We start from the raw sequence: 72,089 nt of genomic DNA on the forward strand, positions 1-72,089 counted from the left end.
AGTAGGGAGTTGGACAGGAAGCGCGGCAGCCAGAACTTGAACCGGTACCCACAGGGAATCCTGGCAGTTGCAAGGCAAAGACTTTAATCACTGAGACACCACATCAGGCATGACTGTACATTTTCTTAAAGCCATATTTCATCTCCTGGCAGGGTTCTTCGAAGAAATCCTGCAGCACCTGAACTCACTGGTTTAAAATTTCCACCGAAAACTCAGGGATGTCTGCAGCTAATCTGGATGCAACAGTTGTGGCAGTTATCAAGCAGAGACTGGTTCGCTTTGATTTTTCAATCAGAATTGTGTAAAATGAATCCTAATGAAATGACTGGTGGTGGTGTTGTTTATGCTGTCAATTGCTTGTCCTCTTCAGTGAAGGAAAAACATTAGTATTAGTATTAGTATTGCAGAATGCTGCAGATGATCTGCACTCCAGGCAGGCTACATATTCAATATATGAGATATATTCAATATCATCTCATGTTTTCTTAAAATGAGTTTTCCAGGGCCTGGCAAGATAACCGAAGGGGAAAGCTGTCATTTATATCATCAGCATCCCAGATGAGCACTGGTTCGTGTCCTGGCTTCTCCACTTCTGATTTAGCTTCCTGCTAATGGCCCACGAAAAACAGCAAAAGATGGCCCAAAAACCACAGGTTTATTAACTAATATTGACTCACATGGGAGAACCAGAAGAAGTTCCTGACTCCCGGCTTCAGATTGGCACAGCTCTGGCCATTGTAGCCACGTGGGGAGTAAATCATCATATGGAAGATCTTCCTCTCTGTCTCTCCTCCTCTATGTATATCTGACTTTCCAATAAAAAAAAAAACAAATATTTTTTTAAAAAGAAATACTGAAAAATTTCCATTGACCTGCTTATAATTTAAGCTATTAGTATTAATCTATTATTACCACTTATTATATACAGTCTTAACATGTAACTTTTTTCAAAGCCAGGAATTTTTTTAAGTTGATCCCAATTTATTTATTTCAAGAACTCCAAAAGTAGTAAACGGTAGCTTGATAACTTGAATATCAATGTGAAATTCCTAAAATATGTAACTTGAAGTAAGAAAAATTCTCTGATTAAGCTTAAATGTATGTGACTTTTCAGCATGGTGTTCTCTGCCCACTGAGGTCCTCACATAGCCCATATTTCTGACAAACCTTAGCACCTTCACTGAGCAAAATCAGTGACATCCATAACAACTCATTAAAGGACTTGTTCTTTCTCTCAGCTGTACAGTTCTAATGCATAGCTAGCTCAGGGCGTCTCCATGCAAACACAGACTGTCCCAAGTGTTAAACCTTTCTGCAAAGAAGGTCCATGCTTACTTACTGCCCTCTGGTGGGCCTGGCATCTGCCCGCATCACGTCAGCCTCTGCATCTCTCCTGCATTTGTCATTTTGTTACACACCACAGATAAGGCACAAGAACTGGGAGGTACAGCTTCAGCTGTCCATGCTGCATTTGGCCAGACACAGGATTATGGCTTGTCCCTGGTCTGTGACCTGCTGCTGTTTCCAACAGCTCCACGGTGGTCCTCATTGTCTTCTTCCAGACACCACACCACCTGGTGAGGCGAGAGCACTAGGGAGCACAAAGGACCAAGGTGGTCCCAAGCCCTCAGCACTGCTAGCAACCTCACTTCTCAGAAAATGAAAGTAAGATAACTCAAATACTGAATTGTAGAGCTGGGGTGGGTTGTCCACTATGAGTATAAACAGAACCAACACAGGCCTGCCAGAAATTCTGAGTTCAAAGAATACACTTACTTCTGTAAAGACAGAGCTGCCTTCCTTTGGGGGTAGAAAAAGACCACAAGCACAGATGAAAAATGTTTTAAGATTCTATTTTATGTTCTTAAGGAGACACTAGACATAGAATAAATTACCAGTAAAATACAAAGTTAAGAGTAGGAATGACTCTTTGCCTCTACACTATGCTGAGTTTTATATATAATCAAGTATAAAACATATAAGATAATACAAAAATAAAATTAACGATGTAGAAGAAAATATCAGAAATTCTTCTGAAACATAAAAAGAATAAAAGAATTGAAGAGAAAATTAAGCCATTCCAAGAGCAAATTCCCAAAGCTCAATCAAAGTCTATAAAAGTAGATGGAGCAGAATCAATAACTAAATAAATAATGGAAGACTTTCTTCATCTAATAAAACCCCATTGTGAAATCTGAGAGTAAGTATTCTATTCCAGTAAATCAATAGAAAGAAAACAATCGTGAAATATATCTAATGAAATTGTCACAGTTAAAAGGCAAGGAAAGAATCGTACAACTATTCTGCAATGAAGAAAAAAGACAAAATTGGACTAGATTGTTCTGCAGTGCAAAACACCAGGGGACTGTGAGGCAATATTAATCAAAATCTGGAAGAGGTTAGCCATAAACTCCATCTCCAGGACCACTGTCAATCCATGTGTGAAGACAGCACGAAGACATGAGATATGCAAGAAGCAGAGCACATTTCCCCATTGTATTGTCTGACTGTAAGAATCCAAAACTCCCTGCAGGACAGGATTCAAACCCAAGAATGATAATTTCACACCAAGGAGGGCCGGTGTGCACTGGTACCCTGATTAAGCTAAGCATGTGGAGACACCAATAAACACATGAGAAACTCCTCGTGGAGCTCAATTCCCAGGAGTGCCGCTCCCCCATGTAAATCAATCACACTGACTCAATGTTTGCATTGCTTGGCTGCGGACACCATAGTAACGCACGACAGACCAGGTGGCTCAACTGGCAGACGACTGCCATCACACTACGTCCTCAGGTGGCTGTCTCCTCTAGGTGTACAAACCTCTGCTGTCTCACTTTGTATAAAGACATCTGTCACATTGGACCTTGCTGATCATGAATTTCTTCCTTGAAAGGTCTTATCTCCAAATATGCCCCAGTGGTGGATAAGGTTTCGTTCACCATGTCAATTTTAAGCAGAAACAATCCACTTCATAATAGTATCCTTAAGTAACAAGTTATTCCCAAATCTCTATGGAATCTATCGATTCCAGGAGCAGACCTTGTGGCTCGGTGGGTTGGCAATCGCCTGGCACACTGGTTTCCCACATCTGAGCACCAGTGCCAGTCCTGGCTGCCCCACTTCTGGGCAAGTTCCCTGGTCATGCACGAGGGGCTGCAGCTGAAGATGGCTCTGGTAATTAGACCAAGGTTGCCCAAGTGGAAGATCTAGCTGGTGTTCCTAGCTCCTGGCTTCAGTCTGCCTCAGCCCCAAATATTGTAGCCATTGAGGATTAAGGAGTGAATCAGCAGAGAGAAGATTCTCTCTCTTGCCTTCTCTTTCTCTCTCTCTCTCCTTATCAAGCTGCCTTTCAAATAAACAAAACAGTTCCATTTTATTTAAAAATGAAAAAAGTAACCTTATATCCACAAACAAAAAGCACTATCCCAGGTAAAAAGGATAATTCCAATTTTGCTCGAATCATTTCGTTTATAAAATGGCCACCTGGGAGTTATTTATGAAAGTTTTCAAATCTTTCATGTTAACTCTAATTAACAAATAGCATATTGCACAGACCTATGAAAAAGTTTGAGTTTTTGCACTGAAACAAATTACTTTATTTGAAAAGATTCAGTAAATGAAAGTCACGCAACAAAATTTTTCTTTAGTTACTTCAAGCTAAAGCAACTAAAAAGGAATGAGAGTGGAATTTTTAAACACCAGAAGAATTCTATTCTCACATAAATCTAAAGCACGCATGTTCTAACCTCACACAAATGAGACAGAAGCTGAAAATTATAGATGCTCATTTTAAGTCTGTGGCATACATAAAAACAAAGTGAAAGTGAAACCACAAGAAGTATCCTCCATCTAAACATAAGAACAAAGGACATTTATGCTTTATATTGAAATCAGATGCTACTGATAGGTATGTAATTCTAACCAAAGAGCCAATCATTTGGGCTACTCAAAGAATTGTGGATCATAATCATGCCAGATACTAATAATTCTACCTGTATTTATTTAAAAATCAGGACAAAATTGACTATGAATTATTCTGTTTGCAAAGTCATTTGTTTAAACAGTAGGACTTATAATCTCAGCTAAAACAAAACTGTTAGCATGACAGTACAAGGTGCCTCACTGGCCTATATATGAGCAGGTGTTTTCACTGTAGTTAGTGAATGGGTCTGAGAGAGGTGGGGCCAAGCTAGGAAGAGGCTGCAATAATAGGGCAGAAGCTCACTGAACCTGTCAGGTCATGCTGGGTGTGTTCAGGGTCAGAGCAGTGCCGGGTGCTGTACTCACACTCTCTCTCAGTGGTGTTCTGCAAAAAATGGGGTGATGATTGGAAAGATCTGTTGTGTAGGCATGTTCCAAGTTGTTGTAATACATGTTGTTTAAATATCTGCGTTTGGTGGCAGCATACTTCTAAACTAATGTGTCTGTGCCTTCAACAAAGAAGTAATCTACTCCAACACTGTCCATGTCTACAATGTTGGAAACACTTCAATAACAGCATGATGGACTTACGACTGTTCATGAAGGATCACCCACTGTAATACTAGAGGGGAAATCAATAAGAGCAGGGAGAAGAGACTGGGGGAGGAGGATGGGAAATCCCAGAGCCAATGGAACTGTATCACACACCAACAATAAAAAAGAACTAAAATAAGAAGTAATTTAAAGACCAATGAATCTTTGGTTCTTTTGCATAACAATTATATTGTGATTAACATATACATATATGTACAGAAATATTATATCTTCCTGTAGATAAATACATATATGCTGAGTCTGTTTCATGATATTTGGTATGCAATGATGAAAATGCCAAACTATAATTGCCATAAATGATCATGATTCAGAGAACTTATTCTCCCTCAGTGAAAGCAATTCAGGAGAATAAAAACAGTATATGAGAAAAATCACTGCTTAAGCATTTTTACCAATTACAAATGTACACTTTAATGTGTATAATTCTGTATAAATTATTTTAGCTTACATAAAATTATCAAGGGAACAGACTGCTGGTCTGCCTTTCAGAGGAAATTCTAATTTTTTCCACTCTCTCCTCCTTATTATTATTCTTCATGTTTCCTCAGCATCACTCTGGCATGACTTCCAGGGAAAGAAAGTCAATTGAAATACATATTATTGATGTTACATTCACAGATTCCACAGCTAGAAGTGAACCTGGAATAGAGCCACATAAAAATACAAATGGCTCATTGTTGGGATGAGGGGAAGGAAAGGCTAATAAATAACAGCTTTAAAACAGTGAGAAATGGAAATAAAGCATCATTCCAAAGAATTCACAAATAGGACCCATTAGGTTTATAAAAATGTAAAGCACCATGCACTTTAAATGAAGTTAATAAGAACAGATGGAAAGTATTGTATTAAGATGTTATTAATTTTAAAAAAAAATAATTGTGAGAAAAAAGTTTGCTCTGAAACTAAAACGACAATCATGATAAGGATATGTTAGAGAAGAATCAGGGCAGCTCATCTCAGCGTTCTGTTAGGAATCTATTATGCAACAGATTCTCAGGGTATCAAGGTGAATACAAAAATACTGCGGAAGGCCACCACCACTACATGGAACCATTGGTCTCAGCATAAACCAAAGTCTAGTAGATAAGCGATGAAACAACGCAGCACGTGAAGAATAGTTGGTCTTTCCTTTCATCATCACCTTAGGATTGACTCGCCCGCGTGAGGATGCGCCTTTGGAATACGTGAACTCTATCAGCAGGTTTTCTACTACGTTTCTCGCTCTTGCAGAGTACTGTTTCCAAGGAAGGCACCTGGCAGCATGTGTTAAATTAATAAACACCATGCAAAGGACAAGCCTGGATTTCTTCCTCTGCCCGGGGTATGAAGTCGGGCATCATCCACATTACTCTAAGGGTGTGATAAATAGTTTAATACACGTTTTCTATGAGCTTTCTGAAGACCGCTTTTTACCTCCTTTCAATTCTACTATGTAAGGATACTTCTTTAATTACAAGAACTGATTTCCATTTTAGAGGCTTGAAGCTCAGACTTCCTATATTTCTATTCATCGCCTAATGGAGAAACGTCCTTATGTGCAAATTAAGATGTACAGTTTCATCAATCAATGTATCAGCATTAACAGCTGATATGGTTTGAAAGGATGACTCCCTAACCAATGTAGACTTTTAATTCTTCAAAATTGAATTATAGGAAAGGAGACAGAAAGAGACAGCAATAGAAAGCTTCTGTTTGGTGGTGGCAGGTTGGGGCAAGAGAGAGGCAAGCACGACAGCTCAATTGGCTAATTCTCCCCTTGCAAACGCCAGGATCTCATAAGGGCACTGGCTGTCACACTGATTGCTCCACTTCCAATCCAACTCTGCTTATAGCCTAGGAAAACAGGGAAGGATGGCCCAAAGCCTTGGGACCCTGCTCTAGCATGGGAGACCTGGAAGAAGCTCCTGGCTTCAGATCAGCTCAGCTCTGGCCATTGCAGCCACTTGAGGAGTGAATCATCGAATGAAGACCTTTCTCTCTGTTTTTCCTTCTCTGTCAATCTGTCTTTTCAATACAAAATATATCTTTAGAGAGAGGAAGAAGTCTCTCTTATCCTGGTTTCCTCTTCACAGGCCACAACAGTTCCTAACAGGAAGTAAAACCAGGAACCAAGAGCACAGCTCAGGTCTCCCTGGTGAGTAGCAAGAGCTCAATTACTTGGGATGTTACTGCTAGCTTGGAGTGTACATTAGTGCAAAGCTGATCAGTACCCAAGGACTCCATGGCAGCAGAGGAGCATCTTACTCTTTGTGGGAGCTTAATGCCCACACTTCCTGCAGAAATTGAAACCCCAGGCATGCATTAGTGGCTTGATTCACTCAGGTGTCCAATGAAATGGATCCTCGAGGAGGTTTTTAATCATTGGCATGTGAGCACAGAAAGTCACTTACAAAAGTGAGTTGGTCCTATCTTCTCCCTCTCTCTCTCTCTCATTCTCACTCTCTCTTCGGATTTACTTTGTGATTCTTTCTCCACACACACTTCTCCATACTCCAGTGTCACCAGATGGTTGAACCAAAGGGCCCACCCCACTTTGTGAGCCAAAATCCCTTCTCAGGCTGCTTACTACAGATATTTTATAGTCATCATTTTCTGCAGCACAGACACCAACCGGTCTGACAGTCAATGTGCTGGATAGTCTCCATCCCTACAGGCACTGCCACTGTCCCTTTGAAAACTCACTCAATGACTGAGAAGGGATCCCTGGGTCGTTGTCACAGACTGCCCTTTACTGCTCAACTTGGGGTTAGTTTTCCAATGAGAGACACTGGTTTCAGAGAGAGGTCAAGGCAATGCCTTTGGGCAGCTGGAGCAAGTTGTATGGGCAAATTGGAGAGTCACAAAAACCTGGCAGGAATTTCCTAGAAAGTCCAAAGGATTAAGCAGCTTCCATGCAAGTCATTAAGACCACCTAGTTTGATATTTTAGGTTTAGCTCTTTCATGGAAGACTTCCTGACTTTATTCCCTGTATTCCTCTACGAGTTAGAAATGAATAATTAACAGAATAATTTCAGACAACACTGCTGTGTCTACCTCCAGATCTTCCAGGTAGATAGAAAAGAGAAGACTTTATATAGTTGCTTTGAGTTTACAATAACAACCAAAGGCCAAATCAGATGCATGAGTAGTTAAAAAAAAAATCTGTGGCTCATGAATGTCTCAAACATTTTTATTTGCAATGTTTGTTTTGTTTTAGAAGAAAAGAGAGAGATTCTGTTTTGTTCATTAACTCCCCAAATGACTTTGAAAGTGGCGACTGGGTAGAGCCAGAGCTGTGAGTTCAGTGTTCAGTGCAGTTCTCCCACGGAGCTGACAAGAACCCAATTACTTGAGCCACCACTATTATCTCCAGGGTCTGCACTGTGAGGAATCTCAAGTCAGGAGCTAGAGCCAGGAGTCTCACCCAGTCCCTCCAATGTGGGAGGTGGTTGCTTTAACTCTCGTTGTAATGATTAGGGCAAACATTTATTTGTCAGTATTTACTAGGAACTGAACCTGGTCTGAGTATTAGGACTAACCCAATCAACAGCCTGGTTGTATCAGTAAATGAATTCTCATTGTGGCCTTCCTAACCACCTTTGAGATAAAACTTGCTCTTTACTCGGTGTTCCAATTATTTCAAATACATGTAACTTCACCTCATTTAAATGGGCTGTTCTTTTAGGATACTGTAGACTCCTGTTCTCTGCAACTCTATATGGCACGTGTCTATGATGCTCCGTGCTCAAAGACATCTGCTTTGACAGCTGGTTCTTAGTAAAAACTTCAGTCTGAATCTGACTACTTAACATTCTTGCCTTTTTCCCTTCTTTGCCATTATCTTCTATGTTGTATGTAGTCAAAGTAGGCTATAAATTCACTTGTTCTTACTAATACAAAGGGAATCTACATTGTGATTTTTCACAAACCGTATTTTAAGTCATTTTTCACAGGAGCATTGAGTTAGAAATGCAATCATTTTGAAATGCTGTGGGTGGAAAGCAGAGCTAAGTTGTTTTTTTTTTTTTTTCCTCCAGCCTGCCCTAAAAGCAGATCCTACACATTCCACTCTGGATCGCTGAATTACCCCCTTAATTGGCTTCTCCACCTGCACTCGTATTCTCCTCACTCCCAATTACATTCAGACTATCTGCCCTCGAAGAAAGCTCGGAGGGACCATGTGGATCCACAGTAAGATAACGTGGGGAGGAAAGAAATTCTCCTTCAGGCCTGGGGCGCTAACTCTGCCATACATTAAGGGACATGCAGAGGACCCCATGGAAGACACTGAAGGCCGAGCCGCTGGTGGGAGGAGCACTGGTGCCTGAACAACTACATCGAGTAGTTTCCACTGACTCCCTCTCAATCATGGCATGAACAGGAAGGGGGAACTGTTTCTTTCTTAAACCACTAAAACTGTAGCGATTCTGGCTTATGTTAGAACATTCCAAAAGAATAGGTCAGCCTATACAGTCTCATCCGCAACAACTTTCTACAAAATAGAACTGTGATATTTTTAAATGATTTTTCTAGGACAGCCTTCCAATGAGTTGTCACAGGCAAACTCTCTCTCAGACACCTCGTGTGTATAGGATTACAGACTGGATTGGCTGAGCTGAAGTTAACATGATTTTAATAATCAGCAACCATCTTCATCTCTTTTTCTCCACTTAGAATTTCTTTTCCCAAACATTTGTCTCTTAAAATCTTATGTTTATACCCATTAAAGTGACAAAATCAGTCCATGTCATTGTGTCTACATGAACGGAGGAATCATGCAGATGTGCACACAGAGTTGCGTGAATTTTTAGAGTCAGCATGAAAACAAATAAGGTCTTTCTGGATTATCTTACACAAAAGTAGAAAACTCTGATTTGTGAACTGGTTTTGCAATATTCTGATTTTAAAGTGACCTCTACAAGAGTTTCTTTTTAATGTCTTGTCTCAAATGAAAAGTTATATCTCAATCCTGTTCAAACTCTCAACTTCAGTGCTTAGACACTTTACAGGGTAAAGCACTGAACACTGTTCTGAACATCCGAACCTGTCTTTGCTGTTCCTTTCCCACAGGATGAACACATTGCAGCTATGGTGTTGTTTCACAGCTCTGCTTCACTCGCTGAGGGCCCATCAACAGAAGACACTTATTCTCAAGAGTACTGGTTTAAGGTTATTGTGGTAGATTCTACATGGCAAAGCTAAGCAGATGCTTGTACACTGCCTGATTCAGTTATGTCTGAAGTCATTCTCTGATCTTGCACGTGCCTGTGTTTGCCAAACAGCAAGCATTCCGAATCCTGACAGACCTCTACTTTGTGTTATGTAAGCACTGGTTTGGTGCAAGGGAAGACGTGGAGCCTGAGGGCTTAACTGACATTTGGAGGAAACAATCTGTCTGCCCAGAAAGCCATATGTTTACAGCTACTGTCTATCAGAAATAAAAATCATTGTCTTGTGAACAATCGTGTAATAAGCCATTGCAGCAGTCTTATTGAGTAGCTGAGTGGTAGGGGGAAAAAATCACTTTGCTGGAAAAATAGGTTGATTTCTACTTGCAAAAAAAAAAAATTACATAATTTACCTCATTAGAAATAAAGTAACTTCATCTCAATGCCTAAATTGGATATGGCAACCAAAAAGGGAGATTTACTTCTTGTTTCCCTGCGCATCTGAAATTGTAAGAGATTTCAAATGGCTTTGGTGGTGCTGTGTCTTTAAACTCTAGATGGTATTTTTCTGGGTTTTATACACACACACACACACACACACACACACACACACACACACAATGATCAGATACATTTCTAGTGAATTAAATAGAAAAATCAAGGGGACATCCAAACACATAAATTAGGATTTTTAATAAACATATTAAGACTAAGTGAATTATGTGCTTCCTATCTTGTTTTGGCATAAACACAGCACCATAAAAAAACCATAAAAGATAAAAATCTAATACCTATTACTTTGGAAAGGGACAAAAGCAATATAAGCCCTGCTGTTTGTGAACATAAAAGAAAATTGCTTATCTGACTCAGGAAAAAAGTTGCACTAACTCTGAAAACCATTCCTTACATTCACATACCTTTTTTTTTTTTCCTACCTAGCTCTAATTTTTTTTTCAATTTATTAAGCTGAGATCAACTATACAAAACTTGCTAATACGGCTAAGCAGAAAGAAAGTCAATAAGCCTAATGAACCTTTTGTTTACTATTTGTATGTCAGAGTTGCACAATTTTCCCAGAGGTATTGTGGCACAGAGGATTAAACCATGTCAAGTGACACGACATCGCATGCACATCTCATTCAGACTTGTGGAGGCTCCACTTCCAGTCAAGCACTCTGCTAGGTGCCTGGGAACACGCAGAAGCAAGTCCAAGTGCTGGGCCCTGTCCGCTGTTGCAGGCTCCTGTCCTCTGCTTGGTCCAGCCCTGTCTGTCACTTCCATTTGTGGAGTAAATCAGCAGAGGGAGGACTAATCTCTCTCTCTCTTATTCTTTCAAAGAAATAAATAAGTTTCTTTAAATTATAATTGCCGAGTAACATAGCAGACTGAAATCAGCAGCATTTAGAATTATCCAAACCACCTGGACAGAACCCCTTGAAATGTGTACACATCGAGAATGGGTTGATCTGAGGTGGCAGTTCCTCATCCCTGGGGACTGGGACATGTGGAAGGTCATGAGTGGTTTCCCCCTTTGTCTCTCCCCTTCCCTCAGAAACAACAAGAAGAAATAGTAAATTTGGAAGCAACGGATTCACCCAAATTTCCCTAAACCTTGATCCTTCCCACCCTGATCCACCATGCAATCATTATTTTAAAAAAATAAAATGTAAAAATAAATAAATAAAATTTTTAAATTATAATTGCCCAGTAACAGCAGACTGCAACTGCACAAGACAACATACTTCCCTTATTACACATTATGAAGCACATTTAACAATTAATAACATAAGCAAACAGAGGCCAAAAAAACCCCAAAAACTTGTTATCTAATCCTGCAAGTTAAATATTCACCATCAAGCTTCTCCTTTATAAGGAACTCAACAAGAAGAGACCAGCTGTAACTCAGGACTCAAAAACAAGGCCCAGAGCTTTGCAACACATTATACAAAACAAATAGACTTAAATTGGTTAAAAAGGGCCTGGCGCAATAGCGTAGTGGTTAAGGCCCTCACCTTGCACACACCAGAATCCCATATGGACGCCAATTCTAACCCCAGTAGCCCCGCTTCCATCCAGCTCTCTGCTTGTGGCCTAGGAAAGCAGTTGAGGACGGCCCAAAGCTTTGGGACCCTGCACATGTGCAAGAAGGGATGAAGTTCTGGCTCCTGGCCTCAGATTGGTTCAGCCCCAGCCATGCAGCTGCTTGGGGAGTGAACCATTGGACAGAAGATTTTCCTCTCTGTATCTCTGCTTTTCCAATAAAAATAAATAAATTTTTAAAAAATAAAGATTGGGAGATAGATAAAACTGTGACTAGATGACCTGTTGTCTACAAGACAAACATAATAACCTAAGTGAGTAGAAAATAAAGGATGGAAAATGATGTACCACGTAAACATTAGTCAAAAGACAACAAGAGTGAGTCTACTAGTATCCAATAATGTAGATTTTCTTTTATTTACTAGGGACATACCATGTGCATAGTGATGACAGAGGTAACCCAGCAAGGCACTATAGCAGTATGTATACGCCAATAAGGCAGACACAAACACGTGTAGCAAAGTGGACATGAACTCCAACTGCAGTTGGTCTTCAGCCTCTCTCTTTCAAAACTTTATATGACAGAAACTCACAGAGGAAACAGAACTCAAAACATTGATACGTAAGATTTAATTCATATTCCCAATAACAGCATGTTCTTTTCAAGCATTTACAGAAAATATGCCAACACTGACCATATCCTGGTCTAAAAACAAACCTACCTCAACAAACTTAAAGCAACTAAATTTATATAGGGCATGTTTTCCAGTAGAATCAACTTAAACTATAAACCAATAATAAAAAGATAAAAACAAAATCCCCAAATACATGAAAACTAAACAATCCATTCTAAATAATCCCTGGGTCAGAGGAGAAAAAAATGATTGAACTGAATGATATACCAAAGTTCATGGCACAGAGCTAAAGCAGAGCTAATGTTTATGTTAGAAAAAAACGTCCTAGTTGCTTCCTTAGCGCAGTAGGCAGCGCGTCTGTCTCATAATCTGAAGGTCCTGAGCTAGAAAAGAACGTCCTAACTTCATGCTCTCACCTGACTTTCTGTGAAATGAATGCTACCTTGATGCGAAACCAAGACAAAGACAACACACAAAAAAGAAAATTATATTCCATTATCCCTCATGAATATAAATGTAAAAATACTCAGCAAATATTAGCAAACAAAATTTAACAATGTGTGAAAAGACCTACTATATAATAACCAAACAGAACTCATTCTAAGATGTAAAATTGTTTCAATATTTGAAAGTCCAAGTCACTCACCATATGAACAAGCTGAAAAATACAACCACACAACCACATGATCATGAGAACTGATGCAGAAAACCACTTTTGACAAAATTCAGGTTATTCATAAGAAAAAAAAATCTCAGAAAATTGGGATTAGAAGGGAACTCTTTCAACTTGATAGAAAACATCACACGAAAACCCTACACTTAAAATCATAGTCATGAACGCATGGATGCTTGCCCCTCCAAACCAAACAAGGCATTGACGCCCATCTTCATCACTGTTACTAAACAGAACGGGAGGTTTCCTTCAGGGTCAGGAAGCAAGGAAAGGAAAGACAAGCTGTAGAGCTCAAAAACTACGGAGTAAAATTTCCTCAATTTGCAGAAGACAAGATCAACATAGAAAAGATATGAAATGAGGGGGTTTTTTTTAAATATATAAATTACATGTATGGACAAAGCAGTAGGTGTTAAATGAAGTGGGGCACGGGTGTAACCGAGTGTTGGGAAGCGCAGCTTATAAAGACCAAATCACAGTGGAGCCAGGAGATGCTGAGTTGTGCTGTTTAGCAGCTGAGGCAGATACAAGCGGTTTTTAAAATAGAATTCATATAATCATTTTGAGCAACAAGATCATGACTTTTGCTTCAATTCAACTAAATTATCACATGCGTCTACTTCTGACCTAAGGAGAAGTAAACCTTTACAAAGGTGTCAAGCTACTTTGTGTTATAACCAGATATCTCTCCGACCTCGAAAATAATGGGAAAATAAATCTTGGCCCGTTATTTCCACATTCCACTCAACAAACTTAATCAACTTGAATTTTAGTCTGGCTTCACAACACACCAGAGATGACTGCCTATTTTCTGTAGCAGTATGAGTTTCCAGAAAAAGAGCATGCTCAGAAGTTCTCCACGGGAAAATTACCGTCTGAGACTACAGTCAGTATAATTATCCCTGAGGCCCAAGAAAGCTGAGCAAGAGCATCCAATTCAGGATGGCTTCATTCTTTATCCCGGCAGATTTTTTGTGTGTATTTTTTAAGGCCTGAACATACACATTCAAGCAATAATGACAGAAGATTAAATCACTGGAAGAAAAATAGTCAAGACAAATCGAGCATAATCTGGCCTCATGAAAGAATGGTATTTGCCTTTGGTGTTTTCACAAAACACAAGGTTTGTTGCAAAAGTTTGTTTTCTTGATAAAAGTAGGAAAGCTGAAATGTCTCAAACGCTTTGAAATCTACACACATCGCATAAACTCAATTAAGTTTAATACAGAATTTCTTAGAATATTTAATAAATGAGCATCTGCCAATATTTTAGACAAATGTATTTCTTGACATGTTTTTGAATTTCTAGGAAAACTGTCCACCTCAGACTATCCCTACCATAAGTCAAATATATATGTGAGCATAATATACAACAATTTGATTTTGATTATGATGACTTCTGAAATATCTCTTTAATCAATTACTAGGCTATTTATTTATCCTCTTTCTCGAAACACCAAGCTATAAAGTCTCCTTAGCATCAATGGTCTAAAAATGCAGGGTAGAGTGGCAACCTGTATTTTCTCTGACCTAAATATCAATGAACTTTAATAAATTCAATCATTTACTTTATTTTTTGTCCATAAAAATAACTAACATATGTCACTAAAATATTATGCCCGAGTGAAGAATAATTTCAAAGAAATTAATCATTCTCTTTTAAGATTTATTTTATTTTTTATTGCAAAGTCAGATATACATAGAGGAGAGACAGAGAGGAAGATCCTCCGTCTGATGATTCACTCCCCAAGTGACTGCAACAGCCAGAGCTGAGCTGATGCAAAGCCAGGAGCCAGGAGCCTCCTTCTGGTCTCCCGTGCTGATGCACAGTACCAAGGCATTGGGCTGTCCTCCACTGCTTTCCCCAAGCCACAGGCAGGGAGTTCAGTGGGAAGTGGTGCTGCCAGGACTAGCACCAGCACCCATAAGAGATCCCAGCATGTGCAAGGTAGCCACTAGGCTACCGTACCGGGCCCAAAGTAATCATTTTCTGCTTTTCATTTTACAGAGCTTTTTCTTATTTATTTGCTTTTAAATTTTTTCATTTCTCCACAATACATAAGATTTGATAGACTTTAATTTTGTTATTTTGTATTCTTCCCTAGACTTATCTATTTAACTCTAACATTATTTTAAAATCTGTATGAGTAATACAAAAAGTTTGCTATTTACCGAAATCTCCAGCATTAAAGTATTTCAAAAGATGCTAAGGAAAAAAAAATGGATTGGTATTTCCAGACAATAGAAAATCACTGAATGAATTCAAAGCTATAAGAAAAGTTTCTTTTAAAATAGAAAAAAAATTACATAAAACTGCATTAGCATAATCAAATATAGTTTTATTACACTGAATGTTGACTTTCTGCATCATGCCAGGCTTTGCTATCACTGAAATGTAATATTAAAAGCAGAGTGACAGGTGCGGCAAAACCCACCACTTGCGTGCTTTCAACTACATCAAGTCTCATCACAAGCTGCAAGAAAAAAATGGTTCATGTAAGAGGAAGAATAAAAAGAACAACTCCATTGGTTATTACCTTGTCACTTCCTATATATCCCACTAACTCAGAGGCCATTCTTTTAAACAGATAATGAACTAGAATGCATTACAGACTATAGCAAGTTGCTTACCAAGATCTCTCAACTTATTTACCTGTTGTGAAGCGGTAACATTTAAGCCCATGTCTCAGAGATAACAAAGCAAGGAACATACTGTATGTTGACAGAATTTGTTTTCTGTGGATGTGAGGAACAGGAAGTCTACATTGATGTCAATTTCTTATTAAGAGTGAGAATCTGAAGGAAAGAATGACTTTCCAATTTGGAAGGAAATAAATTACATGTGATCAGATGATGTTCTTTTTTTATCAAGATTTATTTATTTTTATTGGAAAGTCAGATATAGAGAGAGGAAGATCTTCCGCCCACTGACTCACTCCCCAAGTGGCGGCAGGTGCCCCGGCGGCCTCAGCAGCACCCTGCAGGAGCTGGTCTGCAATTACAGTCCATCACCGGCAGCTGGCCACGGGCCGAGGAAAGGTCAGGCGCAAAGTTCTAACGCACTCTCATTTTGCAGGCAGACTTGCAGAACTCTCAAAGGAGCCAAAAAAAAAAACCAAGAATGATGATAACATTTTACACAGGAAACAGAATTTTGTGGGTCACATTTTTCCAGTTATCCATAGCTTCTAATAAATCAGCCAAGGTTTAGTGGCTTTCTCTACATGAAAAAAAAAAAATGCATTCATGCTTATCCCAAGATTCTCCAAAACCCTCATCACGTGTGACAATAGGCCCGGGCCTGAGGTTAAGAATCTAATTACCTAAACCTAGTCCAGATATCGGTGAGCACAGCTCCTCAGGATAAGTATCTGCTGATCGAACAATCAATTAATTAGTCAAGTCAAGCTTCTCAGTAAATATCTAACACTCAGCATTGTCAAAGATACTCGCATTCCATCGGGAAAGAAAGAAATCCCTGGCCCACAGCAGTTCTGAAGTTCAACTTAGACACCAGTGCCAGCCTCTCGGCTAAGGTCCAGCTGTGCTAAGGTCCAGCTGTGCGTGTATGGATGATCCCCCCTACTTCTGGTTTTGACCTTTGACCCATCACCATTTTCCCATAAGAAACATCCAGTGCTTGTAGCAAACTACTGGCTTTCTCATTCTCCTTTCCAGTTCACAGGGATTTGAGAGTCCAATGGCCTATGTTCATTTTGTACTGTCTCCATCACTATTAATTCAGGCTAGCACTCAGTATAAAGCTTTGAAATACCGTGTAGGTATCATATGCTGGCCATCATGTTGTAATGTACTCCACTGACCTCAAATCCTTCACATACATCTCTCTGCAAGAAGCCTCTTCTTCCACGGCATGGAATAATGGCCTCATGTTTCTTGGAAACGCCAGTTTTTAAAGAGGAACCATAGATAAACTGTTAATATTTTAGGGCTCTTTCTTTTGAAATAGAAATGACGTACAAGAAACAGCATTAAGTCATTCTTGGGTCAAAGCTAAATCAAATCATAGTCCTTCACCTTGACCCTAAGGCTTCACGTTCCTAACAGCTCTACAGCTCTGATCCCTGACGTCAGGATCTTTTCTTATTCTGGAAACAGAGACCCTTGTAGTTTCTCTAAGTCTTAATGAAAATCTGAAAAACTTGTTCATTTTTCTTATTCTTAACAGTTGGGGGGAAAATAAAACAGAAAACATTTTCAATAATCTGCCCAGAAATCCTCCCAGCCAGTCACCTTCATGAGGTGTATATTTAGAATCCCACGTTGTCATAAGCAACACTATTACTGAGGTTGGTCCTACATAAAAGTGTATCGTTCCTTAAATCCAAGAACCCTTTCTCGGCTTCTCTCGCCGGGCCCACCAATCCCACGCAGCCTGTGAGCGCAGAGGCAAGGGCTCCCGGCGCACGCGCAAGCACGCTCCTACCCACCATGCACACGCCACTGGCGCATCTTCATGGCACTGAGCACTGTGCACGCTCAAGCATTCAACAGCAGCCCCAGCGCAGCGCCTGGTCCGCGCAGCCAGCCTCGGCACCCCACGCCCAGCCTTCACAGGTCCACACCCCTTCTTGTTGTAGCTAGCATCTTTACATGTCTACCTTTTTTCTCTTTAGAAAAGAACATTTAATAATCAGCAGGAAAAACTGGAGTCTGAATTTCTAGCAAGTAGAACAAGCTCCAGCCACAAATATTCTGTTCCCTTCCCGTGGCCAATTTTCTGTTTAATCTCTCTAAATTGTTTTATGGTTCAAAGTTGCACACAGTTGTAATTAAAATCCAATAAAAGCATCCATCATTCTTTATGATTTTTTAGTACCCTCTATGCACACACAGGCAAGAATATTCACAGGCATAGCAGACTAGAAAAAGAATCCTAAGGAAATATTAACCATTGTTCCTCCATTCGCTTACACTTTATTACTCCTGATATGTTCTGTGTACTACACGATATAAACAAAATGTTTGCATTCAATTGGTTAAAAGTATTAGCATTCATTAGAGAAAAAAATCAGAACTAGGTAATTAAATATTGGACATCTTCCAAAGCATTCTCTTTTTACCTTCTGGCCACAAAACAATAAACTCAAAAACAACACTCCAATTACCTTTTGCTTCTCACTGTGCTGCCTGAATTTAGAAACAAAAGAGGATTGAAATTTCTTATTAAACTTTTGGAGACTTTTTTCAGTTTCTTTATATTTTAATTACTTAATCCATTCTTTTTAACAGTTACTTCAGAATTAATAATAAACAAATTGTAAAAAAAAAAAAAAAACAGTACAACATGGGCCCAGAACAGTAGCCTAGCAGCTGAATTCCTGCCTTGCATACTCTGGGATCCCATATGGGCACCAGTTCACGTTCTCCACTCCCCTCCCATTCTCTGCTTGTGGCCTGGGAAAGCAGTAGAGTTTGGTCCAAATCCTTGAGACCCACACGGGAAACCTGGGCAGAGGGCCCGCTCCTGGCTTCGGATCGGTTTGACTCCAGCCATTGCGGCCACTTGGGAAGTGAATCAGTGGATGCAAGATCTTCCTCTCCGTCTCCTCCTCTCTGCATATCTGACTTTCCAATAAAATAAAATAAATCTTAAAGAAAAAAAACTTACCAAGTAGTAGTAACCAAATTTAAGCTACATCATATTTTGGTTCTTAGCAACAGAAAATCAGTAAACTTACAAACTCTAGCTTTTTGCCTTTCAGCCAAGAAAGAGGCATTCAGAGAAAATCTATGTGTTTCAAAGAAATTTCTGAGAAAGCTGAAAATCTATCTTCTATTATAAAATCAGTTACTAGTAAACACTTTAAACTATATTCTATTAAATAAAAATTAGTTTTGATTTGCTACCTCAGCGACAACAGATTTAATCTGTGTTGACTTTTTTATTGTTGAATTTTTGTTAAAATTCGTGAAGCGTTCATTTCCAGAGGCGCCAAGGCGGCGAGTGGGCGCCGACGCGCGTGTCTGCCTCGGTGCCCGTGTGTCTCCCGGGAAACACTTGACAGAAATCCTAGCTCACTTGGTGACTTTTTATTCTTTAGAGACCGCTGCACTACTTGCTTCAAGGGCCGCACATACGGTAACAGCGGACCATGACTGTCGCGACGCACCTCGAGTTCCTCTTCAAAATCCTGTTTATACCATAGTATGCTTGAAATATATAACGACTTAATGTTTCCAGAAACAATAAAAAATGCGTGAAAATTTTAAGTACACCATGCTCGCTCGTATTTTCAAATTCAACATACCTTTTTCAGCCAACCTGAGGAATGTTCGGGAGACGCTCCGCCTGTCTGAGCGGCTTCCACTGCAGGCCGTCGGTGCTGGCGGTCGGGGCCGTCTGACAGGGGCCCTCGCCTCCTCCACGCGCGACCTCGCCTCCTCCACGCGTGACCTCGCCTCCTCCACGCGTGACCTCGCCTCCTCCACGCGCCGTGGCCCTCGCCTTCCCCACACGCGTGACCCTCGCCTTCTCCACACGCCGTGGCCCTCGCCTTCCCCACACGCGTGACCGCCGAGCAGCATGGCCGCCGGCTGCACAGCCCGGGGCCCCTTGGCGCCAAAGTGGAAGGCCCGTGTTGTGCGCATGCGCCGTGCATGCCTGGGCACAGCCCGGAGCCGGCGCGGGACGAGGGTCGGACCCTCCGGCGCTGAGGCGCGGTCAGGTATGTTGGAAAATGGGAGGACTTGTCGGCAAGTCAAAAATGGGAGGACTTGACAGCCACTAGGGCAGGCAGGGTGGTCGGCATGGAGTCCCTTCTGCTCTTCCCAACCTGACAGAAATGGTTATTCCAGCAGTATTATTGAAGACACTCGTTGCACACAACTACACACACACACACAAAAAAAAAAAACCTATTGTGTGAGGCGTGACTGGAACATCGGCCGCGAAGATTGATGAGACCCCCCACCACCACCATTTTAGACCCAGGACTGCTTTAAACAGTTTGTTTTTCCCCTCAGGGTTCAGCTCCCTGAAGTCTCACTAAGGTTTACCTTAGGATTTCAGTTCCGTTATGTATTGTTTTTGATTTCCGTTTCCGGTTCACGCTCTAGTCTTTTCAGTTTGCTTCGCTGACAGCCCTATCCACCGATCCCTGGGGGCCCAGCCTCCCCGGATGCCCGCGATGCCCTCGCCTGCCGGCACCTGCTCCCCGCTCTGCCCTCCCTGCCTTCCTCCCGCGCTCCGGGCCCTCGGTCGGCCCGCGCTGTCCCGCTCAGCCCCCTCGCACCCGCTCACGGGACTGGGGCAGCAAGCCTCCCTTCTGTCTGCCTTCTCTCCCTTCCCGCAGCCATCTTTCTCTGCCGTGCTCCCACTGCCCCAAGGCCCAATTTCCGGCTCAAAGGCCTCCCATGTAACTTGCTGATTCTTGGGTTTGAGGCATTATTTCTTAATACCTATAACTGCGTACGACTAAAATACAATGGCGTACCCATGCTAAGGAAATACGTTCGTTTTCTAAAATTTTCCATTTGCATGGGTTACAATCCACCTGAGTGTATGTTCACAACAGTTTCTCCTGATTAAGCAGACATAGATGCAAAGAATCCTCGCGCTCTTGGTGGTGTCTGAAATTATCTGTATAAGCTTTAGTTCTTTTGTTTAGGCCTTACTATTAAATTGGAAAGCCTTTATAGAACATTAGCATTAATATATGTCAGCTGCGTATAAACATAAAAAGCATTGATTTTTAGCCCTCACAAGTTTCCCTCCCATCCCTTCCCTCATGGCCTCCAAGAAAGCGAGAATGTTTCTTGGGATCTTGTAGAAGGGCGTGAGAGCAGAAGAGTCATGGAGGGAAGGAACTGGAGTTCAGAAGCTGAACGTTGTTAGCAGGAGTTGGGCGTCCTGTAGATGCTGCTTCGATGCAGGTTGTCTTTTAACCAGCTTACCTTCAAGTCATCACTTAGAAAATCAAGTGAAATGGCCTTGACTTTCCTGGAACCAAAAGAGGGGAATGCTTTTTCATTTTTCAGGCTGGATAAAGCGGAAATACTCAGCAAGGATGAACGCCCTGAAAACCGTCCCCCTCCGGGTAAGTTCGTGTGCAGAGAAGCTGTCGCTGAACGCTTGGTGTTTTGGGAGCATTGCACGCAGGGCTGCGCGCTGGCTTAGCTGTTCCAGCTAGGACAAGCAGGAGTGCCTGGCTGCTGACTCCAGACCCCACCCATCACAGACTTTAGCCCCAGTCTACCCTCACGGGGGTTGAGGAGTAAGCTGGAAGATAGGAGTGGAAAAGAAGTCAGATGAGCTAGTAGGTAGTCCCCTGTTGGAATGAGAAAAGCAGGAGTCTCTTTAGAAGTATAAAAAATAAAGCCTAGAGTAATGGCTGAATTGACTAATCCTCTGTCTCCAAGAGCTGGGACCACTTGTGGATGCCGGGATCCCATATGGGAACCGACTTGTGTCCCGTTTGCTCCGCTTTCCGTCCAGCTCTCTGCTTATGACCTGGGCAAGTAGAGGAGGATGACCTTAGCCTTGGGACGCTGCACCCATGTGAGAGACCAAAGGAAACCTTGGCTTCAGATCAGCTCAGCTCCAGCCATCGTGGTCATTCGCAGAGTGAACCGAAACATGGAAAATCTTTCTCTCTGTCTCTCCTCCCTGTAAATCTGCCTTTCTAATGAAAATAAATCTTTTTAAAAATATATACAGAATGTTTGCTTCCACTCAGAATACTTTTAGCAACAAAAGCTGCCTTCTTACACTTCTGAGCTTTTAACTTGCCTAAGAAGGAAAGGAAGTTACCAGTCACATCCTTTGGATAGCTTTTAGTCCTATCAAAAGCAAGCTAGGCAGAAAGACAAGTTTAGGCTCTAGCTCAAAGGATTTTACACAGAAAGGTAGAATTCTAGCCAGGGATGGGTTTTTGCCAAGGGAGCACACAGGCCAAGTTTGTGATGCCATCGTGGTCTGCATCAGAAAGCTGATTGTTAAAACCCCTCAGTGGGTCCTGGTGCAGTAGCCCAGTGGCTAAACTCCTTGCCTTGCATGCGCTGGGATCCCAATGGGCCAAGGTTCATATCCCAGATGCTCCACTTCCCATCCAGCACCCTGCTTGTGAGCAGGGACTCTGCACCTCAGCTGTAGTCTTGCGGCCACTTGGGAGAGTGAATCAGCAGAAGGAAGATCTTTCTGTTGCCTTCTTTCTGTAAATCTGGATTTCCAATAAAAGAAGTATACATATATATATATATTTTTTTTTTTTAATAACCTCAGTGGTGACAGCATTGAGAGGTCAGATGAAGGGCGAGGTGACTGGCACTATGCCTGAGGGCAGCACACATGGAAAGAGAAAGGAATCAGAATGTTTCTTAAGGTAGTTACTTTAAATGGCAAATCACCTGGTCAGACTTTTTTGATCATCATGGTTTCAGATCTTAGAATCTGTCATATCAGGTTCCCCTAATACAAGGAGGGATTAATTAGCTACAAAAATTTGCATTTTTAAAAAAGATGTATTTTGCTTGAAAGAATAACAGAGAGGGCCTAGTGGCCTAGTGGCACTGCTTCATGTTCTAGCTGCTCCACTTGCCATCCAGCTCCTTGCTTGTGGCCTGGGAAAGCAATAGAGAATGACCCAAAGCTCTGGGACCCTGCACCCGTATGGGAGACCCCGAGGAGATTCCTGGCTTCTGACTTCAGATCAGCTCAACTCCGGGCGTTTTGGCCATGTGGGGAGTGACGTAGCAGATGGGAGATCTTTCTCTCTGTCTCGCTATCTGTAAATGTGAATTTCCAATGAAAATAAATAAATCTTTTTTAAAAAATAACTGACAGATGGGGCTTTTAATTGATTGGGATGATACTTTGCCGGCTTTACCTTCAGACCAGAGATGGTCTCACCAAGAAATCACTGAACTCACTAGGATAATAAGACGCTGGACTTTATGCTTGGTAAATACTTCCAATGAAAGAACCTCAACTGAATTTGAACTGTGGTGATGCAGCAAGGTGGAGAAATCCACCATGGGGAGAGGGTTCGGGGAGGGGTAGGGGGAATCCCAGTGCCTTTAACACTGTGTCACATAATGCAATGCAATTAATAAAAAAAATAACTGACAGAGAGAGATCTTCACTTCCCCAATGGCCTCAGTAGCTGAAGCTGCACTGATTGAAAGCCAGCAACGGGAGCTTTCTCCAGGTCTCCCATAGGGCTATGGAGACCCAAGCACTTGAGCCACCCTCCCCTGCTTTCCCAGGCCATAAACAGAGAGCTGGATCAGAAATAGAGTGGCCAGGGCACAAACTGGCTCTCCTATGGAATGCCAGCATCACAGGCCGAAGGGCAATATGCCCGCCAAAATTGCATTATCTTTTTTTTTTTAAGACTTACTTTTTTTTAATTGGAAAGTCAGATATACAGAGAAGAGGAGAGACAGAGAGGAAGACCTTTTGTCTCTTGCATTATCTTTTAATTGCTTTCTTCTGTGAACTTTTGGAAACACCGCTGTATTTAGGTTTTTTGTTGTTCAGCTTTAACACTGATTCTAGAATTGTTTTTTTTCACAGAAATTACCATTCTTTAAAGTTTTTAAGTGGTTTTCAATTTAAATATTAAGATTTTCTACAAAATTGTTACACAGAAAACAAAATGAAAGTGATAAAGCAAAATCACACAGGTTTTCAGAAATGAGCTTTTTTCATCTTGCCTCGGGCAGGAATCACTCCCTCTCGCACAGCTTGCAGTTAAGTAAGTTTGTTTTCTAGAAAGCCCTTGGACTGTACATTGAAGTTAAACTCATTTCTTTTCTTAATATGTGCCCCAATCTCTAATTTTCAAAAGCAAATTTTTTCATTTCTTCCAGAGAATTACAGGAAAATTTTTGGATTTTTAATTCCCCTGGGGTCATGTTGGCCTACTTCCCCAGTATAAACCCAGGACTGCTCTCAGAGGTGGTGGTGATTCAAGCCAGTGCTTTGACTTCTGCTAGTGAACTCCTGTGTCCTGGGAAAAAAATCTTCTCTAATTCAGCCTCTGCTTATTAACCAGAAATTGCCTTTGGTCTCTACTTTCCCACCATCTCACTACTCAGGATGGGATTGTTTTAGCCACAGGCCAAGAAAAAGAGGAAAATAAAATCAGCCTATGAGTTTGAAAGTACCAGGCCCCACACTCATTTGAGCAATAGGGATTTTGCACCTTTCATCTCTGGATATCAAGTTCCAGCAGTGAGGGTTAAGCTGATGCCTGTGCTATAGGAATATAAAATTAAGATTTATTCAAGAATCACCTCGGTAAACATGACCACATCCGCAATAATCATTATTAAGCAATGATACAGAATAGAATATGGACTCTAACGATGCCTGATACAGACTTGTGGAACGATGACCTAAGCTTCCTTACGGTCTGCCACGTGCAGCTTTTCCTGCATGATCTAGATTCCCTTCCCCACATTGCATGAACATCATCCCGGCTGCTCATCTAGAAAGAGCTGTTCGCATACAGGGACATGCTTGTGCAGCTCAGGCTTCCGTTCTTTGTTCTTTATTTTTATTTTTATGGTAGAATTTATATATTTTTGTTGGAAATGTAGACTCACAGAGAGAAGGAGAGACAGAGAAGAGGAAGATCTTCCACCCACTGATTCACTCCCCAAGCAGCTGCAATCGCCAGAGCTGCTCCGATATGAAGCCAGGAGCTTCTTCCGGGTCTTCCGTGTGGGTGCAGGGTCCCAAGGCTTTGGGCCATCTTCAACTGCTCTCCCAGGCAGGGAGCTGGATGGGAAGTGGAGCAGCTGGGACACAAACTGGTGCCCATATGGGATCCCAGAGCATGCAAGGTGGAGATTTTAGCCACCAGGCTACTGCACCAGGCCCTTCTGTTCTTTTTTTTAAAGCCATGGAAATTCTAATTGAACTCACCAAGGTGTGCAGGGGTTCCTGCAGAACACCACGCTGCAGCTGCGCTCTGAATCCTGCTGCCCTGGCTGTGTTGTGAGGCCCTATCTGAGCACCACTCCTGTGCTGCACAGGATAGACTCCATCTCAGCAGGCCGACATTCTCTCCTGAGGCTGCCTGCACTCAGGCCTCGACGTGCACTCTCCTTTTACCTTTAACGTGCACTCTCCTTTTACCTTTAAAGAAACTGCTGCTGCTTTGTTCACTCCTAAAAGAACAAACCTATTTAATTCACTGTAGCAGATATGTTTATTATTACCTTTATTACTCAAAAAAAAAAAAAAAAAGAAGAAGAAGAAAAGGTGTGAGCTACAAGCGCAGAATGCCAACTCTCTTCCAGGAAAGGGTGGTGAGAAAACTAGGAAAGAGATAGGAACAGAGCTTAAAAAAAATAACACCTTCCTTGGTGACTCTTGGGAGAGCGGTTTCTTCCCAAATTCTGGTGGAGGAAAAACCCTAACATCACAAACTGAAACACGTATCTGTGAGTGGTGACTAGGCAGGCCAGGCGAGAGTGCCTGGGAACCGAGTGGCTTGAGAAGTTGTCTTTGGGGAGTGTGGCCTTAGCACTCAGCCAAGCTGAGCATAGCCAGTGTGGTTTGAGGAAGGTAAGCCCTTCTGAGCACAAAGTGATCCCAGAGCAGGGCCAGGGAACAAGGCGCAGTGGTGGCCACATCAGGAGTCTCACTCCTGACATTGTCAACATTCAATGACAAATAATTGTCAATTTATGAAAATCTAATTGAGGCAAGTTTCATTACCTCCAAAATGAACAGGTCCTGGATGGCTCACACGCGTAAGGTAGGAATACGTCACGCAGCAGCTTTAATATCAATGTGTCTGACAAAGGGTGGGCCCGGGAGAAGCGCCAACTATCCAGCCCTTCAGGTAGCGGGTGGCCCAGGAGAGCAGTAAAGGAATGGGCACTGTGCCAGTGGGCTGCACACTGGCCTTGTCTTGTGGTTTCAGGTGAGACAAGGAAATTCTAGCTTGGGTGAGTAAGTGTTGTTGTGCCGTGGGATAAGCTGCCTCTTGGAACACCTACATGGAAGACCTGGAAGAAGTTCCTGGCTCCTGGCTTCGGATCAGCTCAGCTCTGGCCGTTGAGGCCACTTGGGGAGTGGATCAATGGTTGGAAGATCTTCCTCCTCTCTGTATATCTGACTTTCCGATAAAAACAAATAAATCTTAAGAAAAACAAAAAAGATTGGAAAGGAAGAAACACATAGCCGCCTAGTAACCCATTACAACAGATAATAATATTATCATAAGTATATTATAAATTAAATCCTGGTTATCTTAAAGGAATTAAATTGGAGTCCTTTTGAGATTCTTAGGAAGGCTTCATGGAGGAAGCGACAGGAGTGCAGAGGTTTAAAGACTACCATAAAAGAAGGAGGGAAGGGGGGCATTTTACAAAGAGGAACAGGATGAAGAGCTAGATACACAGCTTGACCATGAAGCAAGCATTTGTTGCAGGAACTTTTCTTCCAGGAAATGGTCACTGAATCATTCAGAAGAGCAGCAAAATATTTTGGATCCCAACAGCCTCTGTAAAATCACATTTTCTCCTTTTTCTGAAATCAGTGTTTTATTTTTCCTTCTAGAACTGTAAAATGTCTTGATCCTAACACAGATTCTTACTGTTAGTAGCGGCAAGAAGCTGCACAAACTCAAGACCAAAAGCAACTTGCTACCTTGCATTTTGTGATGGAGAAGGGAAACATTACTTCGTTGCCAAATAATTTATTTTTAAATAAACTCGAATCTAATCCTTAAAAACATAATATAGGCAATATTAAGAGAAATGACAAATACTGTACTTTAATTTTTGGTTATATGTTTTTGTGTAATGAAATTTCAGTCTCCAAAGACTCATGTAAGTCTAGAAAATACCCTGTTCGCCCTGTGATATACACCTACCCACCTCTTAAAGTAATTGGATTCTATTTTAGAAATGTAACTTCACAGTAATCTTATGTCCCCAAAGATGCTTTCTATTTGTACCAATCAATTCACAAAATCTCTCTTTTCTCTTAAAATGCATTTCATGGTAAAAGTGCACCATGCTAAATCTGAAGTTTCTCTGCAATGCTACATATATTTTTCTTTCCAGCGACTTTTTTTTTTTTTTAGATTTATTTATTCCTATTGGAAAGTCAGATATACCGAGGAGGAATAGAGAGGAAGATCTTCTGTCTGATGATTCACTCCCCAAGTGGCCGCAACAGCTGAGCTGAGCCAATCCGAAGCCAGGAGACAGGAGCTTCTTCTGGGTCTCCCATGTGGGTGCAGGGTCCCAAAGCTTTGGGCCATCCTCGACTGCTTTCCCAGGCTATAGGCAGGGAGCTGGATGAAAAGTGGAGCTGCTGGGATTAGAACCGGAACTCATATGGGTTCCCAGGCGTTCAAGGCAAGGACTTTAACCACAAGGCTATTGCACCAGGCCCTTTCCAGCTACTTTGACATGAAGACAGATTATTAGGCTCCTTGTGTAAGAATTAAGGCTTGGTGCCTGTTCTAGGGTTTTATTCCTGTGTAACAACCAACCCCAACATACTGGCTTAGGGCAACAGTTTATTATTTTCTTTGTTTAAGATTCTATTTATTTTTATTGGAAAGTCAGTATACAGAGAGGAGGAGAGACAGAGAGGAAGATCCTCTGATGATTCACTCCCCAAGTGAGTGCAATGGCCAGGCTGTGCCGATCCGAAGCCAGGAGCTTCTTCTGGGTCTCCCACACAGGTGCAGGGTCCCAAGGCTTTGGGCCGTCCTCCACTGCTTTCCCAGGCCACAAGCAGGGAGCCGGATGGGAAGCAGGAATGCGGGGATTTAGAACCAGTGCCCATATGGGATCCAGGTGCGTGCAAGGAGAGGACTTTAGCCAGTAGGCTATTGCACCAGGCCCCAGTTTATTATTTTCTCTTACACTTCTGGATGCCCTGTGGACCCCTGATCAGGGTGGGAGCATCCACCTATGGCAGAAGGCACCTGAGATAAATGTTCCGTTTTGTTTTGTTTTTCTTCCTCCTGGTTCATGGTGGGTTGGGGCGAAGGCAATGCCCATTTCCTCTCCCTTGCCCCTTCCTGCCCCTTTCTTCTCCAACCCTACAAACGCCATCATATTTCTCCCTTCTTCCTTTTCTACCTTTATCCATTGCGGCGCCTCTCCCCAAAATGCAGCTTCTCCCTCTGATGAGTGGGGCCTTCTTCTTCGGCCCTAGAAGGCTCAATTTCCGGTACAACAGCAGACTCTCTCCAAATCCCTACCTCGATGGGAACAGCAGGCGGTTTAACAAGCTACCCTGTGAGGTCTCAAAAACCAGCTGCTGCACTCTATCAGTCAAGTTGATGTTCAAAGCCGAACGTAGGCACAGTGGCCTGCACCTGTCGTGCCAAAGTTATGGGGAAGGCGGGGGCATCTTTAGCTTACCACAATAGCAATTCAAATTAAATTGCTAAATTTCTTTGACTTCTTCTTTGCTCCATATTGAATGTAGGGAAACTGAGAGTAACACAAAACCTATAGATGCAGATTTTATATATATATATATATATATATATATATACACACACATATATAATGTATAATAGATTATTATCTAATATATATTGCTAATTGTTAACTTATTAGTTTCTAATCAGTTATTCTAAATAATGTAGAAGCTAACATAATAAATTTTCTTATGCTCAGAATGGTTTATTGCTTAAAAAAAAAAAAGAAAGAAAAAGTTTTGAAGCATTTATCTAAAACCTGCCCTGTGAGTGTTAACTGACCCTTACTGCAAGAGCCAATAATGACATCATGAATTCTGGCCAGCGGTCATTTCCAACTTTTCCCCATTCTTGCTCCAGACTCACAAGATCAAAGTGGCAAAATGGCCAAGTGTGGAGCACCCCGCTCTGCAACACCATCACCCAGCGGGACGGTTCTACGTCCTTCACTCCCAAGCCTTGGGTGCCATGTTTGCAACAGCTGAAGAACCCCTGCATCCCTCAAGACAGAGATGCAAATCAAATCAAGATGAATATCTGATATGACACAGCCAAACTCCTACCTACAGATCAGGAGTGAGAACTTACGTTTTCCGCATGGCAGCTTGCACAGTAGATTTTCCTAAATGAAGCAGTTGTGTCACTTCTGGGACCTGTGGCTGCATAACAATTTACCCAAACCTTAATGCCTTACAAGAATAATCATTTTGTTCTGCCTCAGCTTTCTGTCGATCGGCGTCTGGGGCAGAGCTCCCTGGGCAGCTGTGCCTGGCTGTGTGTTGAATGGGTCAGTCACTGATATGAATGGGCGGCTGTGCTGGGCTGCAGGGCAGAGAGCTTTACACACAGGCCTGCAACCAAGCCAGCCTCTTCAGGGCCTTCTGGGAGACTTTCCCAGGAGGCCTCAGCAGCAGAGAAAAAACCAAAATTTCTTTCCTGCCATCAGGAGCCCCAGGGCTAACTAGGGAGGGGGGATGGGTTACTAGACACAATGACTCAATGACTCTCGTAGCCACCAGGATCCCATCTGAGTCTGGGTTTGTGTTCTTGTGTTCTGGCTGCTCTACTTCTCACCCAGCTCCCTGCTCAGCTCTGGCTGTTGTGGCCATTCCAGGAGTGAATCAGCAGATGGAAGGTCTTTCTTTCTGTCTCTCTGTAAATCTGCCTTCACAATACAAAGAAAACATTTTTTTTCTTTTTAACAAAAGTGGGCCTCATCAGAAGCTAATCTGAAAATTAATCTTTAAAAGGTTTTCTGGGAGAGTGTTTTCTCTCTTCCAAAAACTAGGAAAAAAGATAAAAAGCAGAGCTTTATAAACAGTTCTCAAAGCAACATGTAAGTTTCATTTATAAAAACTACAGGTTTTATTTGTTCTTTCAAAGCAATGAGTATTTACGATGAGAAGCCGAGACAAAAACCAGGAGCAAAAGTCAGCGAGGTTTCAGGAGGAAGCCAGGAGCCAGGGACTCAACTGGGATTTCTCACGCGAGGGCTGGACGCCAGGACGGGAGCCGTCATCTTCCACCTTCCCAAGGGCGCAGGTCAGCAGGGAGCGGGGACCAGAAGTGGAGCCAGAACCACCAGGCATAGAGATGCAGTCCCCGTGGCATCCTACACAGGTACCCCTCTCGTAAGTCCCATTTGTCCACTCCTGCTGCATGCGTGAACCAACATGTTATACCACAGATAACACACTGCAGGTCAGTGGAGCTCCCCAGAAACCAACCAGACACCGTTCTCCCAGCCTTCCACTCTCTGGTTTCCCCTCAGCCTCCTAGAAGCAAATAATGGAACATATCTATAATTAAATAACTTTGATGTTCGTTGTAGTAAAAGTGGCCACAGGGCAGAAGAAATTTGGGGATTTATTTTCTAGTTCCATACACTGGAGCACACTTCGCTCAAGGCAGTGTTTCAGAAAAGGAGCTGCAAGAATTCTAAATCTGACTATAAATTGGGGTCCGAAGCAAGCAGCACCACCAAGAAACTACTAAGGTTCTGTACCTCCCGGTGACTTCATTTCCCACAATCCCCGGGAACGAGAACGAGCCTCTAAATGCTGAACTACATCTCCCACAATTCCCGGACCCACGGTCGCGCTGCCGGGCGTGTTTGCGACATTCGTTACCCAGGGCTCCTTTCGGCCTTCGCCCGCGCGGAGGGAAGGTCGAGTACGGGAGCGAGGCTTGGGTCAGCGCCGCCATTTCTCTCGCCTTCGGTCGCTTGTGTTTCACAGAGCGTGCGACTGCGCCATGCTGGGACAGGCCGTGCGGAGGTTCACGACCTCCGTGGTCCGTAGGAGCCACTACGAAGAGGGCCCGGGAAAGGTGCGTGGGCAGGGTGGGCTGGTGGCGACCACCTGCTTCGGAGGGGACGGGTGATGGCTAGTTGGGCACAGACGAGAGCCCCGCTTTCCTCAGCCCTGCCCCGGGGGCCGCCCTCCCTGGCAGAGGGCGATCGGTGCGGGCTGTGCGGAGCTGGAGGTCAGCGGGCCCCGAGGGAAGGTCAAGGGCCGTGGGGGAGCGGGAGGGCCCGCGCGTGTCAGCGGCCCCTCCTCGGGGGCAGGGCGGGCGCCCGCGCGTGGGGCTGCGGTCCCCTCTGGGCGCGGTCGGCCAGGCCCCGGTGCTCTGGAAGGGAACCTGCCGAGAGGCGCTTGCTCCTCGCAGCGCGGTGTTCACCTCGTACGTCCCCCTCCCCCTCCCCCAACAGAATCTGCCGTTTTCTGTGGAAAACAAGTGGAGGCTGCTGGCCATGATGACTTTGTTTTTTGGGTCTGGATTTGCCGCACCCTTCTTCATCGTCCGACACCAGCTGCTCAAGAAATGAGGCTCTGTGAGGTAATCCGTGGTTCACTAATCTTCCAACGCTTTTTGATCTCCCTAAAGCACCAAAATGCTCCAGGGTGCTGTACGCCCACCCCATGCGAGCACACGGCCGGTTTGGTCGTGCCTGTGCTGAAGCCTGAAAGACAGGAACCGAAGTGTTTATCGGTTGTCCGTCAGACGCCCTTCGTGTTGATAACCTTGGGGTCCTTTTAAGCCTAGAGTTGCAGACTGGTTTCATGGGTTGATGTTGAGGAATAGCAGGTTAAATTTCTGGCGCCTTTGCTTCCAATCAGCTCCCTACTGATTCACCTGGGAAAGCCATGGAACGTGTCCTACAGGTGAGACAGTTCTGGGCTCCTGGCTTTATGCTGGCCAGCCCGCAGCTGTTATGGTCACCTGGAGAGTGAACCAGGAGATGAAATAACTTTTTCTAACTCTGCCCTTCAAATAGAAACTCCCATGAGGTTTACAAGAAAAAATTTCTTTAAGAAAGTTTCTTAGGTGTAGCTTTCGTTACTCTCAGTGCCCTGCCTGATGGACTAAGCCATTTTAGGAAAAGCCAGTTCCTGGAGAGGCCTTCCTGCTGAAGGCGTGGCCGGCGGGAAGGCTGAGGGCGGTGAGGCTGGGGTGCAGGAAGCCTGCAGGTGGGAGGAGCAGACTGACAGCTGGGAGTGAGAGGCTTAGTTAGCTTCCTGTGGGCATCTCAGTGTGATAGTCAGGGCAACTCCAACATATACTGTACAAAACGTGTGTTTATATTTAAGAGAGGATTGATTTGTCCGTTGACAAAGGTTTTGGTGCATGTGATGAAGCAAATCAGTATGAATGAAATCATGATACTGTAAACGCTTTCTGATGCACTGGTTAAACTGACAGACATTGGTTGAAGTATATGGCTATCGTAAAACAAATAGGATGTTTTAATGATGGGTAATTTTTTTTTTTTTTTTTTTTTTTGCAGATGATGACGTTTCAAGACGTGCAGCCTGTGAAAGATGGAGAAAGCTCTTGAACTCAGAGCGTACTAGATGTTTGTAAATAAACTGCTGACATGAATGCTGACTGCCTCTTCTCTTCACAGGGAGTGCGATAGTGCAGCACATACATACCTTGGGATTGGAGCCTGACCCACTATTTATTAAGACATAAATGACTACCCTGCTATGTGACTTTAAATATTGAGACATTATTTATTTAATTTTAGCTTTTCTGAGTTAAGACATTGTTGGATATATAAAACTGCAAAGTTAACTATTGTCCTACAATTTTGTTTTGAATTAAAGAGCCTCATTTTCCCCCCCAGACCTCTAATCTAAAGCTGAACTTTTTCGCTTGATAGTGTTGGTCTTGTGTGGACTGAGTGAAAGAACGTTTAAATTGGGAGCATACACTGCAGGAAATATGAATTTTGGAATTTTACCAGTTGGAAACTGACAAGACATGACAGTGACATTGTGTTTTTTAAAAAAATTTTAAGGGCTTAGTTCTTGGCGCCTAGTTTTAGTTGAAAAAGAATTAGCAATTGTATATTCTAATAGTTGATTTCTACTGGATTGTGAGCAAACACTGTCGATTGGAGATCTGTAGTACGGCCTCCACACTTAAGTGAGAGGATGCTGTGTTTTTTTGTGTGGTTCTGCATCACTTCATAGAACAAAGTGGGTGCCCCGGCCAGGCCTCGCCATAGCACAAGGCTTCCTCTTATCCCTAGTGTAAAACTGATTTAGTACAACTTTAGATTTTTGGTTTTATGTTTATGTGCTAGGGCCTATCTGTAGACTACACCATTTGATTTCCCTTATATGAAAGGGAAGACTACTGTTGTTTAAAGTTTTATATCCCAGTAGTAGCTCTTCAGACCAAAATTTGGAGAAGCGCTGGCTTTTTACTAAATAGTTTTACTAAATTACTAAACTCTATTTTACTAAACTCTACTTAGAGTTTAGTAATTTAAGAACTTCATATCTTCCCTGGGTGGTTTTGCTTAATTATTTCTTTTATTGTCATAAGATGGCTATTAAAATTCCAAACATAACACAGACTTGATAATACTTGGCAAGAAAAGTTGCCGTCATGTTACTTGTAAGGGCAAGGAAAAGAAGATAGCCAGTTGGTACCAATATTAGTACAGTGAAGACTTCGATTTATGATTGATTCTGAGAGTTTAACTCATTTGAATATAGTGCAAACACTGTGGTCCTCCCCTAACCTCTAGTAATCATTAAGGCTTTTCATACATATCACCATTCTACGCATTGTAATCCCATCTTCTCCCTTTAGTTCTGATTAATGAAAAAGCAAGTGTATACTTCTGCATGGACCTTTGGAAGTCGTACCGTTCACCAATTCCACTTCCTGCTGCAGACTTGGAGCCTCCACCAGGTTGAGACCACCTAAGTACAGCTTGTCCAAGGTGCGATAGGAGGGTTATGAATTAGTATCATTTGTTTTAAAATAAGTTGGACTAGATAGCTCCATGTGTCAGCCTTACATCCTAGTCTTGATTTGCTCAGCTCGGTATTACCGATAAAATTCCCCATGGGTTCCATGATGAAACAGCTCAGTGTGCTGCTTTCCCACCTGTGGAACCACCTCTGTTCACGCTGAAACCTTCATGCTAACAAGCAAAACAAGCTCACTTTCCCCAGATAGGGTATTTGTAAGCTGAACTATTTTACCAGTATTTCCCAGTGTTTCACCTAAGATGGCAATTTTAATAGTTCCCTTGTCACATGGGCCATGGAACCACTGCATGCATCCATGCATGTGGACATTAGTTTTAGGAAGCAGGATTTTGCCAGCTCCAGAAATTGATAAATGGGCTCTACACACCCATAGTCGCTTTAGCTGAGTATCTTTTTCTACCTGTTAGAGAACAAGATAGCTTGAGAATCCCAAATATTGCGCTTCTACCAGTTTTCTTGGCGAACAGAGCTCTCCATCTCTCCAATACAGTACCAAGAAAGACTTTCTGATTGCAGAGTAGGATGAGCTCTGTGGGACTGCAGTGTTTGACATTCTGGTATATAATACTAATTTATTTCTAGGTCTTCATATAAAGAAGGGACCTTCCTAAATGAAACCCTTCTTGTCCTCCCCAAATCATACTGATGGGCAGGTAAGGCAAATTTCATCTATAAGCTTTGTCTTTAATGTGACTGGAAAATAAGAACCGAGAGCAGCATAATCATGGCTCTTTCCCACACAGACGATGACATAAGCAGGCATGGAAGAGGGGTGTAGCTAAGGAGAGTAGGAATGATTAAATACAGACACAACTGCTCTTGAAGAACAAATAGCACGCAGGACAAGGAGGCACTAAGAGTCAGGTTGAGATCACATCAACTGTGAAAAGACTTACAGGAAATCAGACCAGGGCAGAGTCAAAATGACACCATTTCTGAGTAAAATCAAGGGGCAGAGACATGGTGCTTCTGAAGGCTTAGTGGTAAAGGAGTAAAGAAAAAGGGTTGGGGAGGGGTGACTTTGCTGTAAATACAGAAAGGGGGTTACACATTCCAAGTCTCATAAAAGCATGTGCAACACTGGCTGAAGGAGCTATAGTATGTATCTATGAGAAAGAAGGCTTTTGGGGAAAATGTAAGAGGAAAATACAAATTTAGATTCCTAACATTTTAGTGGATGATAACTTTGCCGTCAGTAAATACCACCCAGAAGCAGGAGACATCTGAGACCAATCCCATATTAGACACCTTTCAGCAGACATTTGTAAAAATTGAAAAATAAAGGACATCTTGAATTAGAAATTTAAAACTTAGAAAAGGAATGGGGTGGGGAAAAGACAAAAAAAGGATCAACTAAACAGGAAAAAGAATAATTCTAAAATTACAAGGTAGACTAGCTGAGAATTTAGTAAAGACTGAAAGGAATGAAAAAGCTATGAAAAGGAAAATTTACAAGAACCCTAAAGCTCAGTGAGTTGAGACTAATCATATATACCTATAAGGTGCAAATTCCTAACAAAATACTTACATTTCAGTGCGGTGGCTCCACAAAGATTCTTCGTGTCTATTCCTGGTTCAGTGTCTGTTCCCATACCCTACAAATATGGCCATTCTGATTAATTATGCTAAATTACGTTACTCTTTTAGAACTTGTTATAACATTTTCACATAGGAATATCTTAAGAGCAAAAAGATTCATAATATGGGATTTATTAAATTGTTACTTGAGGAAATGTGAGTAGGTCAAAAAAAGCTGACCTAAGAAGCAACGGATAGTAGTAATAGTTAAAGTAATGTGTAATGTTGGGTAAGAGTAGGGGATTAAGAGAATGAATATCATATGGTGGGGTGAAAGTACCTTTCCCTCAAAAAGTACCTTAGGTAGCAAGTAGAGAAATAATAGATGAAAATAACAGCATGTCCTTATGGCAACCTGCACCATATTTTGTGTCTGTTAAGGCCCTATGGTTCTTGGGAAATAGTAATCCATAAATGTTCATGAAAGTGCATAGGCTATTCCAAATGGCAGTAAAGGCAATGGAAGACAAGAGAATTGGTCATTCTTCCAGTGGCATAACTGAGTACCCCAGGATAAAACTAAATAGATATGTGGGAACTTAAAAAAATCCATGGAAAAGCAGACTAAAAAGATACTCTGATTTTTTCATGAAACTTCCGAAGTTGTCTTACCTGGCATGTGTGTTGAAGTGTCGGAAGGGAGAGAGAGAGATTGTGGATATGCTGGAAGGATCGGGGTTGGTGGTGGGCTGCAGGTACTTGAACTATAGGAAGAAGAGCAGTGTGCTGAGCCTGCTGCCTGCCTGGTGACTGCTGCGGGAAAGACTGGCCCCAAGAAGTAATCGAGAGGCTAGAAGGTTTTAGCAATGATTAAAATGTGGAACTTGCAAAGGGAAAGTGTTTGTTATAGGAGATACTTAGAACTCAATTCAGGGAAGCACTGCTCTTTGTTCTCCCTAACTGTCCTGTTTTGATAATAGACTTGTTGCACCTGTGCACATCCTTAGATCTTCAACGATTCTTTCATGTTATATGCATGTAGAAAACACAAAAACTAGGTCTTTATATTGGGACTCAAAGAAGAGCAAAGAATTCCTCAGAAGATCAGTCAATGTAAAAATGTATTGGCTTTTCCATCTCCAAAGTTAACTCTGCTCTTCGAATCTAAATTCCTGTATATTCTAAGACCTGTGGTAAAGTCTTGTGATGTCTTGAATACCTCACACTTTCTCTGGCATTATAAAATAACTTTATAGTACAGTTAATCAAGTGATAGTACTCTACAGAGAGCTCATTTTAATATTTAATGAGATGAATATTGAACTGTAAAGATGAACAGCCCGTATTTGCATATGCACCTAGCATGTCGGTGCTTCATCAAAGCAGTAACTCAATCCACAGCTCTACAAGCCTGCCCAATGACTGCCTGACATAAACATTCATGTCACTCAGTCTATCTGTTTAATTCAGAATGTGTGAGGTCCTTTATGGAGGTCTGTGGGAGAAGCACTATGAAAAGCGAAAGGGCAGGAATATGTAGACAGGTGCTTGGTTGCATCCATTTAATACAGATGAAGGATTCTGGGGGGAAAAAGAGCTAAGGAACTCCTTGTGCACACACGAACTTAGCTTATGTGACAACTTTTAGAATGTGAATATTAAGAGATAGGCAGAGGCCGACTTAGTAGATATGTAGGGAAAAACGACAGGTTTTACAAGAGCAAGGTGTGTACTTACAACACATTAACCATACACACATGCACATTTGTATACAGACAGCCATACCTACAAATGGCACAGGTATAATTAGGTGAGATTCCTTAGACTCTGCTCTTGAATGCCCAAAAGAAGCATTTTAGGGCTAGCACAATGGTGTAGGAGACTAAGCAACCACATGCAGTCCTGGCATACCCTAATGGGCACCAGCTCTAGTCCTCCACTTCTGATCCAGCTCCCTGCTAATATGCTGGAAAATCAACAGTTTGCCCAAATTCTTGGGCCCCTGTACTGATGTGGGAGACCTGGAGAAGCCACTGGACCACAGCTTTAGACCAGCCTGGCTCTGGCTGTTACCACCAGTGAACCAGTGGACACAAGATCTCTAGCCTTGTCTCTCCTCTGTGATTCTGCCTTTCAGATTTCTTTTAAAAAACTTTTTTCTAAATATTTATTTAGTTTTATTGGAAAGGCAGATGTACAGAGAGGAGGAGAAACAGGAAGATCTTCCTCCAGTGATTCACTCCCCAAGTGACTGCAATGGCCGGTGCTGCGCCAACCCAAAGCCAGGATCCAGGAACTTCCTTCCAGGTTTTCCACACAGGTGCAGGGTCCTAAGGTGCTGGGACATCCTCAACTGCTTTTCCAGGCCACAAGCAGGGAGCTGGATGGGAATTGGAGCAGCCAGGATTAGAATCAGTGCCTATATGGGATCCCGATGTGTTCGAGGCGAGGACCTTAGCTGCTACACTATTGCACCGGGCCCAAAAAATGTTTTTAAAAGATAAGCATTTTATTTTACAGATAAAGCAACACAGAGCTGCCATTATTTAGATATATGAATTAAATCTGGAAATCTGGACCACTAAGCTCTGGTTATGACAACCTCTTTTGTGCAATTTCTGAGTAATGATAATAAACTCCAAAATATCACTGGAAGAAGGAATCTTCATGAAGACACAACTCTGAACCTCTGAACCTTAGGAGATTTAAAGACTAAGGTTAAGGTGTTAGAATTGAACCTATGAGAAACAAGAATGATTACTCAAAAGGAATAAAAGCAAGAGTAGGGGATTTAGAAACAGTTTTCAGCTGCATTTTTTTTTACAGTTTGCTCACAGAACTATTTGTATACTAATTAAAATTAGTATAAAGAGAAAGGCTTCATGTATTTCATATACACAATTTGTTGAAAATAACCATGCTAAACTCTCCCTCAATTTTCCCTCCCTCCTTTCTAACTTTTTCCTTTAATTTTTATAATGGAATGTACGCAGTTTACTTCATAATTTCTGTTTTTTTTCCTTAGAGAATGCGCTTTAGATACATATAGGTACAAATGGAATATGCAGATATTTTATATGAATGCATTGATATATACGTAATACATACATATAAAGCAATCATTTTAAGAGAATGAGTTAAAAAAAATTAATGGATTGTTAATATAGTAAGTACATGAGTTTCTGGAAGAGGCCGGATACAGACTGAGACACGGTGAAAGAGTATTACTACGTTTCAAGTGTGGTAGAGACTGGGGAGTGAGCCATTTCAGAGCACTTCGTGAGCCAGTAGGACTTCAGGGACAGGGCGACAGTGCCTTCAGCTTTTCGTGACCCGTTTGTGTGGGGTAACTGAACATACAGATTATTTGATAAATTGGGATGACAACATATATTATTCAGAAGAAAACTTAATGGAGGACTAATTTCATATTAAAAACATGCTTGTTATAGTGAGAAAAATAAAATGATAAAAATAAAAGGATTTTTGTATAAAACAATGAACTATAAAATGATTTTCATTATTCAAAATCAACTAGTATGTATTAAACAATGAGGAATGTATTCTGGAACTTTCACGTTATCTAATGCAGGATATGGACACTCTGTTCTGTAGCTTGCTGGTTACAGATAGTTCCTAGTGCATTTTGTCATATTCTTGCTGATTCTTCCTTGATCAGAAAACTGGCTGTTGACCTGACTGCGTATGTGTGTATGCTCAGTGTGTCTGAGGAGATTCAATCTCTTAGCAGTGGGTTCTGCAAAGGAATCACTAAAAATGTATGCAATGGGGCCTGGCGCGGTAGCCTAGTGACTAAAGTCCTTACCTTGTATGCACCGGGATCCCATATGGGCACATGTTCGTATCCTGGCTGCTCCACTTTCCATCCAGCTCCCTGCCTGTGGCCTGAGAAAGCGTAGAAGATGGCCCAAAAGCTTAGGAACCTACAATTGCATGGATCAGCTCAGCTCCAGCCATTGCAGCCACTTGGGGAATGAACCATCGGACAGAAGATCTTTCTGTCTCTCTTCTCTGTACTTTTGACTTTCCAATAAAAAATGATTTAATAAGTATTTTTTTTTAAAAAATGCATCCAGTGATGTTAGGAATATCTCTTTCCCTCTAGATCCTCAAGTAAATATATTAGTGAAAACTAAAAGTGTGCCCCATTATAATCCTTTAAAAACAATAATTATATAGATATTTTCATGTTTTATTTCTTCGACAGTTGAGAAGATGGTGAAGATGGGTGACATTTTACGAATGGGAAAGTTTAGAGGTGTGTTGACTAAGAATACAGTATCACTATTAAGTGTTTAGTTTTTAAGACAATGTTGTGAAATAGGTGCTTATCATTTATATAGCAAATATTTATTAAGCACCTTACCACACAGTCAGGAGCTTGATATATACATCAGGGAAGACAAGAGGTCCTGCCATTGTCAAGCTTATACCCTAAAAGGCAAAAAACAATAAGGAATACACATAATAAATTTTACAACATCTTAGAAGCTGAATGTTTGGGGGTACCAAAGGGGAATTCATAAGTTCAAAAGTAGGCCTCATTGAGAAGTTAATACCTGAGCCAAGTCCTGGGAGCAGAGTATTCAGAATACAAGGGAAAGCATATGAGGCTCAAGGAACAGCGGAGTAATCAGAGAGCTGGTACAAGAAGGTCCCTGGAGGCTGCGCAGGCTCACACGGCCTAAGAGCACAGTCACTGGGAAGCCAGGGGAAAAGAGGGCTGTGGCTGCCACACTGAGACCAAGGACCATAGGGAGCAAGGTAGGGAGCTAAAAATAAGGAACCCTGTGTTATGTTAGCCTGGGTTCTCCAGAGAGATGGACCTCAGTAGGGAGGCAGACCACGCCCCCACACACACACACGGAGACTTGGGTGAAGAACTTCTGTGATTGTGAGGGCTCATGATCTGAGGTTGACAAGCTGGCATCTCAGCAGTGTGGTTGCAGCTAAAACCAGAGCATAAGGAAGGGTGATGACGTAAACTCTAATCCGTGTCTCAGTGAGAACTGATGTCCCAGCAAAGTGATTCAGCTAGAGAAGGAGTTGGTGCAGATTCAGCTTTTCCTCTACCCAGGACTTCCAACACAGTGTGTAGGGCCACCCACACTTGGGAGACAATCTGCTTTGCTCAGTCTGCAGATTCAAAGCCAAACTCATTCTGAAACAAACCTCACAGAAGCACTTGGAAGCAATGTGTATAAAGCATTTTTTGATAAAATAATGCTGAATCAAATTCCTGGACACTCTAAGGACTCGGTCGAGTTTTGTTTTTACAATTCAGTTATTTATTTGAAAGGTAGAGTTACAGAGAGCGAAACAGGGAAGCAGAGATCTTCCATCTGTTGGTTCATTCCCCAAATGGCTACAATAACCATGGTTGTGCCTGTTCAAAGTCTGGAGCTTCATCCTTGTCTCCATGTGGGTGCAGAGCCCCATGCACTTGGGACATCTTCCACTGCTTTCCCAAGCATGTTAGCAAACAGCTCGATCAGAAGTGGAGCAGCCAGAACTGGTGCCCATTTAGAATGCTGACACCACCAGGGGCAGCAGTGATGCATAAATTAACCCTTAGCTATTGTGAAGGTGGAACAAATTGGGTGTCCTGAGCAATACATATTTCCTGATGAGTTTGTTGTTAAGACATAACAGTAAGAATTTCTCTAAAAAGCTGTTGTGGTAACCCAAGCAAGGGTGCCTCTGGACACATCCGGGCCTTTGAATTCAAGCCTGGCTCATGCCCCAGAAGCGCTTGGTCACGGGACGGCACTGGTGTAGGGAGCTGATCAAACCAAGCCCTCCCTCCCAAAGCAAGCGTTTATCTTGTAAACAGTGTATCTTGTTCTTACCTGCACACATTCCAACTTCCCTTTATTTCTCTGATTTTGCCTTTTAATTTAAAAAATCTTCTGTCTGTCTGCTTTCTACATATGACCCTTATCTAAGATAAGATAAATTCTTCTATTTGGAGCAAAGCCTACGCTGATAACATAATTATGAGAAAAAAATCAAGCCATTGAAAAAGGTCCTGTCTTAAGAAGCCAAAAGCTTATTAACTTTCAGTTTTTGATATGGAAATGAGAATGAGCTTATCGTGCACCACATATTGTTTACATGTCAATTAAATTTACAATGCCTACAAATACTTTAATTACACCACTATTAAGAGCTGGAAAATTATAACTAGTCATGATTCAGATATTCAGTCCTAGATGTCAAAGTAAATTACAAGGGAGGAAAAAAACAAACATCATGCAAAATGGCACAATGATGTGCACAGCCGCTATGACAAATAGCCATCATTGCCTCAATTTTCGAGGATATATGTTTTATCAGAATCATTTCTGTTGTTGGCATCAGCAAGGCTAATCTCAAGGCAGAGTGTGTGGTTCTCAAGGCAGATCCCTGTGGTTGTGATAATGAACTGAATTCAGGAAGGAATGACCAGAGCCAAAGCTAGAGAAAGAGCAGTATTTTAGGCTGTGCTGTGCTAAACCTATTGTTTATGAAAAGAAGACTCTGGCTTAAGATATGGGGAAGATAATACTCGGGAAGCCTCGGTTCCGGATGTTCTCAGGTCCCCTCTGGCCCTGGCTTAGAATTTACATTGCAAGGGCTTTTACCATGGGCATTTAACTTTCTATTTATTTTCACTTCATGCAGTAATAACAGAACTTTGAGAGTTTTACTTTAGCCTTTACAAGAAAAATCAGAAATACCAACTCCAATTTACAATCAATCTGAGTTGACAGCTGCTCGCTCCTCACTAGAGACTGCGCAGTGCATGAAAGCAGAAGCAAGCCAGGCGTGAGTTTGTTCCTCTAAGGTACATTTTGGGCCATGTGTATGTATTTAAGTTTCCTTACTACTAAGATTGGGTCAGACAGCAGGGAGTCAGACTGCCTTCTTGAAACCATGACTTGTTCAGGATTTATATAAGGAAGTTGCCTTTGCTTATTGAAGATGTCTTACTACTGCTTTGAGCCTTGGGACGCTTTCACAGTTCGGGAGATCCAGAAGAGGCTCCTGGCTCCTGGCTTCAGATTGGCTTACTTCTAGCTGTTGCAGCTACTTGTAGAGTGAATCATCAGACAGAAGATCTTTTTCTCTGTCTTTCCTTCTTCTTTCTGTATATCTGACTTTCCAATTAAAAAAAATAGTAGAAATAAATCTTTAAAAATAAAATCCCAATGAGCTATTCATGTTGAAGATTACTTACAAGCAATTAAAAAATTCTGAGTGTCTACACTTACACAATAGTCAGCAGGGGCAAAGGTTGGATCTTTGCGTGTGCCATTTCACCTGCACTGTCATTTAAACTTTCTGCACAGTTAGGGACTTGATAAGCGTTTGCTAAACAAAGACGTGTGCCTGAGACGAGAGCAGTCACAGGCACAGCTGTCAGCTACTCTGTGTTCCCTCTGTGATGGTTACTTTCTCACTTTCCACTCAGGCAATTCTTACACTGTCTGCTAAAGCCTGGATGTTAATTGTGCCCCCACAGGCCTATGCACTGAAGTCTTGGCCCCAGGGTAGTACCAGAAGGTGGGGCTGGAACCCTGAGGAGATGAGGGCCCAGGGGAGTTCCTCTGTCAGTGAGGGTGTGGCTGTGAAAGGCAGTTTTCTTAGAGAAGCCCGCCTGTGGCCCATCCACTCTCTACTCTTCCAGAGGTTCAGGCTGTTAGCCCCCGGGGTACTCTGACCAGAACACATCACTTCATTCAGACTTAGAGACCCAACACTATAATCTAAGTAAAGATTTTACCAAGAATATGAATTTATCAGTACAACATTTTAAAAAAATATCTACATAAGTCATAACAAAAAGTCCATTTTTACTTCTTTGCTGTAGAATATGCTTTGATGGAAGAATCTGTTTCCAATTAAAAAAACTGGATCATATTAATTGTTATTTCGATTTTGCATCAAATGGATGCAATTTGTGTTCTATCCAAGGTTTTTCAGCCCACATACTCCATCAACATCCTCTGCTGGTGTTTTTCCAAAGCTGTTTTTGATGGGTTATTATCTGAGAGTGGGTTGGTTGAATCTCAGCTTAATACATTTTCTTAACTCCAAAAATAATTTCTTTTCAAACTAAGAGAAAGTATTACTCTTGCTGTTTCTAAGGTTGTTATAGCAAGATATGCCTGACACATGTATTTCACACAAAGTATGTAAATCTGTTTGGGGCTTAATAAATAATGATCATTAACCTAGTTAGTTCTGTTATGATTTCTCTATCATTCTGAAAGGGGAAAAATCATAAGGAGTAAAGAAGGGAAGACTGAGAGTTTAATGGAAAACTTTAACCTCCAGGCAGATAATCCAATTCAGCACTGAATCTGGGCTTTGGATCTTTGACAGCCAAACCATCTGGGTTTCATTTGTTTGTCAATCACCTCTGAGTGTGCCAGCCGGCAGGGTCTGAGTTTGTCAGTTTGGTGAATGCAGGGTTGAAGGGAATGTGGGTTCCATGTAGATGGAGCACCCACCCAGCGTCCAGCTGCCTCTGCCACACACAAGGCTGCTGAATCAGGACTGTAAGAGAGGCACCATGCCATCAAACAAGGAACCAAGCACTAGTTTGTCAGCTGTGCTCGATATTGGTTACTCAGTTATTGCATGGAGAGCCATATTGGTATGACATACTTATTTGTAAGTGGTTTACCCAGGATCATCCTCAGCGTTGCAGGAACTATTAGAAAAACCTGCTCTTGCTAGCAGATATCTCTATGCACTGGCCACTTGGCTTCTCTAGAGGCTTTTATGCTGTGGGCAAGCTAATTAAGTCATTATGTAAGTGAAATTTGGAAAGAACAAAAGCTGGGTTTGATACTGTGATAGAATAGAGCTAAATCAAAGGAGAACTTACCTCAAATAAAATTCCAAGTTCCTTTGTAAAAAGGAGGGAGGCAGAATTGCTTTATTTAACTTCCTCCCCTCAACCAGGAAACTGTCTCAACTACCTCTTCAAACTAGACTTTGATCTCACTGCTAGGCCCACTTTGATACATCATTTCTTTGCTTTTTGAGAAAATAATACAATTTAGTTCTTAGCATGGGAACTTATGAAGCTTAGCTTCTGGATATTTAATGGTAATTTAAGGAATTTTTCAAAGGGATATTTTTATATGAAGAGCAAGTTTCTTTATACCTGCTATAAGCAAAATCCACTTAAGAGGCAATTCCTGGTTTTCATTTCTAAGATGCCATTTTGAGTGGCATGAATCAGCAGAAATCTCTCTTTTGTCTGCCGAGGAAGTACTTCAGTAGCAGCCTGAGGGGGCTTCCCATTAGGATATTTGTAGAAAATTTTAGACATTCCAGGTGTAGAAAGATGCAAAATGAGCCTGTGAGAATAACTAAAGAAAAAAAAATCCAAGCTCAACACAGTAGCCTAGAGGCCAGAGTGTTCATGATGCATGCCCAGGATCCTCTATGGGTACCAGTTCCTATCCTAGCTGCTCCACTTTCCATCCAGCTCCCTCCTGTGACCTGGCAAAGCAGTAGAGGATGGCCCAAAGCAGAAGATGAAGCTTGCACCCACGTGGGAGACCCAGGAGAAACTCCTGTCTCCTGTGTCCTGGCTCAGATCAGCTCAGCCGGTTGCAGCAGCTTGGGGAGTGAACCAATGGACAGACAGTCTTTCTCTATGTCGCTCCTTCTCTGTGTACATCTGACTTCCCAATAAAATAAATAGATAAAAGATTTTGAAAAATGGAGAAAGTTAAAATGTAACCAAAATAACAAAAATTACCTTAAAAAAATAAAAAAAAATCCAAAAAATAAATGACTTAGAAGTTGGCAAAACAAGGATAATCAGAAATAGGGTTAAGAGAATATATCCAAAAAGTCAAGGCGGAAGGAAGATCAGCTTCCTTCTACTGAGTTCTAAAGTGATTCCGCTAATCAGGATTCAAATCAAGGATAAATGATGAGAACAAAGCAGATTCAGAGGAGGAGTTTAGGGAGCAAGTCGGGAGAAGGATCATGGGCAAACACAGTTCTGCTGCACATTTCTCAAGGTAATAATTGATTATTCCACAGTAGTAACCATGGGGGAATCAGAGTTCAATGTGTATCGACCGCAGCTTGCCTTCTAGCCATGCACTGCCTCCTGGTAACCATGGCTGCACACCTTTTATTTGGCTGGAATAAACATCATTGTTACAATGGGTTTTTTTGGCTGTTGAGAAAGTAAGTCTTTTACCTTTCACACCATGTATATAAAGCAATCTTCTGTGTTTATCTTAGAATCCAATGAAAGAAGAATAAGGGTGAATGCTAGATTCTATTATAGAGAAGAAGAACTTATTGTTACCATGCTAACATTAAGTTAGCAAAGCCTCCCCTCCTCTCCTCTGTTTTCTTCAGTTTAACATGAAGTTTAAATGAAGCTTCCTCCTGAATCTTTGTAAGGTTTGGAATTAAAACAATTAATTAAATGGATTTAAAATTAAAGAAAACCTTGCCCTTAATTGGAAATCAATTGGCTTTAGATAGTTCAGAAACTAAACAGTGGGGAGATACAATCAAAGTAAATTTAGATGATAAAAAACCTGTGTCTTTGCTTTCAGCCTGATGAAGAACAGCATTAGTGGAAGAGATGCCTGGAACTTGCGGCATGGTTATAAAGCATCAACAGTGAAGCCTTAAATCAAGCGACAACGAAAGCTGTGTATTTCCAGAAGCACACTTGCTAGCTTCTCTCCACATCAGTGTCACTTCGTTAAATCACTGCAAAACACTTCAAAGTATCATGGTAAGTCATTTAATAAAAATTACTCAATGTACCTGATCCAATTTTTTTCTACAGCTAGATAATAAAGAGGTGAATATGAGAACATTCAAAATTGTATCCAGTCCCTTGGTTTTAACTACTGTTTAAAATCTGAGGTCTTCCAATTCTCTGCTTTCAACATTGCCGTCTCCACTGAAACCCAGCCACACAGACAGCTGAACACGTGCAGGTTATCAATATCAAGCCCTAATTGTGATAGCCCAGACAATAGCAAATGGCCACAGTAAGACTAGGTCTTCCGAAACATGTCTGGGACATTTCTGTACCTGACTTTGCCATAACCTTGAGTTCTTGGATAGTCTGGAAAGCAAAGAGAGAGTGCTTATCACCAGATGGTATCTCACTGCAAGATGAGCTCTTGCTTTTCTTTTACAGCTCAGGCAGTAAACTGATTGATCCAAATTGTTTTCTGTAAATAGAATTGGAAGGACCTGTTTGCTTGGTTCTGTTGTTCACTACCAGGCAGGATGCAGCGCTTGCTGATTGGATAGTTTAAAGTGCATGATGCTTTAACTGGGTTTCTGTGTTTCTGCCACTATGGTTGACTGATGTAAGCTCGATTGACTCAGTGATTCACAGCATGTGCAATGCTGTCTTAGTTGATTGGAACCCCTGAACATGGCTGATTGGGTCTACTCTCCTGTTCTATACATAGTGGAATGGGACAGTCTGCGGTCAACTCCTGAGCTTCTGAGAGTCAGCCACTGACTTGTTTCTGGAATAGTCACTTTTCAACACTAATATGAGTTTTAAGTTTTCTCAATATAGAAAAGGATGTAATTCCTCAGATCAATAACTAAAGCATCCTTATCCCTCTTTTCTCAGACTTCACCTGCAGTGTATTTAATCTTTCCTATACATATCCATTTTTAATAAATATTTATTGATTAATGTATTGGAAAGTAAGAGTTACAGAGAGGGACAGAAAGATATATTTTGTTCACTTTTTCATTTCCCAAATGGTCCAAGGTTAATGCCAGAAGCTAGGAATTTCATCTAGGTCTTCCACAGGTGGCAGGTGGCCATTTGCTAGGAATGGACAGAATGACCAAATGACAGAGGCCCAGTCCAGCAGGAGGCTGGGCCGGATTTATTTATTTTTTAATATTTATTTGTTTTGGGAAGGCACATCTACAGAGAGAAGGAGAGACATAGAGAAAGATTTTCTTCTGGGTCTCCCACGTGGGTGCAGGTTCCTAAGGACTTGGCCTATCTGCTGCTTTCCCATGCCACAAGCAGGGAGCTAGATTGGACGTAGAGCAGCCAGGACAAGAACTGGTGCCTATGTGGGATCTCAGAGCTTGCAAAGGTGAACATTTAGCCACTGAACCATCTCATCTGGCTCCTGGCTGGCTTTTATAGTTGGGATCTTTGGGGTTTAACCACGGGTTGGGGGATTCCTAGAAAATGGAATAGATGAAAACCAGTATCAGCATTTTTTAAAAAAGATTTATTTATTTATTTATTGCTAAGTCAGATATACAGAAAGGAAGAGAGATAGAGAAGAAAATCTTCCATCCAATGATTCACTCCCCAAGTGACTGCAATGGCTGGCGCTGCACCGATCCGAAGCCAGGAGCCAGGAACTTCCTCCAGGTCTCCCATGCAGGTGCAGGGTCCTAAGGTGTTGGGCCATCTTCGACTGCTTTCCCAGGCCACAAGCAGGGATCTGGATGGGAAGTGGAGACACTAAAACTAGAACTGGCACCCATATGGGATTCTGGTGAGTTCAAGGTGAGGACTAGCTGCTAGGCCACAGTGGCAGCTAAAGGGCATTTTGAGGGCATTTTGACATTGGTAGGTCTTACTCCCTGGGATCGAGGAAATGCAGGCTGGCTGGAAGCAGGTTAGTCTGGCCTTTTGAGTTGCAATGTAAGAACCCCTGGTGGGAAATTGTCTGTTTACCATCCTGAGGGCATAAGGCACAAGCTGGTGTTCTCTCTTCCTTCTGCAGGGCTCCCAATCCTTGGACCTGCTTCTCCTGCTTTCCCAGGCCGTGACAAGGGAGCTGGATCGGACGTGGAGGATCAGGGAGGTGAGACCATCTTGGCCACACCTTCAGGTTGGCAGCATCAGTATTGCCCACCCATTTCCTAACTGATTAAGAGACCACCAGTGGGGAACATCTTACTTGGTTTCTGCCCAGATAAGGAGGGGTCAGGGAATGGTTAAAATCCCATTACCCTTCCTCAAACCTTTGGCGTCTCTACCTCTCTCCTTTAAGAGGCACCCCACTACCTGGCTTTCTCTCTGGAGGTGCTTTCCCTTCCTTCTCCCTTCCCTGCTCACCTGGTCCCTTCACAAATAAGCTTTTTATTTCTATAATAAGCTGAGGATAGAACCCACTGGGCTTTTTTGGTAAGCCCATACCCATATGGGATACTGGTATCACAGACTCTACATGTTGCAGCATACACTTACTTTTTTTTTTTGTTCTCTCACTGTGAGCTTACCATTACAGCCCTGGTCTCCTAGTCTGTACCAAAATCCACCCTTCTGTCCTTCCTGCTTCTATTCTTGCTTCACTACAGACCAGTGCACACACAGCCTAAGGTGTAGTTGTCTGAGGGTTTCAATCACACAGCTCCTCAGCACCAACTTCTTAAGTGAATTCCCTCTCTCATTACTCATCAGCTCAAACCCAGGCTCTTAGAGAGTCACACATCTCTTCAGTGCCATTTCCTGCCACTGCTCAGCTCTCACAGTGACCTTGTTCCTCCTGGAGGGTTTTGCGTTTTCTGATCTCTTTCTGTTGGCATGCTCTCCCGTCCCCCTCCATTCACATTTTCTTGTGGCTATGTTCTTTTCATTTTCTGCTGAAATGTCATCTCCTCACTTCTAGTGTAGCACTACTTTATTTTCTGTGGAGCACATATATCAGAAACTCTATTACTGACGTAGCTGTCCATAGTCTGTTTCTTCTTAAGCAAAAGCAAGCAGGCTTTTCATATTTATATTCATGTCATTCAACTTCCTCATACTGAGTGAGAAGAAACTCAGGCCCATCCAACCTGAGACAGTACAGCAGGATTCTCCAGGATCCATTTCCCCACACCCACGTCTTTATGGCTGTCTAATCCATTGATTCCTCCTCACCTGAGAGCATCCAAGCTCTCTAAACTCTTGACCAGACCTTCAAGTGGATGGCACAAGAATTGCCCAGCCATTTCCTAACAGGTTGAGACACCGCCAGTGGGGGACAGGGGGATGTGTGAACATCTTACCCGTAGGTTTCCGCCCAGACAAGGAGGGGTCAGGGAATGTTTAAAATCCAAAGAGCCTTCCAGAAACCTTGGTATCCCTTCCTCTCTCCTTTGAAGAGGAACCCCATCTCCCGGTTCTCTCTTGCAAGTTGCTTTCTCCTTCCCTCTTCTTTCCACAGTCACCTGGTCACTTTGCAAATAAAACTTCTCTGTCTGCAACTGACTCCCAGTGTTTTATTTCTATATTACGTGGAGGAAAGAACCCACTGAGCTTCTCTGGTAACATTTCCCAGTTATGTTATGTTTTGTTTTTAACTTTCAGAACATGCTCCAATCTCAAATCACTGCCACGGCGGAGGGAGAGGCAGGGACTCAGAGTGAAGGCTGGGAGAAACTTAAGTACATAGTAAATCATTGAAACTGGAGTTCAGGCATGATGGTGTTCCGCTGTTATCTTGGCTTTATTATTCAGGAAAACTTTTTGCGAGAACTTGCCATTTTGAAAATCTAAAATAGATGAAGTGTTTATTTGCTTGATGGAGCAGAGCAGGCAGAATGCAGCTGTTTCTTTGCTGATGTCCTGACAGTGCCCTAAAACCATGAGGAGTCCTTACCTGCAACAGGAGACCAGGAGGAAGCAGAAGGCAGGCAGATATCAAACACTAGGCCTTGTGTGGGCTCGCCCTAGGCAGTGATTGATACAGATTCAAATTCTGAAGTTGTTGTTGTGTTTTGTTGTGATGTTTGTGTTGTGTTTTACCTAAGACTTCAGCATCAAAACTGACTAATTGATTTTCACGATCTGATTTAAAAATAATGAATCACTTATAACTGGAGGAATTACGGAAAGAAATAATAGAGTTCATAGAAATTTTCATTTAGCAAGAATGTGGCAAGGCAAACATGATTAGCATGTTTCTGGCTTCCTTGTGATACATAAAAAGGAAGAAGAAAGTGTTGTTCCTGTCTCTTGGTCTCCATAATCCCCATCACCCTATGTTCTTATTTAACTGCCCTACTCAGAGACAAATATCCAATCCAACCCAGCTACTGGTAGCACAACAACCAGGATGACATGGCTCTTGCAGGCAACACAGAAGTGCTATTGCTGAGCTTTCAAAATTGCCACAAAAACTTATGAAAATTGATTTGTCATATATATAGGAGCCCCTACAGTATGCAAAGTGCTATATCATGCTGTCTGAGGGAGGGATAAAAGAATTTTAAAAATGGTTCTTTCCTAAAGTAGAGATGAAATAAGTACACTAGTCTTTCTTATCTATAATGTTTATGCTCATTTGTACTTTGGATAACTTCAGTTGAAAATATTCAATGGAGTGTCATGGGTTGACACCCTCCTGAGCAGTGAGATCATGTCATGTGAGCAGCAGCTCATCCTCTCTGTCCATACCCACGCTCGGTATGTGCCTGCCCGGCATTCACTTAGTGTGTCTCTCAGTGATTAGATCAGCTGTTGTGCTAACATGGTGCTTTTGCTCAAGTAATGCTTATTTTATTGGATCATGAGCCCTAAGTACAAAAGCAGAAATGCAAAAGTAGCTCTAGGACAGAAAATATGCAAGGACAGGATAACTCTGCTCCTAAGTGGCAACGTTCCAGAGCAAACACGGGAACAACATAGTATGTGTAGGTGTGGATGACATGGTTTCCAGCATCCACCAGGGTTCTGGGACACATACCTCGTGGATGGAGATGGTGAGGTGGCGGGGAGAAGGGCTTTGTATACAAATAATCACAATGTACATTCTCATGTGGTAAGTACTCTATGAGAAACATCAACAAAATGCTGTAGAATTTCAGAAAAACAAATAGGCTACAACACAAGGAGGGGGTGAACATCAATGTCTCCTGGAAGGGGTGACAGGTACACCATGTCTTCATGGCTGAGTGTATTCTGATGGACACAGGTGGGCAAAGAGCTCTGCAGCGGAGACCTCCCTGATGTAGAGAAACATCAAAGGAATGGTGGCAAGAACTGCCAGGGCTGATTTGGGAAGTGAGAAATAACTCCCTTTGACTAGCAATTAAGGTGTATGTTAGAGAGGAGTTAGCTGAAGGACATAAATGTCAGGAATTATAGTATGGACCTGATCCTCCAAGGAATAAGGCGCTACTTTGTGTTGTGAACAGAAAGATTATACACTTAGAGCTGTGCATCCGGGAAGATTAATCTGCCAGTAATAGACAGAATTGATTGGAGTAGAGAAAAACTGAAAGGCCAATTAGGAGGCTATTATGATAGTTCAACTAAGAGATAATGAAAGAAGGTACCTTGGGAATGGGGCAGAAGAGACCAATTCAGAGATTAGGGAAGTCAGACCAATGGGATTGGGTGATTAACTGCAGGTGAATGGCGAAACAGATATAGGAGATAAGGACGCTAATAAGGTTTTAAGCTTGAGAGACTTGGAAAATTATACCTTTGGCAGAAGTGAGTTCTGTGGAATCTAGCGGAACTATTTCAAAATTGTAGTTGGAACTTAGTCTTCAGACATGTCTGAGACATGGTATAGCTGGAAATGCAGGTTCAGAGCCCTGGAAAAGGCTCCTAACTGGCAGTGTGTGTGAGTGTGTGTGCGTGTGCGTGTGTCCCACTAAAGCAGAAATAGTTGCCCCTTACGTAATAATTACCCCTTACGTATACGAGGGGATGCAAAATGTTCAAGGAAACAAACTTTGGTAAAATAAATAAATAAACAAACTATTCTGTGGATTTGAAAACTTTTAGTAACAAAACAAACCTACCTTCTACCTCTCCCTTCCTTAGCTTTGTGAGGTGCCCTCACGGGAGATGAGATCTGTAAGAGAGCAAGAAGGAGTTGTAGTTCACTGCAGTAAACTGCCTGCCTGGCTATTCTGTACAGGAGGATCAAGCAACCGCCTCCTCTCCAGCCAGCCTCTCGTGAGAGCATTTTCTTGCTTTGAAAATGAAATCTAGAATCTCAAGATTCTCTTACAATTGTGTTTTAGGTTTTTTTTTTCTAATTTCAGATGGAACTTTTGGATATATTTATTCTTCTCTCAAGTATAATTTTGTATGACCCTGTATAATGACAGGATACTCACTACCAGTTGCAAAACTTAGACCTATTTACACATTTTCTCTGAGAAAACTTGAGTATATATTTTATCAGCAAACTCAGTGAACTAAGGAATTGTGCATTTATGTATTCAAAAAAGTATCTGAGGGTCAAGTGTTATATATTAGACATATAAGCAGAGGTGAAAGATGTATAGAAAAAAATCTAAGATTAGTTAGATTAAGGAAATATTATAATAGAATTAGAAAATGCCCATTTTGTAAACCCCAATACAGGAACTAACCTAGTCAGAAGTGAATGGCTGCTAAAACTATTGAATAAAAGGTTTTTTTTTTTTTCCAAGATTTATTTACTCTTACTGGAACGTCAGATATTCAGAGAGGAAGACAGACACAGAAGATCTTCGTCTGCTGATTCACTCACCACGTGGCAGCAACAGCCAGAGCTGAGCCAATCTGAAGCCAGGAGTTAGGAGCCTCTTCTGGGTTTCCCACGTGGGTGCAGCGTCTCAAGGCTTTGGGCCGTCCTTGACTGCCTTCCTAGGTGATAAGCAGGGAGCTTTCTATCTGTCTTCCTCCCTATATAACTGATCTACCTTTCCAATAACAATACATATTTTTAAAAAATCAATTAGAATGCACAAGGAAAAATAATTTGGCATGATTAATCATTAAAATTATTAACTAAAACCACAACAAAGTATTACTTCACACATTGAAGTTTTAAAATTTGAGAGGCCCAGTGCGATGGCCTAGCAGCTGAAGTCCTTCCTTGCCTTAACGTGCCAGGATCCCATATGGACACCAGTTCTAATCCCCGCAGCCCTGCTTCCCATCCAGCTCCCTGCTTGTGGCCTGGGAAAGCAGTTTAGGACCGCCCAAAGCCTTGGGACCCTGCACCCGTGTGGGAGACCTGGAGAAGTTCCTGGCTCCTGGGTTCGGATCAGCGCAGCACCGGCTATTGCAGTCACTTGGGGAGTGAATCATTAGATAGAAGATATTCTTCTCTCTCTCTCTCCTCCTCTCTGTATATCTGACTTTCCAATAAAAATAAGTAAATCTTAAAAAAAATAAAAAGTAAAATTTGAGGGAGAAAAGCAGACAACTGTCAATGCCAAGTGCTGACAGAGACGTGGGGTAATGGTGACTCAGCACTGCTGGTGTGAATGCACACCTGTTCCTGGACGTGCACTGTGGTGACAGAATGCTGCCTTAAGCATCAGCTGGCCTCAGGAGAGAAGCTGCTGTTTACTCCATGAGGCTACACAGCTGCTGCACCTCTCAGAACCTCCTGGTGCGTGTCCGTCAAAAGGCCTGCTCTCTGAGTGACAGGGTGACTTTGAGGTTCCCCGGCAAACTTGTTTGTGGACAGCCTTTGACATAATCTACCAAGTGCTCCACAATCCTTCTGGGTTAAATCATTAAACCTCCCGACAACTCCATTTAAATGCAAATTTGTTGTATAAGAAGGTATAACATTTGCGCATATATTAGGATTTTAGCCATGCATTGGAGTGAAAGTTTGCTTTTTCCCTGAGGAAAAAAATAAAAGGACACTTCCCAAGTGGATACTAAAGCTAGGAAAGGGGAGGTGTTGGAAGGAAGGGAAAGGGCCTGACCCAGTGGCTCCGTAGCTAAATCCTTGTGTCACATGTACCAGGTGCCAGTTTGTGTGGCAGCTGCCCTGCTTCCCATCCAGCTCTCGTGGCCTGGGAAAGCAGCAGAGGACGGCCCAAAGCTTTGAGACCCTGCACCTGTGTGGAAGACCCAGAAGAGGCTCCTAGTTCCTGTCTTTGGATCAGCTCAGTTCCAGCCACTGCAGCCTCTTGGAGAGTGAACCAACAGATGGAACAGCTTTCTCTTGGTCTCTTCTCTCTATGTAACTGCTTTTCCAATACAAGAAAGGGAAGAGAATGGATGACTCTGAAGTACCCGTTTAGAAGGGTGGTGCAGTTTGAGGTACAATAGAGATAGGAGGGCCTGAAAACCCACAGGTTGACTTCTAGCTACTGCCTAGGCCTGGTTCCGTGAGGGGTGGGGAAAAGAATTTATATCTGAAGATCTTTTCTTTTTTTTTTTTTTTTTTTTTTGGTTGTTGTTGCTAAGTCAGATATACAGAAAGGAGGAGAAACAGAGAGGAAGATCTTCCATCCAATGATTCACTCCCCAAGTGAAGGAGCCTCCTCCAGGCTTCCCACATGGGTACAGGGTCCCAAGGCTTTGGGCCGTCCTCGACTGCTTTCCCAGGCCACAAGCATGGATGTGGATGGGAAGTGGAGCTGCCAGGATTAGAACCAGAGCCCATATGTGTTCCTGGTGTGTGCAAGGCGAGGCCTTTAGCTGCTAGGCCACTGTGCTGGGCCGTGAAGATATTTTCTTGTCTTTTCCCAGAGACCAGCGCTTGAGGAGTAGAGGACCTAACTGAACAACATATTACAAGTGCTTTAACTACACAGACAAATGTGCAAGTATCTGTGCTGCTGGATGCTACGTGGGTGCTGTGTATGTGCTCCAGGGGAATTCACCTTGGACTACCATTATTTGGCTTCCAATTTAAACTTTCCCATTGTTAGAGCTTCTCAGTTAACAAGGTAAATTGGCCTGGGATATTGCCTAAGGACAATAAATATGCAGAAAATGGGCACAGGTTTTAAGTGAAACCTAACCCCGCAGCTTCTTGGCACAGTCCCATTTCATCCTCACCCTTTGTGCCATTCAGGGGGAAGGCTCCTGGGTCACACCGGTTATCACTCAGGGAAGGGAGGTGCCTTGATGAAGAGTTGCTAACCACTTAGTCTCCTGGCACCGCCTGGTTCACGGGCAGTCGGTGTGTCCACCTTGGAGCCCTGATGTGCTTTGCAATCACAAGGATGCACTTTCACCTTTGGATTTTCCAGGTTTCAAAACTGTGACAGGTTTTCAAGTCACCCTCCTACACAGGCTGCGTTGCCCCATGGAAGCCAGCATCAGCTCAGGCACGTTCAGGGCCTCCCCTGAGCATTTTGCCTTCTAGAGCTGGCAGCTCCAGAACACAAAAGCTCTGCAAGGAAGACAAGGAAATTGTAGAAATCTTTCCAAAACAAGTGCCTATGTGCGTCCGCAGTCAATCACTGCTTCTCAAAGGAGAAATGAGTTCCAAACATAGAATTAGCTTTGCATAGAGCCTCTGCTCGTCTCTGCAGTCGCATCTAGCACTTGGCACTACAACACTAATTCCTCTCCTTAGGGTTCATTTTCTTTCTTTTGGACAATTAAATAATCAAAATTTTCTGAAAAGTGGAGCATCCCCACGGCAACAATTGCAAACTTTTCACAAAGAGTAAATACAGGAAGAAAAAAATTTGTTTCATGCCGGTCCCCAGTCACCCATTTTGTTGCACAGACAGCTGCTGCCAATTGAAGAAATAGTCTCCATATATTTATTCACACACACACACACACACACACACACACACACACACACACACACACACACGGTGCTTTTATAAGTTTATGGAAAACTGAATTAGAAGTTTATTTTGATGTAAAACTTTCTGAAAAACCATCCCTTCCCCAGGGTAACCAGGCAAACAGGAACATTTCATCAGAAATTTGCTTTCAGATCCAGACAGGAGAAAGAGATAACTTCAACCAACCCCAAATGTTGCTTGAGCCAGTCGTAAGCACAGGCCAGGCAACCGAGGAAGAATGCACGTCCACGTGACTGCAACAGCCAACCTGGTGCATTTAAAGTCGAGGATCTGAACTCTGCCTGCGTGTCCTTTGTGGGCAGGATCCAGTGCCTTGTCCTATCACCTGCTCCCTTCCGGGATGAACATGGAGAAGACGCTGGGATGGAAAGCAGGGCAGCATTCAAACCCAGGCACACTCTGGAGAGTGGCATCCCAAACATCTTAGCAGCTCTGCCAAATGCCTGCCTCATTACATTGTGTTTAGATAGCATTATTAAACTTATTTTTAAAATTATTTTGTTATTATATATTTTTAACTGATTTTATGGTTTCCTGTTCTTACATTTTATCTGGAATTTATTTTTTGTATAAGACAGTAAGGAGAGATGCATCAAAGTTTTCCAGAGAGATGTATCTAGTTCTCTTAATACTATTTATTGAATAGCTGATGCTTTTCATGAGATAAAATACTACTTATACCATAACTGCATTCTTTTAAACACCTTACTAGACTACTAAAATAATCCTACTGTAGTAATCTGCCTGTCTGGCTACTTTGCACCTAATACCACCCTATTTTAACTATTATAACTTTGTAAGAAAGTCTAATATTTGGTAACTTGAATTCTTTCTTCTCTTTTTTAAAAATAAATTTATTTTATTTTACTTAATAAGGAAAGGCAGACTTACAGGGAGAAGTAAAAACAGAAAGATCTTCTGTCCACTGGCTCACTCCCCAAGTGGTTGCAATAGCAGGAGCTGAGCTGATCTGAAGCCAGGAGCCAGGAACCTCCTGCAGAGCTCCCACACGGGTGCAGGGTCCCAAGGCTTTGGGCCGTCCTCAACTGCTTTCCCCAGGCCACAAGCAGGGAGCTGGATGGGAAGTGGAGCAGCAGGGACATGAACTATGCCCATATGGGATCCTGGAGCATGCAAGGTGAGGATTTAGCCACTGAGCCATTGCACCAGGCCCAGCAACTGTTCTGAAAAATGAAATGCGGCTTAGTAGTCATGGTTTGACATTCACAATAGAAACAGGCATTTAAGAGCCTATTCTCCCAGTCACTGTATCTGATTCTGCTTTTATTTCATTTAATCTATTAATTAAACCTCAAAATTTTTATTACAGGTAATTTATATCTCTCCTCTTATATTTCTTCTCTTAGCAAAAAGTTATCTAGCCTGTTGTCTTGTTTCAGGATTGTTAGTATTGTAAGGGTTAAAGTCTGAAAAGCTTGTCTTCCCAGCTGTAGGCTTTTGGAAATCAGCGCGTTTCTGAGAGGGAAGGGCAGGGAGCAGTGTTTGAAAGGAGGTGGGCGTTGTGCAGTGAGCAGGCGGAGGGGCAGTGCGCCTGATGGCTGGATCCCTCAGCACTGTGGAGCTGCACAGGTGGGACTGCAGGCCTACGTTCCTGGGCAGCAAGCGAGGGAGGGAGCAGGCTTGCACCAGGGACACCTGCAAGGTGTCATGGCAGAGGTGGGACAACTGGGCCAGGTTCTTGGTGCCAGCCAGGCTTCCCTCAGGCCTCCAAACCAACCATGGCCAGGCTGAGCCTGGAAATGCCCCCCGGGGCGCCTGAAGAGTCCACAGGCGTTAAATGTTACTCCCCTTCAAACTCCACCAAATCTGCAAGGCACTACAAGACACGCATCACCCTAGTACAGGGCTTGCAGTGTTCTATTGAAACGGATGAAGAAAAACGGGCTGTGGTGACATTTCTTTCTGTTTTTAAGGGTAGAAGAGAACTCTTAGGCTTACCACAGCTCTCATAATTTCTAGCTGGGAGAATTGTGGTGGTCGTTAGTCCTCTGAACCAGGAACTTGTAGCTCACCTCAGGTCCAGCGTGGGACTTCCTCCGGGCCATGGTGGGCGTGGCCCGGTGACCGGCTTCTGCCCAGCCGGCGTGCACACGCTCCTGGGAGGCCGGAGCGCGCAGGCGCAGGTGCTGCCCCTTGGCTGAGGAGACGGCGCGGCTGGCCGCTGTCCTGGGGCGCGCTGTTCCCTTCTGGAGGAGGACGACACGGAGCACCCGGCCCTCCTCCTGGACGCGAAGTGGCAGCCACGGTAAGTGGCGTTCAGTTCCTGTGGTGTTGTGTGGCCTCGCAGGGTAGCCGGCCTGTTTCAGACCAGGCATGAGGAGACGGGCCGACCAGCCGGAGCAGGTTGGCTGCTCCGTGACTCCGGCCGCAGACACGGGGCTTCCTGCTGAAGACCCCGGCAGGGAGGCGGCGGAGAGCAGTGCTGGGTGGTCGGGGGCGGGGTGTCTCCCACCAAGTTTGTGACTCGGAGTGTCCGTGTCCTCTGCCCTCACCACCTCACGCGCAGCAGGCGGGAGTAGCTCTTTGCTCACCCCCAGACCTCTGGCCCTTCCTTTTTCGTCCTGGTTTCCTCAAGTTTGGCAGCAGAAGCTGCTTGGTGCTGTCAGCGCGTTGCGTATCCTGGGTGTCGGTCTGAGGGTTGGCCCCTGTTTAAAGCTCTCCCTTAGAGCACTGCGCCTCTGGCTTCGCGGTTTCCCTCAGTAATGGTCTCAATAGTCCAGCCTGAGCTTCATTTTCTTTTCTGGAGTAAAGAAAAACAAATCAAGACAGAATATGAAGAAGTCTGCACTCCCTGCTATGTTACTTAGCCTTACGGCTTTTGTTGAAATTGTCAACTTTTCCCAAAGTGTGTGGATTGTTTTGAATAATCATTTGGGTTGTAACCCAGCCAAGAAAGGCTACTTATTTCCTGGATAAGAACTAATGAAGGGGAGAAGTTTAAAAAAAAAGTCATAGGTGTGTTCCAACGAGTTGCTGTGATGAGGTGATGAGCTTACGCTGGGGCAGGGCCGCTGCAGTGTCTTGGGTGCTCAGGAACGCTCCAGTTGGAAGCAGCTTTTTACCTGAGATCCTAAGGGAACTCATTAGCTTATGCACAGGTAGATTCTGCTACAAGTTGGGTTAACACCTTGAATGACTACACCTACAGTGAGTCCGCCCTGGATCCACGACTCTTGTTGCTGTCTTACGCCAGCAAGGTGGTTTATTTATGCTAGAATTTAGTGCTGCCTTTTCTGGGAAGACTGTGGCCTTGGTTTGGATCAAGGAATCCTTCATTCCCCTGATGTTTTTTGGTGCCCTCGTGTATTTCTTGTCTAAGAAGATCCCAATCTCTTTCCCATTCTTCTCTGCTTAAAAGCCTTTGTCGTTGTGTTGAGTGCTTTCAAGTGTTCACATCCTTGTGAGACACCGTTGAGACTCTGTTAGTTATCTTTGCATCTTCTCAGCTTTGAATGTCTGAGTTCAGTCAGCTGCCTGTTCAGGCTTGAAGATTTCCTCTTTAATTTCCTATGCATAAACTCAGGCAGGAGTCAGCATTAAGCTTTTAATATGGGGAATTCATACACCTGACGTTAGGTCCTTTCCGCCTTTTCATCAAATATATAGTCAACCTTTGTCTCAAAATCCAGATGCCAAACGCTCTTCGGTTTTTGTCTTCCCTCTGACTCCCACGTCCTGAGGTTTATGGAATCTGAGATCGCCTGGTCACTGCTATGCTTTGTGCGTCTCCACACCCACAGCCCTTCTTCCAAGTGGGAAGGAACGTACTGAGACTACCGTTTCTCTAGTCTTTCATATGCATTCTTACATACACATCGCAGTGGAGCTGCAGCTACCAGAACCAATTGCTTACAATAAAGATTTTTCTCAGTATCCCCTTTTCTAAGGCCAGCTGCAGAATGATCAGGACAGGTCCTTAAGGAAAGTCCAGGGCACAGTGGTTGAAAATCCTTGAGAATTTGGGTTGCTTTACCCCATGCATGGGGCCCTTCTCAGTGTGTGTGTCACACAGATTTGACACTTGCTGATTGTTTCTGATGATAAAGAAAACAAAAGCTTCTAGCCCTCATCATTTGCTAGGAAATTTAGCAGAAACAAGTTATTAGCGGTCTGAGTGGTTCCAATCAACTTGCTCTGTATGCCCTATAAAAATCAATGCATTGCTCAGCACCTCCAAGAGGGAGATAATTCCTATGCAAACCCAAGGAAGAGAGATTTGATCTCTGGGACTTCACTGCCTGTGACGATATTGTTGTCAATTTCCAATAATGTACATCCAGAAGAATTTACTGTAATAATTGTCATTATATTCCTGTGAAATCTACACTGTTATAAACGTAAAAGATATTGGGGACAATGTTACTCCCTGAAATTTAATTCCTGCAAACACTGGCATTAGAGCAGAAGTCATTTTTAAAAGTTTGTACTTTTCTCACATTCCTATTATTTTGAGCAGATTACTAGTATTTCTTGGACCAGCTTCATAAATCTAACTTTGTATTCTTTTAAAATTTGCTTTCACATAAAGAGGCTCACTATTTTCCAGAGGCATGAAGCTTTCTGTCTAAATATAAAAATGAGTTCACCAACATGAAATGCTTTGTTTAAATTGCAAGCTTCCTTCTTTGCTTCCACATTTAAGGTGGTATCGTGGGGGAAACAATTATGGCCTTATTCGTTTTGATTTATTTGGCCCCATGCCTCCTCACCTTACTAATGAAAAATAAACTGTTCTACATGGGTCATTTATGAAGTGATTTAATAAGGTACTTTGTGTATTTCCAGCCTGCAGCATAATATATTACCTGGTAGGAAACTACCCACTGGAAAATAATCTATTAAGATATGTATATACATACACGCGCGCACACACACACACACACACACACACATATACATATATATACATATATATGTAAATTCTCCCCTGTTTATGTAATGGCTAATTTAAAGCAAAGATAAATTTGTCCTAAGAACTGTGAGATGTGAAGGACAAATGTTGACTATTGCTGAAGTGAGAACTTGGGCTACGCTGTATTCTCTTTATTGGTAACTTGCTGAGTTCTGTGAGGTAAGACCGATCCTCCTCTTGCTCGGTGTGTTGAGCCATCAGTACTTTCTGTTTCTGCTGGGGAGGCTCCACTCAGCAGCACGTCAGACAGCTTTGTGTTATCGCAATGCGACAGTGTGGGCTCAGAGGAGCCGATGTCACTGTGGTTACATCATGTGTGTTATTGCTGAGTGGGAGATGGCATCATGGAGAACACAAATGCCCACATAAATGTTAATGTGGCAGGTTGGTGGATTAATGAGGTCATTGTGTGTCACGTTAGTTTAGTATCAATATAATAGAGGTCAGAAAAAAATGGTTTCTCTTTTTTCTTTAAACCTCAAAAATTTCATATAAAGTGAACCCATTTCACATATTTCATGATACACATTTAGGAGCTTAGTGATACTTTTTATGAAGCTTATCTTTATGTTACCTGAAAAGTATGAACCAGTTCTTTGGTGGCAAGACTTCATAGCCTATGGGGTCTCTTTTTAAAAATGTATTTTTAGTTTTTAGCAGCTTCAGTATAATCCATAGATACCATTGTAAAAGCATGATGTTAATCATTTCCTTCTGCTTCTCCTTCTTCAGCCCTTCCTCTCTCTCCCTTTCTTCTTTACTCTTGAGATCAAATGTCTTCAGTTATGTTACATTCCAGGAGAAAGCAAAGACACCCTAGTGTAGTGGAAATATAGGCAAGGTCTGTAAGAGCTCAAATGGGAAAATGACATTTGCACCCATAAACAGTGAATTTCAAAGTGAGCACAGATGATTACGGTGTCAGTGGTCTCACATTCCTGGCTACCATTTGGCAACGGAATACAACAAATTTTGACGAACCTGTATTTTCAGCAATACCACTACACAAAAGTATTTGTTTTTTCTGACTTCTAAAAAAATTTATCTCCTATATTATGAAGAACATGTGGTATTTGTGTTTATCTTTCTGTGTCTGTCTATTGTGAGCAATGCTATTCTAAACATGGTGGTACAGACATGTCCTTGATACAACATATTCCACTCTTTTGGAAATATACTCAAAAGTAAATTTCTGGGTCATATGGTGCCTATTTCTATTTTTAAGAAATCTCCATACAGCTTTTGGATTTTAACCATTCTGACAAGGGTAAGGTCATCACAGCTTGTGGTTTCGGTTTTCATTTCCCTGATGGCTGACAACGTGGAGCATTTCCCATGTGTCTGGTGTCCAGTTGTATTTCTTCTTTTGGAAACTGTCAAGGTCTTTTAGCCATTTCATAAATGTATTGGTTATTTTGTTGTTGTTGAATTTTTAACCTGTTGATGTGTTCTGGATATTAATTATTTATCCAATTAGTAGCCTACACCCATTTCCCCCCCCCCCCATTCTGATGTCTCTTTATTCTTTTCATTATTTTCTTTTCTATGCAGAAGCTTCTGACTTTGAAGTATTCCCATTTGTTTGGTCTTTGTTGCCCACGCTTTAGAGTTCTCAATTAAGAAGTTGGCCCACGCACCAATATCTCAAAGTGTTTCCCTTGTGTTTTCTTCCAGAAACTTCTTAATTTCAGCTCTTATACTTAGGTCTTTGATCCCACTGATTTTTTGTTAATGTGGTGAGAGACATGGTGATGATTTTGTTCATCTGTACGTATACATCCAGTTTTACCAACACTAGCTGTTGAAGAGATTTTTACTCCAGTGTTTGATCGGAGCACTTTTGCCAAAAATCATTTGTCTGTATGACCATAGATTCATTTCTGCGTTTTCTGTTCTGATCCTTTATTCTATGTGTCAGTTTTTATGTCTGTATCACACCATTTTAATTACTGTAACTTTGTGGGATTTTTTCCAATTTTGTAAAGAATATCATTCATATTTTGAAAGGGGTTCCATTAAATCTGTAGATTTCTTTAGGTATCCTAGAAATTTTAATGACATTTATTCTTAGAATCCTTGAGCAAGGAATACCTTTTTATTTTGTGTGCTTGCTAAATTTTTTTTTTTTTTTTTTAAAAAGAGGTTTATTCTTATTGGAAAGGCAGATTTACAGAGTGAAGGAGAGACAAAGATCTTCAGATCTTCAGTCCATTGGTTCACTCCCCTCATGACCATAGTTTTTTTTTTTTTGTAAGATTTCATTTATTTTTATTGGAAAGTCATATATACAGAGAGCTTCTTTTATTCAATGATTACTCCCCAACTGGTTGCAAGGGCCAGAACTGAGCTGATCCGAACCCAGGAGCCAGTAACTTCTTCTGGGTCTCCCATGCAGGTGCAGGGTCCCAAGGCTTTGGGCCACCCTAAACTGCTTTCCTAGGCCACAAGCATGGAGCTGGATGGGAAGCGGGGCTGTGGGGATTAGAACTGGTCCCCATATGGGATCCTGGTGCATACATGGTGAGGACTTTAGCCACTAGGCTACTGTGCTGGTCCCCACTGTTATTTTTCAAAAAAGATTTCTTTATCTGAAAGGCAGAGTTACAAAAATAGAGAGATAGGATTTATCAATCTTCCTTCTGCTGGTCCACTCTGCAAATGGCCACAGTGTCCAGGGTTAGGCCAGACCTAAGCCGGGAGGCATCCAAATGGGATACTATTGTGGAAGATTGTGGATTACTCCACAGTGCCAGCTGGTGTAGTCCCTAGTTCTCAAGGTCTTACAAAGCTTGTTTTTATATGAATGCCTTGATTGTGGTCCCACACTGTACCACTTACTATCATTTTTTTGTTGTTGTTCGCATGTGGGCTAGATGGGAAATAGGAATCAGATGGTGTTTGATGCAAAGCCAGAGGTTCCTTGGGGATGATGGGTTGAGGCCTGTGCAGGGGAGGAAGGCTTCGCGTGGGCTGAAGAGAGGAAGGGTCTGTCCTCTCCCAGAACCTCAAGTGCTGGTGAGCTTCTAGGTGGGCTGCATGATGGAGTCAGCTTCCGCCAGCCATTCTGACATGATTCAGAGGGCATTGTCCGTACATTGAACACAGATGACCAACACAGGCTGTGTTGTTAGAGTGACTCATAGGAATTAGTGCTCAAGCTTGTGCTTTTTCTTCTCTGTGTCTTGTTTCTAAGATTTATTTTATTTGAAAGACAGACTTACAGAGAGGTCTTCCATCTGCTGGTTCACTCCCTCAAGTGGCCACAACGGCCTGGAGCTGTGCTGATTCGAAGGCAGGAGGCAGGAGCTTGTTCTGTCTCCCTCTTGAGTGCAGGAGTCAAAGGGCTTGAGCTGTCTTCTGCTGCTTCCAAGGCCACGAACAAGGAACTGTGTCAGAAGCAGAATAGCCAGAACATGAATTAGCACCCATAAGAGAATGTCAGCATCTCAGACAGAGGAATAGCCTACTACCCCATGGTGGCATTGGCCCCCATGTGTCGGGTTTTAAAAGACATATGTTTAAAAAAAAAGACATGTTTTTAATATTTTAAATGTCTTATTTACAATATATATGTCAATTCTTTCCTGTTAGGCACATTTGTGGAAATCTTTTTTAACATGACTAATTCAGAAGTTAGTTTCAAGCAGCGAACCCACTGTTGTCAGGTAACAGTTCCATAGACCTACCAATGTGAATATAATTTGAAATCCACTGGCTCATTTTCTGAGCTCATCAATTCTCTTTAAGTTTTCACAGTTGTTATTACCCTTAAAAATGTCACCTCAAAGCACAGGTAGATATAAGACAAAAGAATACAGAGAAGTCTGTCTAAAGAAAACGATGTTGTCTAATTATTCATGAGCTTTATAATTTTCTTGGGAGCCGTTGTTTGTTGGGAGTGATTACATGACAATGCCCACATGCATTCATGCACTGTAATTGTTATCATTTACAGTACTTCAGCCCTCTCCTGTCATCTGGGCAGACTGCTCGCTGGCTTGCGTTTCCGTGTTCTTATGTGTATGTCCATGCTGTGGATCCAAGGCTCCCCGGTGCTTGGTATAACCTGACCTGCTCTACCGTGGGAGAGCTGTGTATGTCTGCTTACCTCATTGAAAAAGACACAAAGAGCTAATCACAAAAATTCCTTCTGACCATTCTCACAATCGGGACTGACCTTGCAATGGTTATACCTTTTCTGAGCACCCGTTGGGGGAAATGTGCTTTGGAGTAAGGAATAGTTATAGGGTATTTAGTAATTGTGATGAGGAATAGGGACCAAACAGAAAAGTCTGCTTGTGGTGATCATGACAGCAGCTTGCGAGTTGCCGGGCAGAGGGAGCAGTGGAAAGAGCTGCTTGACAGCAGGTGCTGTGTGAGGAGGGAAGAGAGGCAGGAAGAGGTGCTTTGTCAAGGAATCTCAGAGCTGTAAAAACCACAGGTGGTTGTGACAACGAGAACCAGCCAACCTCCTGCAGGGTGGGTAAGGCCCTCTAACCTACAGAGATGCACGATTGGACATCAGTTCTTGGAAACTGTGTACCTTCTCCTAGGCAGAATCTTTTTCGTATCATAGAAAAGATGGACTGAATCGCAAAGCAGTGAATATCCATGTGGTTGAATTTGGGCTTGGTACTTTACCACCATGCTGGGAAACAGGCTGGTTGTTGACCGAATGCATGGAATAAACATGGGATTGTAACCTTTATCTTTGCTGACAGCCAACCAGCTGGGTTCCACTTCACTGTATTAATGTGGGTAACAGAAAAGATCAACTGACTTAACTAGGATGTTAACTTACTACTGACAGAATAGATAGAGATGGGGACAGGCTGTATCCAAAACCTCCATTCCATGAATAAGCAAGTAGATTCTATAATCATGATATCTATGCCATTTAATAAATAAATGCTCCAAAATATCCAAGGAGAATGGTATAATTCTCTAGATCTATACCTGGAAGAGGCTGTTCGTCTTAAGATAAATTCTTAAACCATGGACAAAAGTAAAATACAGTTTCAATTCAGGCCCAACCCAGGACTGTGCCAATTCATAAACTGTTATCTAATTAAGAAACAAAGTAGCATTACTAGGAAACATCCTGTAATTAAACAAGTAATGAAAATAAGCAGATGTTTGGCTGAAAGGGAATGGAGAGCAGATGCAGGAAGAGAGAAAGAACTTGGAAGGTCCAAGAAGAGCTGACCAACACCAGGAGTCAGAAGGAGAGTGATTTCTGGCATTCCCCACGCGTGTTTCCTGCCTTGATCCTTGTATTCCAGGAGACAGTGCCCAGACCCGGCTCCCCATCCCTGCCTCCAGCCCTCTCCCACACTGCTGTGGCTCTCTGCCTTCTCTTCGTTTCCGAGGTGGCTGGTGGACCTATCCTCACACACACCCTGGTGAACTCTGGCAGCTTTCATCTGGCTCAGTCCAAATCTGCCTTGGTGCGTTGCTTGTTCCTGCGTCCCCTGAGCAGCTGCCCTTGATTGGTGGTCGGTGCAGTCATGGGCAGTGCACCTCCTGGGAGCGAGGCCCTGGATTTATTAGACGGGGCTCACTCTGGGAGCCACTCACAGCGTTTGTGGCAGCTTTGGCACAGATGAGTCTTCCAGAAAGTTGGGTTCTTGTCTGAGTCTGACTTGCTATAGCAGATGCAACCTTGGATGGTCCAGTCTTGGATTCTGGATTAAATTCTAGATTGATTTACTTCTAGTATTCTTTGCTGTACTAATTTAGTCCCATTTTCTCCTTTTGTCATTAGGGGAATTGAGCTATAGAGAGAGTTATCTTGTAAAAAAAAATCTTGTTTATCTTATAGCCATTTTAGCTTATGTTTGTATTCCTTCATTTATATAGAACTGCATTTATGTAGAATTTTATGTGTATATGAATAAAGTCATTGACTGTTCCCACCCTCTGCCTCCAAACGCTAACCTTTCTAAATGTGTTCTTCAAACACTCTTTTTGGAGAGGGAGAAGTGAGGAGCTCAGTGGTAGATGTGGGAGAACGGGGGTTTTCACTGCGAGCCCATTACCCAGGGAAAGGGAGATGTAGCCGAGTCAACACCAAGCGGCCAGGGAACAGGCCAGGGAATGCTGTGACTGCAGTTACAGAGCGAGTGGTTCCGTGCTCATACCGCAGGCTTGCTGTCCTGATTAGTTTTGCATTCGTCAGGGTAACCACACATCTGCAGTGTGCAATGGTTACTGTTGTTCTGTTTGATGGGAAATAGGTGCACAAAGAAAGATACACGCATGGATACACTCCTTTACACACCTCTATTCCCAGATAGCCATGTTGGACAGAGTTGTTATGATTCAGACATAAAGTCTGCTTTGTACAGCAGAGATTTCAAGATGACATTGTATGAGCTTTCCATCTAAGGCCTAGACACAATCTGAAATTTCAAAAATATGCTGGGAAGGATGCATGTCGGGCCTGGTTTACCTGTCTTTGAGGGACGGATTGCAGGGTGGAAGCTACGGTGTGAGGGCACTGTAGGATGTTCACAGATGGTGCAGGGTATGAAAAACTATGCACGAATTTCAAATTTCCTTACATCAAAATAAACTGATCTTGTAATGCCATTTGTCATGAACCGTGTGAAGCAATCTTGTAGTACTGAATGCTAGCAATGTATCATCATAAGGGTTATTGGAAACTTTTCCATTGTTTGCATCTGGAGTTTTCCATTTGATGTTTTTGAACTGAGGTTGGTTGTGGGTTAGCCGAGAGCATACACAGTGTGCTGTGCTTGGCTGCAATGAGCTAACTGAACGGAGAAATCATGCAGAGTGAGAACGACCAAAGCCTGCCGTGGGAGGCATTTGAGCAAAACACAAACACAATTAGCTATTCTTGAGCCACTTTTCGTAAAAATTACTTTTTGGAGAAAAACTAATTAGTCTTTTCTCATATTCTGTGTATCTAATTCTTAGCACAATACATGTTAATCAACACTTTGAGCCCTCCAGTCCCTCATTGTACATTGTGTTTGTGCTCATGTGTGTCATGAGAGTGACAGCTAACAAAGAAAAATGATTTTTATCTTAAATTACAATAGAAGATTGCCATGTTCATTTCCAAAAGTAGAGCCCTGCTGAATTTTGTTGGTAAATGGCGCCCCCTTCGGTGCATTGCAAGGGTGTGCAGGGTAGTAAGCACAGCGCACTTCCTGCACAGTGAATGTTTCGCCTGGCACCAGGCACCTCGGACATTCAGCCAAACCCACTCTGGGTGGGAGTGACCTCATGGACGTGTGGGCATTTGTATTCTCTCCCAGACATTGTTTCCACTCGAGAGAACACGTTGTATCTGAGGGAGTCAGGAACCCAAACCAACAACTACAGAAAGGAAATCGTGGGCAATTAGATTGCCTTTTGTGGCCATGACTGATTGGAAACTTCAGCTTCCTTTAATTATCATAGGAGTTCGTTTTGACTATCACCAATAAGAATAAACGATTCTGTGAGAGTCCTTTGCTTCAGGGGTTGAGAAGGAAATGGGAGCTGGAGAGCCCTGGATTCAGCTCAACTTGCTTCCTGGCTTGATAGCCTCAATTACAGCTATTTCCCAGCATTCAGTTTACTGAGCAAGCAGAGTACAGAAAAGCCTTCCTATTTGTGGAAGAGTTTAAGAGAACTTGTGAGAACATTGGGAGAAAATAGTTATGCTGAGAAAGAAGATGTAACATGACTATTTAAAAAAAATAGCTATTAAGGGCCCAGCACGATGGCGCAGTGGTTAAGGTCCTCGCCTTGCATGCCCGGGATCCCGTGTGGGCGCCGGTTCTATCCCTGCAGCCCCACTTCCCTTCCAGCTCCCTGCCTGTGGCCCAGCAAAGCAGTCGAGGACGGCCCAAAGCTTTGGGACCCTGCACCCGCGTGGGAGACCCGGAAGAGGCTCCTGGCTTCGGACCGGCATAGCATCGGCCCGTTGCGCTCACTTGGGGAGTGAATCATCGGACAGAAGATCTTCCTCTCTGTCTCTCCTCTCTGTATATCTGCCTTTCCAATAAAAATAAATCTTAAAAAAATTAGCTATTATGAAATGATTTTTTTTTACTAACCACAAAATATAATTGTAGACATTTTAGAAAACTCATTACAGGTCCTAAAATAACTGTTCAGTGTCTTCACCAAAAATTCCTCAGACTTCTACCGGCTTTGAAAATGGTTCTCTGAGGGCAAAAGACTCAGATGTGCAATTTGTCACCCGTCTACCCTTTGTTTCCTAACTGTTAATCCCATGGACGGACCACCCTGCTGGTCATTCCAACACAAATGTTCAAGAACTGATGCCCCCACTGTGGTCAGAGGATCTCTGTGCCCTAGAATGTAAACAGGCGTGGCCTTCATCTTCCGGAATGGGTATTGATATGAGTGGACTATGTTGATGTCTTTGCCCTTGAAGCCCCCTTTTAGTTTTGGTAACTTCCTTACTTCCAGTTCCCTGAGCCGGGGAATGCCAACCTCAGTATTTATGTTAGATACAGCTTAGTGTTGTTGGTGGAAAAACTACAGAAGCAAAGTCCCAGAGTTATCATATATAAAGCTTTTCTTTGGACATCCTACAGAACAAATTTAATGTCAGTTGCAATTTTACCTTTCTTTTTAAAAAGAGATAAAATTAGTGACCTCAAAAATTCACTAAAGCAGGATTACATTTCAGCTTTTTCCTCGTGGTTTTTCCCATTAGACTTAAAATCTAAGACTAAATATTTGGAAGTGTAAAAAAGTACACAGTAGGGGAAGAGAGGAATTTTATGATTTCCATTTGCTGTTTATATTTCAGATTTTTCTCTCTGATGCACTTGTACTTTTAACTATTTATTTGGTGCTGGGGGACCAATTATGCCATAACCTCAATAAACTAATACAGAGAATGCTATGTAAAAAACACAATGAAACCTTGAGTGACAGGTGTCTCCTTAGCTAGACTTCAGGTTTCAGCATCTGGTCTTTGGCGTTAGGCTGCAGTGCTTGCTTTGGAGTGGGCCACTGGGCTTGGGGCAGAGTCCACGCTGCACTGGGTTGAGTGAGAAAGCTCAGCTGGGCCAGGTGGAAGAAAGTGAAGTGTTTGATTTCACGTGTCACATAGCCATTAAAGTTCCTCCCCACGAGGCATAGCTGGAGCCGCACTACTTGCCAAAATGTTTTGTTAAAAAAAAAAAAGTGATGTGAAAAGTGACAGAGGGAGGGAGGGAGACAAAGACACGGATCTTCCGTCTGCTGGTTCACTCTGCTTTAGGGAGTTAGTTGGGTAAGAATGAAGCCAGAAGCCAGGAATTCCATCTGTGTCTCCCAGATGTATGGTAGAGGTCCAGGTACTTGGACCATCTTCCACTTTCCCAGGATCATTAGCAGAAAAATGAAGAAGAGCAGCCAGGACTTGAATTGGTAATTTCAAGCAGTGGCTTGATCCACTGTGCCACAACACCAGCCTCTCAAACTCCTTGATGTAGGCCACAACAGTCTTTCAATTTCATGATGACATTTTATGAAAACTTTGCATCTCATTTTTTCCCAAAGGTATTTATATTTAAAAGAGAGTTATGGAGAGAGGCGAGACAGAGATAGATCTTCCATCTGCTGATTCTCTCCCCAAATAGCTGCAAAGGCCAGAGCTGGGTTGGTCTGAAGGTGGGAAACACAAGTCTCTTTCCAGTTCCCACATGTATGACAGGGGCCCAAGCACTTGAACTGTCCTCTGATCCTTTCCCAGGCACGCTAGCACGGGTGGAATTGGAAGTGGAGAGTAGAACTGGTACCTACGTGTAATGCTGCTGGAAGATTAGTCTACCATGCCATGGTACCAGCGCCTGCTTTACATTTCTTGATACCTAAGACACTCATGTCCCCAAACCTGCTCTCTTCTCAGAAACAGAAGTGACCATTTAAAAAGAACAGTTTTGTTGCTTTCATTCTGTGACTTCTTGTCCCTTCAGAAGGAAAGCTGAGCCTTCTGAGTTGCTCTGCACTCTTGGCTCTGCTGACTTCCCCTTGAGATCTGCTGCGTCGCCAGCGGCGGCCTCCCCTTGCAGGGCCTCCCTTCCTCCCTCACACGCCTTCTCTGACACATGACACTGCCACATGTGGCAGCCTGGGTCTTGGAGTCGTTGCATCCTGATCTTCATGGGACAGACCCCTCCTTGTGCACGCTTTGTTGGTACCTGCTAAGAGAGGCCAGCGTGGAACTGAAATCCTTCTGGTTTTCTCATCAGTGCCAACCGTGTTCTCTACAAAGCATTTAAAGTTCATTTCTTGATTCCTTTCCATATCAAGCAATGATTTCCCTGTGTGTCCCCACGTTAACAGAATGAATAAAGTTGTGTACCAAATCAAAATTTAAACAACACTGATTGATGTCCTGAGCTAAAGGTAGATATTAGCATAAATAGAAAACAATCTCAATGATTTATTCATTGATTTTGTTATCTAATATTTATTGGGCATCCACTGTGTCTTATCATAGTGAATGAGTTGTCATCAAATTTTAAAAACCAAACTGCTCTCACTTAGCTTCTGTTTGGGGACTGAATGGGCTAGGTGGCTGTGTCCATTGCAGGGTAAATTAAAAGGGCAAAGTGCTACAGAAGCAGTGAGGACAAGAGAGTTAGCAGAGTGTGGGCTTAGAGTGAGCAATTTAGGTACAAGGACCAGGGAAGGCATCACTGCGAAAAGTTGGATATTGGTGAAGGAGAAAGTCACCCTGCACCCGGGAACTGATCATCCCCCAGCAGAAAGCAACGTCCAGGCCGGAAGGGGAGGCTCCTGGGATGGCAGTGTGAGCAGGAGCACTCAGGGGCTTCTCTTCAGCTGCTTGAAGACCCCTGAGCCTGCTGCGTGAACTATGATGTGCTTGCAGAGTTGGAGGTGCTAAGTTTTTTTGAGAGGGTTGGTTCACTCCCCAAACACCCACAGCAGCTGCCGCTCTAAGAAACTAGATCCCAGAGAGCAAGTTGCCCCATCCACCATGGGAGGATTTTAGAAATGCGGGTCTGTTGTTTATACACCACCTAGTCCGTGTTATGAGAAGACTTCCAAAAGTTAATAGAAAAATTTAAAAATGAGGGGGTTTTTTTTTGAGTGCAAAAAGAAAGCATTTTGAGATCTGTATTAGTTTCATATTGTGCATTTCTATGAACTTTGCGAAAGCCTCTTTTTATTTGTTACAGCAGCCTAAAGGGATCAAGACAGGAACCAATTCTAACTCTTCCAGCCCATAACTACTAGGCCGGAATGAATTAATCTTTCATTTTTCAGGTTACTTTATTGGGTTTTCCAGAGGGCTATTCTAAGATGAAATCATTTGTGTGAAGAGTT

The 72,089-nt window shown here is 42.6% G+C and overlaps 1 protein-coding gene, 1 long non-coding RNA gene and 1 other non-coding gene across 4 annotated transcripts; all 3 read left to right on the top strand.

Moving 5' to 3' along the window:
• The first annotated feature begins 30,557 nt into the window (after positions 1 to 30,557).
• On the top strand, positions 30,558 to 32,342 carry LOC121160311 (cytochrome c oxidase subunit 7C, mitochondrial). Its single transcript, XM_040986006.1, has 3 exons — positions 30,558 to 30,788; positions 31,171 to 31,298; positions 32,248 to 32,342. The coding sequence occupies exons 1-2, from the start codon at positions 30,714 to 30,716 to the stop codon at positions 31,285 to 31,287; spliced, it is 192 nt and encodes a 63-aa protein (XP_040841940.1). The 5' UTR covers positions 30,558 to 30,713; the 3' UTR covers positions 31,288 to 31,298; positions 32,248 to 32,342.
• Positions 32,084 to 32,146, top strand: LOC121160396. Its single transcript, XR_005884547.1, has one exon. It is a non-coding gene; the product is annotated as a small nucleolar RNA Z39 (small nucleolar RNA).
• Positions 32,343 to 33,751: 1,409 nt separating the features above from the next.
• LOC121160312 lies at positions 33,752 to 56,141 on the top strand. 2 transcript variants are annotated; one of them, XR_005884530.1, is made up of 5 exons: positions 33,752 to 34,404; positions 39,498 to 39,548; positions 45,871 to 46,055; positions 54,750 to 54,949; positions 55,960 to 56,141. It is a non-coding gene; the product is annotated as an uncharacterized LOC121160312 (long non-coding RNA). The 2 variants fall into 2 exon arrangements; XR_005884529.1 differs by lacking the exons at positions 54,750 to 54,949; positions 55,960 to 56,141 and adding an exon at positions 48,049 to 49,512.
• The last annotated feature ends 15,948 nt before the right edge of the window (positions 56,142 to 72,089 follow it).

Source organism: Ochotona curzoniae, unplaced genomic scaffold, assembly GCF_017591425.1.
Source record: "Ochotona curzoniae isolate NIBS_2020 unplaced genomic scaffold, NIBS_Ocur_1.0 contig_4501, whole genome shotgun sequence".
In the NCBI taxonomy this organism is placed as follows: Eukaryota; Metazoa; Chordata; class Mammalia; order Lagomorpha; family Ochotonidae; genus Ochotona; species Ochotona curzoniae.

Bases quoted from the DNA above. Each gene is read 5' to 3' on its own strand.
- LOC121160311 (XM_040986006.1), top strand. From the start codon at position 30,714: ATGCTGGGACAGGCCGTGCGGAGGTTCACGACCTCCGTGGTCCGTAGG. The intron at 30,789-31,170 runs GTGCGTGGGCAG...CTCCCCCAACAG, and splicing joins ACGAAGAGGGCCCGGGAAAG to AATCTGCCGTTTTCTGTGGA.